We start from the raw sequence: 64,808 nt of genomic DNA, 5'->3' as shown, positions 1-64,808 counted from the left end.
TTAGTCCCACATGTATTATCTTAATTGAATGAATGGAAAAATTATTATAATTAGTAAGGTACACATTGACATTCACTTCACATTTTTGCCCCACCCCGCCCCGGCTGACGAAGTGACACCCCGATTCAGCTCCGATTGCCTTTTCACGGGCCGGGGCGGTTAAGCCGATTATGGCTAATCGGGGCCCATCGCTAGTCAAGCCTCAAGGGCATTTATCATTTCGTTTTTGGAAATGCGCTGTTGCAATATGCAAGAAATTTTTTTCAACAATGTTTCGTTGAAACAATATGTTAGATATATATTTGCTTATTCGGATGGCAATCCTTTCGATTTCGCCGTCCTTCCATTGTGGATATCTGTATCCACATACTTATTAAGTAAATTATGTAAATTATACCACGCAACTGGTAAGCGATCGTTGATTTTTTAATTATTAATAAAAAAAGACTGGATTTACTGATTTTTCTATTTATTTTAAACTATCGTGTCGTATTTATTTCAAATTGACAACCAAACCAAACCAATACACGTACAGTCGTACACGGAAGGCTCCGTACACGACTTACCCAATTTCCGCCGTCGTCTGCTAGTGATAAACCGTGCACAAGGGGTGCTAAGCCCCTCCCACTAGGGGGCGGAGTTTGGCAAACACACGATATAATACACGATGTACCCACTACCCAGTACACGTACACGACGATGCGTACACGATCTACACTGGCCCAGTAGAGTAAAGATAATCACTTCACAGAAAAACTGTGTTAAATGAAAAAACTCAGTCAAGGGACAGTGCGAACCATGTTGGTTAAAAGAACTGAAGTTGGCTGTTAAAGAAAAATAAAAAATGATACAGATCCTTAAGAAAGCGTTGAACAAAAAAGAAGACACCGAATGGGGAAATATGCAAAGGTAATTAAATTTTTTTTAGAAAACTGTAATTTCCACTAACTAAACTATTTGGTTCCGGTTGAACATACGTAACATTTTCAGTATGTTGCGTCAACTGTTAATAATTTATAAAAGGACATCGTTAAACTTACCGAAAATCAAATTGAAGCTAAAATAAAATACCTCACTCACATGGTAGGTTTATATTGGCATATTTTTGGAAAACACTTTGTTGTAAAAGTAGAAGCCATTCTAGAAACCAAAAATTAATTCGTCTTATCGAAAAATGAAAGATAATTCCCTTTTTAAATATGTAATTACTAGTTCTTGATCACGGTTTGGAGACATCTTAGGTTTTGTTGGATAATTTAAGAATGACATTTATTATAGTTGATTGTTCTTTTTAAAAATTATTTCGAGTTTGCTAATAGACATAATTTTATATTTTCAGGAACTTAATTATTAATTAAATAAAGCTATTTATTAAAGCTATTGTATTGCTTTATAACAATAATGGCATAGTAAAAAATCTGGTGTGTGATGGTTGCACGTCGAACAAAGCAGTTATGAGGCTGTTAGGAATCAGTGGAAAGGAATCAACAGACAAGGTCAAGAAAGACAACTCCTACTTCATGATTCATCCATTGGATCCGTCAGTTAAAATCTACTGGTTAACAGATGTACCTCATCTACTCAAGTGCACTAGGAACAATATTTTGCAGCATGCAGAAGTTCAGGTATATAACTGAAAACCCTAGAGGCTTTGCCATGAATAATACAATTTTTTTATTTTTAGTGCGCTGCTGGGACTGCTCGTTTTGAATACTACAGAAGCCTTTATGAATTGGAAAGGAAAAATGATTTTCGAAGAGCACACAAACTTACCGAATCTCATTTGTTTCCATCACCTTTTGAGAAAATGAATGTCAGAAAAGCGGCGAATTACTGTCTGACTCATTTGTGCAGGCTATCCGGCAATACCGAAGTCATATATGTTCGCCCATCAAATATCAAGGATCTGAAGCGACCGAACAGTTAACTAAACTAACTAGTAACTTTGGGCCCGTCCAGGGCCGGGAGATAGGTGGCACTAGCGTATTTTTAACGCTTTTTTCGCCATTTAATTCTGCCAAACTGTTAACGGATAATTTTTGCCCGTCTACTCTTTAAGCTTTCTGTGTTCCCATTTTTTGCCCGCCAACCCATTCACTGTCTCTACCCGCAAAGGTGTCCGCCTACTTGCCCGTCCTCCTCCTCATAGTCTGCACGTCAACCTATTTTGCTTGCCAAAACGACCGCTGTAGGTGCCCATCGACAAACTTTTTGCTTCTGCCCGTCGATCCACTTGCTGCCTTTGCCCGTCACATCACTCACAGCCTCTGTCCGTCAACACCCTCTCTGCCCGTCGACGCACTCTTTGTCCGCCAAAACGCCCGCTGTAGTTGCCCGTCGACCCTATCGTTGCCTTGCCCGTCCGCCCCCTCATAGTCTGTGCCCGTCAACCCAATCCCTGTACCTGCCCGTCGACTCACTCACAGTCTCTGCCCGTCGACCCAATCACTGCCGGCCAAAATTTCCGCTGTATTTGCCCGTCGAATCACTCAGTCTCTGCCCGTCGTCCCACTTGCTGCCCACAAAAATGCCCAATGAAGTTTCCCGTCAACTTATATATGGCCTCTGGCTATCTAATCCCTAACAGTCTTTTCCCGTCGACCCCCTCTTTGCCCGTCAACCCCCTCTTTGCCCGTCGATCAACAATCGATCAGCAAAAATAACCACTGTTGGGGGCCCGTCGACCATATCGTTGCCTCTGTTTATCATCCTCCTCACAGTCTCTGCCCGTCAACCCACTTACTGCCAAACAAAATGTCCGTTTTAGTTGGCCGTCGACCTATTTATTGCCCCTGTCCGTCGGCTCACATGCTGTCTCGTCCACCCGTCCTACTAAATGCCCATGGACTGAAAAGTTGTCAATTTCCACGATTTCGTCCACCTTTTACGCATCTAGTCTTCCAAAGTCCTATCCCACCAATTCCTCCCAACGCCAGCGGCAACTTACAGCCAATCACAGGATGCGCTCATCCAAGAGACCCAAAACTCCTCCCACATTTTTCCTTAGATTTTTATAGAGTATAGATGAATGATGTTTTTGACGTCTTGAATGGCCAATTCGTCGCAGAAGGCATCCAGTTGGAAAACTGGTGGAAAAAGAAAAAAGTGCTGGACGCTTTTCTGACAGTCTTAGATATTACTGAAGAATGTCACCGCACAAGAAAATCGAATGATCCAGACATACCAGTTAATGTGTTTTCATCGTACACAACGCTTCAGAGTTGGCGCGTGTCAGTTTTGAGTGTCATTGAATTGACAGAAGAAAAATTTGGCGCCAATTATATTTTCATTTTTTCATTTTAAATTTTGCAGAAATTGATAGATCTCGCTAAGGGCTATTCATTCATATAAAACTTATTATATTTCAATGAAAAGCTAAGCCACAATTCCGTTTTTTTATTTTTTGAAAAAATTGGGGGATGGGGTGATTTGTCAAAACTAAAAACTTTTGCGTCCTTGTTTGGACGTTTTGAATTACTAGTTCTCCCTAAAATTAGAATTTTTGAAATCCTCATGATTCAGTGCATCTGATGATGCAAAAAATCAATTTAATTAGATGTGCTGACTCTTAATCCTTTAAAAGTAAGATGGCCCAATCAGCTGGCGATCATTCGAAATGGAGGGAAATTCGAATGCCTGGCGAAATTATACAGTATTTGAAAACAGAGCTTTATTACAGCCTGTTATCTCTAGTGTGTCGTAACCTCTATATTTATAAAAATTCATGAAAACTCAATGTCTAATTGACAATTAAATAATAATTACAAAGCCAAATTCGGTGTTCAGTGACAATAGATTTGTATTTTTAAATTCTTTGTAGCTTCGTTTAAAAATTGGAGCTTAGACAGTGTGAAATAAACACAAACATAACACAGAAACCAGTGATTTAGAAGTTTCCTTGGATAAACCATTTACCAGCGACTGATCTACACCGGCATTGACACAGCCGTCTACACGACGGCCCAAAAAGCTGTTGTTTGGCACCTACAAAAACAGGAGCGTTAATTCGTATCTGACTGACCACTTCAATTGTCATGGAAAAAAGTGTATTCATTACCTTCAACGTTTCCCTGTTTAATCACCGTTATCTTAAACGGAGACTTACTTTTAGTTTGAATGGGCAGTGACAGCGAAGGCTGTTTTTCCCAAACAGAAGGTAACTTGGGCGGAGGCTCTTGTGATGTATTAGGGCTCCAGTGGTCTGAAAGACTCGTAACACTTCCAGCGGCACTGATAATAGGATTTTGAACTATGACTTTAGCTGTTTTTTCAGGGATTGCAACTTTCGCAGTTGCTCGGATAATAGAATTTTCAACGGTCACCTTGGATGTTTTTTCAGTTATGTCACAAGTCCCGTTACCTGTTAACATACATCTAGGAAGAGGGCCCGATTCTTGAGGATAAAACGACAATAAATTATTTCTACAAATTGAACCAGAGAAATCATTTCAGTTTTAAAAGGGAGCTTACTTGGACTTCGAACGGAAGGCGGAGGCTCTTGTGATGTGTTAGGGCTCCTGTTGACTGCACGACTTGCAACACTTGTAATTGCACTGATAATTGTATTCTGAACTATGACTTTAGCTGTCTTTTCAGTGATTTCAACATTCGCAGTTGCATGTATTGTGGCACTTTCAACTGTCACCTTGGATGTTTTTTCAGTCACGTCACAAGTCCTGTCACCTGTTAACATACTCCTAGGAACAGGGCCCACTTCTGGGGATAGGAAGATTAAAAATTATTCATACAAATTATAGAAACAAAACCATTTAGTCTGAAACGGGAGCTTACTCACTTTTAACGGAAGGTAACTTGGCCAAAGGCTCTTTTGATGAGTTTGGGTTCCGGTGGTCTGCACGACTATTAACACTACCGGGTCGAATTCTGACTTTCTTACTTTACTTAGTGTATTTTTCCATCCTTTACTTTCGACAGTCAACTTTCAAAGTCAAAGTAGAATTTTCAATTCCTTACTTTCAACGAAAAAGTAAAGTTTGATTCTGAGTCAGATTGATCTTAAAAACCACGTCTACTTTCAAAGTAAGGATCTAGACTTTCCTTGACTTTGAGAACTTAACTTACGAGAAATCTAATGGTAAGAATCTCAAACAATCAAGCCTATGGGCATGCATAGCAGACGAAAGCGATTGACAACACGCTAACTACAATTGTTATTGTTTACACAGCCCTGTTAAAGTACATTACATGCGTATTTTATAAAATGGGTCCCAAAAAGTCGGCTGGAAAAGAGATAAATGTGATTCCAAGTAGTCGAAAGAAAAGAGAATATTGGACAGATGGTGAAATTGAATCTCAATGAAGGAAATTGTTTCTCAAGTTAAACACATACTATGAATTCTTTGCATTAGTCCAATTACCCAGTATAAACTGGATACTATCCTTGTCCAATCTGAATGTCTTCATAATTCTGTCTTCAGAAAAGTAGCCAAAGATATCATTGCGTGTTTGATAAAACGGTAGCAATTTACTCATCCGATTCTTTTTGCTAGCTCTTTTATCTTCTTCATCACTTGATTTAGTGTTCTCTTCATCACTTAAATAAGCCAAATCTTCTAAAAAATTGTCTATTATGGCATTTTCACGAGCCATGTTTACAAATATTCAAAACCGCGTAGTTGACAGCTTTTTCTGCACATACAGTCGTGCCGTTCTCAAATTATCGCATTTTTTCCAACTCCATCTCGTTCAGGGGCCTGAACGCTGTCAAGCAAAACATGACGACAACTCCTGTTAGGGTTCAGGTCCCTGGCCTCAATTTGCAGCAAGAGATAGGCAGCTCAATTCGCTATACTAGCGCAACTTGCCTTACGCATTCAGTTGCAACTCCATCTCGTTCAGGGACCTGAACCCTGTCAGGAAAAAACACAAAACCCCCGAGCCGTTATTTTTTTGTTTTGTGTTTGTTATTATTTATGTTTATTGTTTATTTTTCTTTCTGTTTCCTTTCCGTAATACAATGCCTTTTAACTTTATAATTTTGTTTTCATTTATTAGAATATTACTTAGTTAAGCAACGATATAATTTCATTAAAATTACTGTAATAATTGTGAATTTCCACTTATGGGCATTCGGGTAGTGGAACCGGTTCCAAAACCCGATATCATTACTGTGTACCCTATTTGACTTGTTTTTTGCAATACATCATAGTTTTATTTATTTTCCTTCACTTGCACACCCATTTTAAGTTAAGGCTGGGCCATATCTTTTAAAGTGGGTATTTTAAACGAAAGAAAACCGCTTGATAAGTACCTACCCGAGTAATGACCCATCAGCTATTTTTCAGGTAGGTAGGTCGGTGCGGTTTAACGTGTCTCGGGTAATCCCTCTATCACAGTACACAAAATTAAAATAGCTTTATAGGTAACAATATTAGGTCTAAATAAACAAATTTTACGGAAATGGATAGCCGATGATGGGGGCTATCCACTTCCGTAAAATTTTTACTTAAAAAATACCTAACCGAGTAGTAAACCGATTGGATATTTTTGTCGGTGTGGTTTGACGGATCGTGAACTAAATGAATTATAATCGGTAAATTGAATTGGAAAAAAATTCTAAATGAAATAAATTTTTTTGCGTTTTGTCGCTTAGGTCCAATACTGCGCTTGATCGATTAAATGAAAAAAATTTGATTCATTTCGAATTTTTTTCCTTTTCAATATTTTTTGATGAAATTCACCAAATAGATAGCGCTTTTAAATACCTATCGATTGCCGTAAAACTTACGAAAATTCGCTGAAAACTTAGCTCGTAATTAATTATTTTATTTTATGACATTTTAGGGAAGGGGGGGGGGAGGGCCAAAAACAGATATTTTTGGGTACGTTGTTTGGTTTCTAATATACACCAAACTAAACAGAAAATATATTATTGAGATTCTTTATTATCTCTAGCATGTTTTGATGTGATATTTTACTTCGATTTTTATAGTTTAAGAACCGCAAATTACAATAAAATGTACCCCCCTTGGCCCCTTCCCGGCATCCATTGCGGCGGCCATTTTGATGACGCGCGTAATTCAAATTTGAATTCTAACTTCTCATTATTATTATTCCAACGTTTTAAATTACCAAGAATGTATGTTAACACAAATACATTTTAAATAAAAACTCAATTTGTTTTAAAGAGTAAGCATACAGTGTTTTATTCATAAACAACATAAAGCAAATACAATGAGTGAAGAGTGACACGAACAAATTGTTTTGATTATTTCATTATTTAATTACATTTTTACATAAAAAAATACCTAATTAGCTTTAATGGTTTATTCTTAGTTATTGATGCTAGGCTTAGAAGGTTGCTTTCTAATTGACTATTCAATTGTTTGTTGTTGCCCCGGTCAACCTAGTGGGATTCCGATACCTGGAAAAGGGAAAATAAAAGAGTGATGTCAGGGCTATAACATTACAATTTTTTGAAATAAGTTACCTGTTTGATAAGTGTGTTAATTTTTTTACAATGCCACAATAGATTACCTTCTTAATAAAAAAGTGTACTTCCCAACGTGGATGGAAAACGCAGCCAACACACCGAATGCAAATTTAAAGCTTTGGCTGAGTAAGACTGTAAAAATTTTATGCATTTCACTAATCCTAAATAAAATTCGTTAAATGGTAAGAAATTCATTAATATTACCTATCAAATAATAATATATTCTTACTTCTGTTCTAATGTAAAATTTGTTTCGTGGTTCTAAAAGAAATAAAATACAGGATACAGCAATTTTTTTTCACTAAAAAATTTTATTCTTTTAAACATATATACAGATTTTAAAAAAACAAACACAAATACAACAAATAAAAAGAAAAAAACAAAAACAATAAACGTAAATAATGACAATCACACAAAATTGGAACGCCCGCCACGGACCGGTTGTTGACGAATTAGCGTTTCCGTGAACGGATCAATGCCCGTTCAATAATGCCCATTGATTTTGAATTCGAAATTTTTGGAGAACGGATGTACGTCCGATCACTAGAGCCGTCTAGTGAAAGAATATAAAATGGCATCTTGTGGAAAAATCGGACATAGATCCGATTTTTCCCGCTAGAAGGTCCGATTTAGACGACAGCGAGATCGGAACATAGTCCGTGAACAGTTGAAGTTTGTGTTGACAGTATCCTGCACAAAAATCCGAACACCGATTTAATTTTTTAAAGCCACCTATTGGCGGGGTAAAGGGTTTTTGGTTTGTTTTTCTTTAAGAGGGAGGGTAGACGGGGTATGGACACATAGGGCAGGGTTGGGTAAGTCTAGACATTTTTTTTATGCCTTAAGGTATTACGCTTTAAGGCAAGTAACAGGTTGGGACATTTTTGCAACCCCCAGGGTGGTGTGTTTTTTTAAACGACAGTTGGAAATGTTGGACTTAGGCTGTGTTATATTCTATACCCAAATGAATTAGATAGCTGCCTGTGCACATTGTTGTCAATACCGATGGCATATGTGTAGAGGCTCTGATTGCGACGCTGTAGATCAGTGTTCGATTCCCGATACGGAATTGCGAAAATATTTGGTATCGTTATAGCATTCTTCATTCGAATTTGCTGGTAATATTAATTACTTTAAAACGAAGGAGTTTATTATTTTTTAATTATTAAATATAAAAAAAAGCACATATTGCTCGATAAAAATTTGTTTCATATATAATTGATAATTTCTCTTAAGGTAACCACAATTATTTAACACCTCATCTGGAATCGAACACCGATCTCCAGCATCACACTCAGAAACGCTACGCCTACGCCATTGACAACGCCGAAAATGTTAACAGGCAGCTGAAACATAAGCTAAATTGTTTCGGTAAGAAACATTACTAAGCCCAAGCCCTAAATTTCCAACTGTCGTTAAAAAAAAACACCACCCTGGGGGTTGCAAAAATGTCCCGACCTGTAACTTGCCTTAAAGCGTAATACCTTAAGGCACTTTTTTTTAAATGTCTAGACTTACCCAACCCTACCCTGACGTGTCCATCACCCCGTCTAACCTCCCCCTTAAAGAAATACAAACAAAAAACCCACTACCTTGCCAATAGGTGGCTTTAAAAAATTAAATCGGTGTTCGGATTTTTGTGCAGGATACTGTACCTTTCAAAAAGTTTCCTGGAAAAATAACAGCTTTTTTGGAGATAAAATTTTGTGTATTATATCAGCACAGAGGTATAGTACACGATTCCAAAAGATTTTGTAATAAAACTAACTACAACTTAATTAAATATATTATTTTTCATTTCCCTCCTATAGGGCCCGAGAGGAAAAATACCCCAGGTCGGAATTCAGCCTTGGCAACTCAGCATCCGATCTTGGTCTATAAGTGGAAATTCACAATTATTACAGTAATTTTAATGAAATTATATCGTTGCTTAATTAAGTAATATTCTAATAAATGAAAACAAAATTATAAAGTTAAAAGGCATTGTATTACGGAAAGGAAACAGAAAGAAAAATAAACAATAAACATCAATAATAACAAGCACAAAACAAAAAAATAACGGCTCGGGGGTTTTGTGTTTTTGCCTGACAGGGTTCAGGTCCCTGAACGAGATGGAGTTGCAACTGAATGCGTAAGGCAAGTTGCGCTAGTATAGCGAATTGAGCTGCCTATCTCTTGCTGCAAATTGAGGCCAGGGACCTGAACCCTAACAGGAGTTGTCGTCATGTTTTGCCTGACAGCGTTCAGGCCCCTGAACGAGATGGAGTTGATTTTTTCACACAAATAATAGAAATTGTATACATACAGTGTTGCCGCTATCAAATTTCATGCAATTTTACAGTGAAAATAGCTACCTTTGAAAACCAACTTACCGAAAGTGACCTCGCGAGGTAACTTTCAAAAAGCAAACTTTCGTGAAAGTTAGGGACCAACTTTTGAGTTTTAAAAGTGAAGTAGGCTACTTATTTTTGACGAATTTGTTTGAGAATACCACTTTGAAAAAAAGGCCGAAAGAAAAGTAAAAAACGGCTACTTTGGCCCGTTTGAAAGTAAAGTAAGTAACTTTGAGAGAGTCAGAATTCGATCCCAGTTGCACTGATAATAGGATTCGGAACTATGACTTTAGCTGTTTTTCAGTGATTGCAGCATTCGTCGTTGAACGGATTATGGCACTTTCAACTGTAACCTTGGATGTTTTTTCAGTCACGTCATAAGTCCCGTGACTGTTAACTTACTCATAGTAACAGGGCCCGCTTCTATTGATAAAATGATTAAAAATTATTCCTACAAATTATAGAACCCAAACCATTTTAGTCTTATACGGGAGCTTACTTTTACTTTGACCAAAACCATTGACTTTTACTATAGCGTATTTACAGTTGCGATTGCTGAACCTGCCGCCATGAGCGCTGTAAACCTAGAACATTCGCTCACTCGGGCTGAACGAATGGAAAAGCTCACCCGGGCAGAGCTAGCTCGCTACAACTCGTGTTGTCTTTCTTCTGTTAGATCTCGTTAGATGTCAGGGAATTTGGATTTAATATTGACTTTCTTTACCATGGATATTAATGTATTGGAGACTGCATGACTGCAACCAAAGGCGACAAAACTTTTCGGCACATTGGTTGTGTACAGTTATCAGCTAGTACATCGAAAGGCTTTGAAAATGTGGAATTTTTTTAAAAACTTTGTTTATGCCGTGCTTTTAGTTAATATGACAATTGGGGCTGTTCACTGCTCCTGGGATCCATACAAAGTATTGGGCCTGAAGAGGGGAGCATCAATCCCGGAAATCCGCAGAGCTTACAAACAGAGTGCGAGAGAATGGTAATTAATTTAAATTTAACTTGTCGAACCCATCGGAGAGTTTGTCAACCGTTAAATCTTTATTAAAGAATGTTGAAAATTGATCAACTGTTCCCTGATTTTAGGCATCCAGATAAAAATAGAAATGAAAATGCCGAATCAAAATTTGTTGAAGTGAATAAGGCATATGAGGTAACACACTTATTCTGTTCTCTGTTGCACATAATATACATGTGTGTTTTGTGTATGTGTAATTAAGTTACTATCAGATCCTGTGCGAAGAAAACTGTTTGATCAGAAAGGAGTTGTGGACGACAGTCTTAATAGAAACATGCACAACCCAAATAACAGATTTGGTGATGGAGCATCATTTTTCTCTGGACACGGTGGGTTCAGATTCCAGTTTAAAATGTCAGAGATGACTGCATTTCACCAGTATAGGATTACATTGAGGTGAAAGAGATTTTTTTTTATCCGTAAGGAACAAAGTAATAATTGTAATGTATTTAGGAGATATGAAAATTTTATTCTCCCACAAAGCCAGAATCAGCCGTATCTGATATTAGTCTATTCTGAATGGTGTCTGATGTGCCTCCATGTATTGCCAATTTGGCAAAGATTAGTGGAAGATTTGAATCCAATTGGGATTAATTTAGCTACAGTGCATTTCGACCAAGAAGTGGAATTGGCCAATAAACTTGGAGGAAGGAGAGGGGAGCTTCCACATGTTGTATTGGTTATGGATTCAAGAATTTCACACTACATTGAAGATGAGCTCAGTAATTCCAAAGTTATAGGTAGGTCAAAATTTTGGTAAGTTCAAAATATGCAGCATTTTATCTCTTTATTTTTATAGAATTCATCCGCAGCCGATTTTCCCGTAATCTGATTGCTTTCGTCAATGATCAGAACATAAATGAGTTTATAGGTGGTTGGAAGGATAACAAAGTCCGTGTTATGCTGTTTGGCAAACTTGAATTAGTCCGTCTGCGGTATTTAACCTTGGCTTTTAAATATAGACCACACACATTGTTTGGGTATGCTCCTGTTACGTACATAAATCTGTTCTGGACGCGGAGCTAATGGCTGCTTGTTTTTTGCTTCTCAATGTGGCGTTTAGTTACGCACAATTAAATCTAGAGACAACACGGGCCATTGTCGACAAATTTGGTATACCTTTGAAATTAGATTCTCTTTTACTGTTTCAAGAAGACCGCGACCGACCAGCTGCAAGATTAAGCATGGCGGACTTACCGTATTCGACATTGAAAGACATAATCGAAACTAACAAATACCTTCAACTGCCAAGACTTTCATCTCAAGTATGTTATATTAGTCAGTGTGTAATAGACGAACCGATAATTTATTTTGGTTGTAGAAAATGCTAGATCTGCTGTGTCCTCCTGAGAGCTCTAACGTCCGCCGGCGCTTATGTGCGATTCTTGTAACAGAGGATCGAGAAGAGGATGAAGAGGCGCGGGAACAACTTCGACACTTTACACGACAGTTCAAATTTAGCCGTGATCGCATTGTCTTCAGCTATCTTTTTCGGGAAAAACAGACAGAATTCCTACGTGCACTTTTAGAAGGTTGAAAAATATTTCAAAACTTGCTCTCTTTTACTAACAAACGATATAACCTAACTCAGACGGGAAATCTCCAGCTGAGGCAACAACTAAAGTAGTTATAGTTTGGCGTCAAGATATCCAGCGACTCAGCTACAGTTGGTTGCCTCAGCCGTTTGTTTCTGGAGCCGATAACTGGAATTCTAGTGTCAACTATCTTCATCGTACCTTAATCAAAATCTTGGGTAGCGCACAACCATTAGCCCATACTACTTCGATGAAAGTATGTATAGTGGTTTTTTAATATCCATTAAAATATGTAACTGATATTACGGTTAAAACAGAAAATATTTGTTATCGTGTCTGTGTATTTTAATATTTAGGAACTTGTTGATGAATATGCTCGAGGTATCTTAGGGCGAATTACTGCTCGTCTAGTAACAACGGCTGAAATCCTTAGAGATCATTTCACTCGTCAAGAACTTCTTGCTGTTGGCTCAGTTGTTGGAACGGGTTCGTGCAAATATTAAACGAAATTTATATAGATATATGGAACTTTTAAATATTAGGATTTTTCGTTAACTTGTTTTCTTTTCTAGTTCTCTTTATTGCTGCTGTTGGATACGTCATGACTTATCTTGTGTAAATTTCTGTTTAACATTTTACCCCCGTGGTTTTATCACAATGTTAACGAAATTGTTTTTTCCCGTTTAATTGTTCGGACAACTTTTAGACGTTTGGAAGAAGAAACAATAAGAAAAACAAACAAAGGGTTACCCAAAACCCCTCGGCCAACTACGACAGAATTAAAACTACACGAACTTCGGTCGGAAACCTACAATGGCATGGTTAGGCTACTTAAACCTGGTTGCCGTACAGTTGTTTTATTACTGGATAACGAGTCAATGGACGTTTTAATACCAAAGTTTCACAAAGCCGTTTGGCCTTACCGAAAGTAACTCACATGGAAATCGAATGCGTTTGATTATTTGATTTAATATGGTTTTTGGCTTCTAGGAACAAAAGTTTGCTATTCGGCTGGATGAACATAGACCGCGGTCTGCCTTGGTACAGCAGACTGTTAAATTTGGCATTGAAGATCGCTGACGATGATGAAGGAACTGGTAGTGTTTTATTTGTTTTTTTTTTATTTGATAAATCAAATGACAATTTTCAATCCTATATCTGGTTGATTTTTTTTTAGATGTTACGCTGGATTCCAATTCCGTCAAACCCAAAAACTGTGTAGGAACTGTTGTCTCTCTTAATGGACATCGACGCTATTTTTGTATCTACCACGCTCGTCATCCAGAATGCGTTTCCGATAGTGGCGCAAAGGTATTTAGGGGTATGGCATTTAGAAATTTCTAGAATTGCATTATTTTTCATTGTTATGAAATAGAGAATGCAAAACATGGCCCGGCGTTTAACTGTTTCGAATCGTGTTATGAACGATGCGAGTGGAGCATTTATGGGATTTGATTCATCTTTGGAGGATTCAGACAATTCGGATGTTGAAAGGGGTGACCTTCTGAAATCACAGGATATGGTAACCCCATTATTTCCTAGAAATGTTTACTTTTACTCATCTTTTTTTAATGTGTGAAAAGGAGCCATTGATCACAAGCGGTTTGGGTTTACACACCCAACAATTTTCGACAGATTTTGCTTTAGAAGGACTTTCAAATTGGCTAGATCGTCTTTTCGAAGGCACAACACAACGCTATAACATTAATTATTGGCCAGATTTTGGAAACCTTTGAATTTTTTTAAACTGCTAATTGCTTGAGTAAAGTACCCCTAGTCAATGTTTTATTAATCTGTTTTCTTTTTGTATGACTGAACATTTGAGGCCATCTCAGTATTTTGTTTACCAATTACATTGTCTCTATGTTACATTTAAACCAAGTTTAATCCAGAAACTACACAGTTAAGATATTTGTCAAGTAAAGACAAAAATGCTTAAGTGCTATTTAAAGGCTAATTCTCAAGAGGAATCCTTCCCAATTTGGTTAACATTGTTCCTTCTAAATGCCTGATTTTCAACCTATAAGATCACATTAAAATACTGCATTATAAGAATAATAGACTTTTACCTTAATCATGTCTGCTCCAACTAAGTAGGGCATATTTAATTTGTAATGGCAATTTGACATGCCCATTCCTGCTCCAACTCCCACACCAAATACAGCAGGCCATGATTTCCCTAAGTTAATATATTGGTTACCAAAATATTTGACAGATTCAGAAAACGATTATTCTTACGCTTAAACAGGAGCAGAGAGAATAATGTACCAGTGATCAATCCACCCCCTGTTGAAATTGTAAGTTTAATACAGTTACTGCAACCCTCTTAAATGTAAATACCTAATTTGATTAATGCGTCAGCCACACATGAATCAACTGTGTTGGCAAGCACATCTTCTGAATTTTTTGAGGAACCCATAACTTTTTTATTACAATGAAAAGATGTAACCTCAACGACCAACTATGCGGCAGATTAATAAAGAAGTGGAATCGTCTGCTACTCCAAGGCCTACTTTATGGTTAAGGCCCGTAAGGCCGTAAACTTGAATACCTCCATGGCGGTAGGCGTTACCAGAGTAATAGAATACGGTATTCTATTACTCTGGCGTTACCAAGCGAGCCAATCAGAGAAAAAAACTTGAGCTACGACTACACCATCTGGCGCTCGCAACTGTTGCCTCGTTCAACCCCAAGTTATTTTGATTCTCTTCCACACAGTCTCAGCAACCTATTCTCAGCTAGCGTCGCTAGCATGTGTTGGCCCGGCAACACGCACTGACTAGGCAGTACGTGTATCGATGCACCTCTCCTTTTTCTCCCTAGTCCCTATGCTTCTGCACGGTGTACGGGACGCCTCCTTCATTTGTTTTTTTTGCTAGTTGTTTTTCGTGCTGGTTTCCTTTCATTTTTCGTCGTCTGCTGCACTGCATTAATTGTGCTACTGCTACTTCTTCACGCATCAAGACATTTGTTCTATCTCAAACCTAAATATACATTTTACTGTTCCATTCCTTTAGTTCTCAGCCTGATGAACCGTCGCCAATGGATGCTGCTATAGCTGTGCAACTCGCACCTAGTCCTTACTTGACTGCGCAAGAAAAGGAAAAGCTTTGTAAATCTCCAGCTGCGCCACCAGTTAGGTCACAAGCCTCTTTAATTGCCCATGTTTCGAATGTGGCACTCCAGCCTGCTACGGCAAGATAAGCAATTACCTAAAGATATTTGTTTTTTCTTAAACCTAAATACGAATTTTCCTGTTTTCCATTCCTAGTTCTCAGCCTGGTGGACCACCACCAATGGATACTGCTATATCTGTGCAACTCGCACCTAGTCCTCACTTGACTGCGCAAGAAAAGGCAAAGCTTTGTAAATCTCGAGTTGGGCCACCAGCTAGGTCACAAGCCTCCTTAATGGTGACGGTGTTGAAAGCAGGTCTCAAGCCTACTACGTCAAGGTAGGCAATTGCCTTGAGCTGCTGTATTGTGAACTTGAATAATTGTGTTTTCTGTTTTGCTTAACTAGATCCGCGGCTGATAGTTCGCAACCATCGTCTTGAAAAACAATTAAACTCGGTGCGCCTATGCCTGCTGCTAAGCCAATTTTGTCAAAATTTCTTGACCCGAATCATACTGCCCAAAGAAAGATGTACTCTGCCAAAAGTATTGTTGCCAAAGATTCCCAACTAGTTTCCGGTCACACTCAAGAAGTGGAATTGTAGGGGATTTTTATTTAAATGTGTTTCTCTTCTGTTAACGCCTCTGAATTTTCATCCAGTCTTAAGCGTGGAATTATATGTTTTTGTATGTTGGCGTATCTGGAAAAGCAAAAATAAATTTTCAAATGTCCTTACTTTCACAAAATGTGCATATTAATCCCACTTTGTTGATTAGGAGGGGAATATTCCTATTAGAAGTACAGCTTTGCTAAGTTTGTACGTATATTAAAACCAATTTTACCCTGATTTATGTCGTTGCTCAATACACTGCTTTTAAGACATTAATTAAATTTGTAATAATTTATTTCGGTATTACTAGAAACGATAGTAATAACCAACAATAATACTAGTTATTGTCCAATCATAGCGTACTGTGAATGAAATTTAAATTGGCGGGTAAAAACAATGGCCGCCTGTATGCCCGTTAGTGATTGGTTCATTGATTTTTACAAATTTAACGTTCAAAATTATGTTTTAGGACGTTTTCGATAGTACCTTCGTGTTCCTCGTGATAAGACGATCACGAAAACTGCAATATGGATCGGTTTTAGTGAGATTTATTAGGGGAACGATGTGCAATAAGTTCAGTGTGTAGTACGCCCCCCCTCCCTCCCCTAAATTTGACAAAACTTATATAATTAATATCTCTCCAAAAAAACATTGGAACGATATGATTTTTACGGCAATCGATAGCTCTTATCAAGAGCTTTCGATTTCCGTAAAATTTAATGCAAAATAAGCAAACCAAAAAAATTCCTCTAACGATATCAAATTTCTCGTTTTATCGCCCCAGCGCAAAACTAGTCCTAGTCGATAAAACGAGAAATTTGATTTGAGGTTGGACTCGAGTCACTGAAGCTGTGTTGCTGGAACCATACCAACATGGTCTTCGTGGTGGGCACCGACCCTTCGGTGGAATTGCGTTCTCATTTTCCCCTATCTCCCAGTAGTGCTGCCGGCGAACTGTCGGTGCCGCGGAATGGTCGGTGGCTTGATTTGTTTTGTGTGTATTTGATGTGTGTTTTATCCCTGAGAGATTTTTAAAATTCTTATTTTAAAAAGCCGAAGGCTTACCGCCGTTTTACCGAGAGACATTTCTTCCGAATGCGACCCAAATACTATTAACCTGAGAGGTCCCTGGGGAATGGGGTGGCGGGCGACGAAAACGGTTTTTTAGACTTTGACGCTCTCGTGATGCTCCGATCACGACGCGACCTATCTCATTCGACGTAGAATTGTTTTTTACATGTATAATAACTAATTTTTTTAAGAATTAACGAAATTAACGGGGAGATTGGGAGCAAAAAGGAGAAAAAAAAGGGAAAACTTCGAAATGATGGGAAAAAGTTCGCTTCTCAAATTAGAAGCTGCGATTGCTTATAATTTAAAGAAGAACTTTCCCTTTCATACATATGTAATAATTGGAGACGTTATTTTCCTTATTCGCGAGATATTTGTTTCAAAAAAGACACCCTGGTTTAATTTAGCTCCATTCATAAGCAGACAACAGTATTATTTTTTATAGCTCGTCTGCTTGTGAAACGTCAGGCTAAATTAGTAAAAAAAAATAGACGAGACTATATATAATTTCATTTCATTTATATCTTACGCTGTGTATGAGCTCATCAGTCAATTCACTAGGCTATTTCATGATATCGTATTTCTCAAAAATTTCATTTCTTAAAATTAAGAGAATGAAAAGAAAATAAAAAATCTCAAAGGCGCCACGAAGGGGCTTGATCCCTGAGAGATTTTTAAAATTCTTATTTTAATAAGCCGAAGGCTCACCGCCGTTTTACCGAGAGACATTTCTTGCGAATGCGACCCAAATACTATTAACCTGAGAGGTCCCTGGGGAATGGGGTGGCGGGTGACGAAAAAGGTTTTTCAGACTTTGACGCTCTCGTGATGCTCCGATCACGACGCGACCTATCTCATTCGACGTAGAATTGTTTTTTACATGCATAATAACTAATTTTAATAAGAATTAACGAAATTAACGGGGAGATTGGGAGCAAAAAGGCTTTTGAAATGGGAAACGATCAATCGCATTCCATATCCATTAAAGAACTAGACAGCTTGTTAATTTCGGATGCAGATAGAGATGATTTGTTGAATATACCATTGAAATTCAGGTAAAATATTAAGCATTTCTAATTATAAACATCGTTTCATAATTTTTCTTATAATTACTTTATTAGATCAATGGCTAGTTATTACCAATCAACTAGCACCAGCCTTTATTATCATCTCCACAGAGAATTCGTAAGAATAAACGCAGCAACTGAGAACCAACAAGAAGAAGAATGTGCAACGTTATGTCTCCCATGTTACGACAGTCATCCACGGGAAAAAAATTCCCATTCTATCTCTCGCTGCGGGAATAGATTTCGGCAACACTGACCGCATTTTCTGCCTAAATTGACATTGGCAGAAGAACATGTTATTGCTACGGCGAGATTATTCATCTTGATCATCAAACTAGCGGGATATCAGCATGCCGAGAGTCAAAGCGGCAAATTAGGCCACGCCATAGTTTTTCCCCAGTACGGCCAGCAGTTGGAAACAGAGCTTTGCAAAACTAGAGTTCAACACCACACAGGAATCTTTCCAGCCTTGGACAATTTTTTTGACAGCCTCAGTATCGCTTTCGTCGGTTCCGATTTGCAATGGGTGGCGATGGTAGCTAACAAGTCTCACCGCGCTTTCAAACCGCTACGAGTGCGCTCCGCTGTTATCTACATGTGGTTGGCAGCTTTGAAAGCATGCAACTCACGCTATCGAGACATCATCATTGATGAATCTGAAGAGATGCATGCGACTCTAGAATCCATTCCCGAACAACTCATTCAACGAACCACCGTCGTAGGCGACGAATCCGAAATCCAGATTGATCGACTTGTTCATCAACAAGCTCAAACACCAGACACCATCAACGATGTGAATAGCGATGATCAGTTAAACGACGACCCAACTACTTATTCCATGTCTTTCCTCACCAGATCCGATTGCCCTGAAGTGCAAGATACTTCAGATTCGGCTGTCACATTAAAAAGTATAATTTATTTCAAAGCAATAACGACGCTCTTTAACAGTAAAATAACACCACAATCCACATTTTCCCCCAAAAAATAGGTATAGCTACTTCTATAGCTGATGCTCACAACACGGAAAAAGACGAAGCTGCCAACGATCAGGTTCCAGCGCAACCTGACACCCTCCAAGAAACAGCCGAACAAGCAGACACATGTATCAATATTGAGCAAAGTGCGGAACCTCTAAATGAATTTGAACAAAACGATTATTTTCTTTATTCCGCATTTCCTCATCTGTTTCCTTTGGGTAAAGGACTCAGACGAACCGGGAGCGTACCACAAAAAGATGTCTATCATGTGGACAATCAGTGGCATGGCAAATTTGCCAAATGCTTGCGTTTTCAATTTCTGCTCTTCGATCAATTGCAGCGTCACTCGGCAGCTAGAGCCGTCAAAGCTACCGTCCTCTCAAACACTGTATCAATGACGAAATTCAGTGAAATGATCTCAGATCCATCATTCATGGGCAAACTGGAGCACGCAAAAAATCATCCCAATACCGCAGAATGCAAAGCCCTCCTGGCAAAATTGATACTTCACATTTCTTTGGCCAACCGAAAAGTTCCCTACAGTGCGGCCGAGAGAACAGGTGCAGTAGGTCATCTGATGAACATGGTGCGTTATTACGGCACTCCCAGTATTTTCAATACGATATCGCAAGACGATGTTCATGGAATGCTCAACATTCATTTAACGTTGGACATGCGAGACAACTGGACATTTCCTGCAACAGAAGACGGATTTGCCGAAGCTATGCGTCGCCAAGAAACAGAATTCCATTCAGTCCCCATCCACCCTTCCGCCCTCAGAATATTTCTGGCCGAAGGACCCACTTTCGCCGCTAACATGTACTACAAAATTTCAATAGCCATCTTCGGCCACCTGTTCGGAACGCCACCAGACTGCTCGGGAAAAAAGAAAAGTATTCTACTACCCAAGCGAAAAGCGGGAATATTTGGAGCACCAATAGCCGCATTCGGATGCACAGAGGAGCAAGCGCGAGGGTCCCTGCACATGCATAGTCTTTTTTGGGGAGGATTGACACCGTCTATGCTTCAAGCCGTCGGAGGCATTCCAGTGATAGCTCATCACATCTCAAACGCCCTCGATCGAATAATCATGGCTCAACTGCAACCGCAAATTCATGTTCGTCATGTACTGCGAGATCTGCACAACTAATCTCCTGCTCATGCGGCACTGTTTAAATGCAACAACCCCATCACACAAAAATCGCTATTCATCGATGATTTCCAACGCACCGTCGATTTGAGCAACGTCCATCAACACGGACCGTCGTGCTTTAAAACAAAGACCGGCAAAAGATGTTGCTGATTTGGCAGACCAGCACCTTTGAGAAATCAAACAGGTCAGGAACAAATTGTCTCATTGAAAGCGAATAACAACAAGCCCGATATTTCTTTCGATGTTTTGAAAACAATTCTTTCACCGACGGTAACAACCACTACCCATCGCGAGTATTCCAGAATTCCAGTAGCAGCACGCGATAGTCGAATGATCATGTACTACCTCAGAAGACCTGCAATCCTACAAATTAGATCAGATCACTTTGTGGAGAACAATCCGCTCGTCGCAAGATTGATTCTTTCGAAAGAAATGCAACAAGAATTCAACGACCTCCCAACATCAGACCAAAAAACTCAACAAAGCCCTAGTGGGAAGAAACGGACGTAGAGAACGTCGTTGAGTATAGTCCCGTTCAATCGGCCGTCGTCGGATGCAACACCAACGCTAGTCTCTTGGGAAGCGATGCCCAGACCAAAGCAGCCCTGTGCTACGTACTAAAATATGTCACAAAACCACCGGCGGAATTAGCCCATTCACTCTCTCTTCTTCATCATGCCAGAAGAACCATCGAACTCCATCCATCCAAAGCAGCAGACAGTTGCTCCGTCATTCGTACGGGCATGCACTACCTCAACAGAATAGTTAACCAACTCAACGGAGCCATCGAAATATCCGCTCCAATGGCAGCAAAGCCCATTCAAGGTATGCCCGCCGAATTATGTACCGATAGTTTCTGGGTAACTTACGTTACAGTCGCCGTCGCTTACGCCAAACATCATCACCAGGCATGCCGCATCACCAACGAAGACACATCTGCCGAATTCAACGATTTTGACGCAAACAACTCGTCAATGGATGAATTAGAAAGAGAAACTCAAAGCGACGAAGACATCATTATAGACGAAGATGACAACACCTTCAACAATGAAGAACTCGTGACCGACCAAGTGCCCTCTCATGACGAAGAAATCCCTATAGACACATTTGTCATCAAGGACAAGTCCGAAACTGAACAAACGCTTGATGAATTTTTCAGTCAAACAGAACCCATGATATTGTCTCCCGAACAACAACATCGACTAACAACACAGTCAGACGAAGGTGTGAAAGAAAATCGTAGCCGTACCTCAACATCTTCACTACGCTTTTCGAGTTCCTGACTTGAGCAACTTAAGTCTCTTTGAATACGTTGCTCTTATCGACGTCATTCCCAAACATTGGGGAAAAGCACCGACTGAGAAATCCGAAGATGAGCCGGACACCGGAGGTCGTGCGTTAAACGCCACATTCAATTTTTTGCCAGCGCATCCCCTACACGGTAAATAATTAAAAAAAAAAACGTTTTTCTCATCACCAAAAAACACTCACCCATATTTTTATATTTTATTTACAGAAACTGACGTTCAAAGGATCCGCTCAAAAACGAAAATCCCCGTTTTGATAGGACCTTCTCCACAACCCCCCACACCTAAACCTGCGGAAATGACACCAGCTTGGATAGCTCAAGCGCGCAAATTTGCAGATTATTTCCTCACACTTTACCGTCCGTGGAGCAGGCAAACCAGCGATGGCGGAACGTTACCAGGCTCGACAATGTGGAACGATCTTTGCCACCACATGCACACACTGGATCACGGTGAAAACAATCAACAGCTACCCTCTTTTTTAGATCGAGTTCGTTGCAAATGGATCACCAACGCTGCTCACGGCCTCCTCATCGCTGGCGACGACCAAACAGCAGCCAGCAAGTATCGTTGCCAATGTGCCACAGTGTGGAACACCAAAGATGGCAGCGAATCCCTACGCTCTACTTTGCAACCGAAAGAAGGAACTGCGCTTCTGTCAAACGAAGTTCGTATTCAAGAAGCAATAGCGGCTACGGCTGCCCAAGAAAACATCAATATCCTGTTTATATATTTCCATAGGAAAATCCTGTTTAACAATTTTTACACCTTTCAACCGAATAACAGTTTTTCCTTTCTTAAAAGTATTCTGATCCATATCTGACATCAGAAATGCCAATCTTCCAACGGTAATCTACAAAATAAATAGTTTACATATTTTTTAATCAATATTAATTTTTAGCAAAATAAAACGACACGAACCGTTTGACCTTCGATTTCGTTTCTCAATACTATCTGCATATCAGATTCACTATCATCAACAATACCATCACTAGATTCAATTGATTCTTCATTCGATTTCTCAAATGAGGAATTGATTAATAGTCCAATAAGATCTACGCAAAAAAAAAATCACTAATTTATACTACAAATAAAGTTTATTACCAACAACAGCACATTCTCTGAGATCCGCTTCTCTAGTAATATCCTCAAATGATTTAACGTTACAATTCAAATTAGGAAAATCATTAATGCTTTTCCCTTTAGATTATTTCACACTTTCAATCTAAATTTGAAAATTAAAATAGACATGAAATATTGCAGTTTAGAAAAAATTACACAAAGAATTTACCTTGATAAATTTATCCAATGTTACTTGCAGATTACCCGGCATTACTCGATTAAATCGAGAATCACAAGTATTTATTTTGAAATGAGAAATCGTGTAAACTTCATTTAGCTTCAATCGAGACATCCAATAGGTAACCATTTCACGCCAACCTATAGCTTTGATTTCACCACTGCCATCAAGAAACACAACACAGAGATAGGGAATGTTTGTTTTCGATAAAAACTCTCGCATAAAAACCAATCTTCCGTGAAAGCTACATCTAGTAGTAAGATTAATAAAAGTAACCATTGAAATATCAACTATAGAAATACACATCGAATTACCTTGCAGAATCGACAGTCAATTCACTGATTTTTTTCATACCACTAAATTCAGAAGAAGCAATTAACGAAGCTTGAAAAGCTAGTTTCACAGGAGATGGCTTCTCTGTACTCATTTTAAATTTTTTGTCACAGGGCTCTTTACTAGGATTCGATTCCGCCATAATAAATCGATAATTCGATACTAAAAAAGATTTCAAAAAACAGAAATGACAATTGAACAACAACACAACTCATTCATACGAGCATCCAAAATCAACTAAATTCATCAAAATGATTTTCGCTTCAAGTTACATCAACGTTTCCCAAACGTTTCCAAACGTTTAAAGTACAACGAGAATAAATATATCGTTAGCAAACTATTTCTCCCATCTTTCAATTCTAAAAAATTCGAAGAATTGTAAACTCCATTTTTTAAAATTGAATTATGAAAAAAAACCCTTAAATTTGGCAATTTCAATAAACCTTGATAACTTTTTTTTAAATAAATTTTAGTAGTGCTCAATAAACGAACTGTTGTCCCTTCTTTCGTAAACATCGCAATGTCAACTCATTAAAAAATATATATAATTTCTACTATACCACTTTTTAGGCAAATTTTAACATTTTCAATCGTTACTTTTCCATATCCATTAAAGAACTAGACAGCTTGTTCATTCCGAATGCAGATAGAGATGAATTGTTGAATAGAGTTGGCTAACGTCCGAAGTTTCCAGTTCGATGAAATTGTGAAAAAAAAATTGTACACGAACTAGTAACAGTTCTTGCATGGCGGCTTACGGAGTTTCGCCCGTTGTAGTTTTAGTTTAAATGTTTTCCATTGAAATTATCTTCCGTTCCATTCATAATTGAATTACGAAATTCCTTTGTTATCAGGTAATCTTGTAATTTTTATTTGACCTCGATATAGACTGTACTTTATTTATTATTAATTTTTTTGTAGACATGTTTACTTTCTGTAACAGACAAATGGATGTTGTAGAGGAAACTGGCGGGCTGATAAGGGAGCCCATAATAACAATCTGTCAATTAAGTGACTATGCACAGAGACTTGATGAAAAAGACAAACGACATTACGTAGAAAAACTAGTTAAATGTGAAATAGATTGCCCATTATAATTAATTAATTAATTATTATAACGAAGGGCACAGTTTTTCGATAACAACGGCTTCCACTACCCACATTTGTTGTGGAATAAAAAATGGGCAATCTATTTCACATTTAACTAGTTTTTCTACATACTGTCGACTCATCTCTGCGAAGATATAACCAATCTCGTTTTTCACCCGCGAGAATACGTTGTATTTAACTACATGATGACATGATAAAGTTGAACTGAAGAAAGGAAAAAAAAATAGAAAAAATTTTGTATTGGAAATAGCTGAAAATTAAAAAAGTATTAGATAAAACAAAGAATAAAATAGTAATGAAAATCAATTGTAGCTATGTGCTAAAAAACGTATTGCCAATTTTCATTTAAATCGAAAACAAAACAAAAAAAAAAAGTACCGTAGAATCCTGACTAACCTTTACTTCAACATTCAGCCCGTCTCAGCCATTGACGTATGCCCAACAAAATCTCGAAGGCGGACACCCATTGGCCTTTATTTTTTGGGGTAAAGTCTATTTTACCCGACCAAAGCAACTTTTTTTTTACCTTACTTTTACTGAATGTTGAGACACTAATAAACTTTACTGTTCTGTACTACTTTACTGGCTCTACTGGTTGACAGAATACTATTTCTTTTAGAACTTCAATGTTGCAAAACGTAGTAAGGCCATATTGACGTCATTAAATAGTAATATGTAGTAAATCATTTAAATAATTAGCAAAATGCTTTCAAAAGCTGTATTGGATAGCTTAGAGGTATAGCACTGGACTGCTCTGAATAAGTTCTATGGTTTAATTCAAGAGTAAAATGTTTTTAATTTATGGTATTAAAATTTGCACTCGGCCCCACGCCAATCGGGGAGATTTTAGTCGATCCGGTGGGGGATAATCTTAATCGGGGAAGCGATTTAGATTTTCGGTGTGGTGATATCGGTGATCGGTGCCTTCCCCAATTATCAATGAATAGTAATCTAAATTGGCAGTTGCCCTGCGGCCAACAAGAACAAAATGTGGCCCTAGTCACGTGATTCTCGTTGGCCTATCAGAATTCAAGGTCACTGGTAAGACTAACCCCCTATGTCTGAAGCGGTGGTATCAGTGCAGCACCGATTATAGCACCATTCCGCACCGAAAAAAGAAATCCCCGCACCAAACTTACCCGATTCATTTTAATCGGGGAAGCTTAGCGGTGTCCCCGATTAGAATGTGATCGTGGCCGAGCCCTAATTAAAATACTTTTATGTGAAGTAAAGTAACATTTAACGTGGCTGTTAAACAATTATTAATATATTTTTAATGTAAAGTTCAGTAAAGTGTAGTATTTTTATTTCTAGTCTGACAAACATGTAGTTAAGTAATAATTCACTTAAGTTATTTATTTTAAACTGCCTTGTGTATATGACGTAATTCTAGTATTGAATCGATCCTGTTTACGAACTGTTCTATTATTATTACCTGTCATTAAATGATAATATTATTAAATTGGTGTATACACTATGCATAATACGATCATGTTCTAACATTGGAGGTCCCCGAACTGTCGTTTGCTAGGCCTGTTTTGGGCTGTTCGTCTTCTATTTACGCGGACAAATTTTGGGGCACTCGCTAGGGACGCTGGCTACCCGGATCAGTCATAACATTTCCTCCAAAACGTTGTCAACAATGGGGAAAGTAGTCGCTTATGACTGTTTTTCACGCTGTTTTTTTTCTGGATTAAAAATAAAAAAATTTACTATTAAAAAAAAGGAAACCTGAATCAATTCCTCTTTGTATTACACAACTTAACATACATTAATACACATTAATTGACCATCTTAGACAGTTTGCGCAGCTTATGCTGCTCTTCTTTTAATTTCTGGCTAACCTCATTTTTTAAACGTTTCGATTCCATATGATATCGGATTTCTATATATTCAAACATTAAAAAACGGACCATTTCTAAGCGATGTTCGTCGCAACAAATTTTTGGCAAACATTCCAAGTCACAAAAAACATGCAAAGAGAGGCAAAACGCAGGAAGCCTTTGCCTCTCTTGGAATGTTTTTTACATTTGCCAAAGTTGAGAAAATTGTTCAAAATCATTTTTTTTCTGAAAAGGCTTACATGAGAGATTCGTTCCACCCAGTCATCCAGAATGTTGCATGCGACGGCCTTGTTTTGAGAAAAATTTGTCCAACATTGAAACCTACACAAGGACGATTAATTTCTATAATTAAGGATGTTGGACTGGTTACCATCGTGTTCGTTGAGCCACTATTATTCTATAAAATAGACATTTACATTCATCGGTAAAGTCAATGCTGTTAAAGAACCACTCTACAGTTCCCTTGTTGGTGTTTAAAAAAATAGCTATCAGTGTGCAAGAGATGAAATATCAAAATTCACCCCTAGATGGCATTTAATAAAGTATCAAAATTCACCACGAGATGGTTTTAACTAAAACTTTGATTCATTTTCGAAACTCTTGCTGGCTATAAAAGGTAGGATGACAACATTATCCCGTATTCCCATGCGGTCACCCTTCTAGGTACTAACAGGACCCGATGCAGCTTAACTTCGGAGTGCTGACTAGACCAGGTTGTTTCTACGTGGTTTACCAATAAGTAATACGAAACTGAATTGAATACACTCAAGGAATTATTTTCCAACATTGAAACCTTCACAAGGACGATTGATTACTATAATTAAGGATATTGGACTGGTTACCATCGTGTTCGTTGAGCCACTATTATTCTATGAAATAGAAATTCTCATTCATCGGTAAAGTAACTGCTGGTAGAAAACCCCTTTACACTTCCCTTGTTGGTGTTTAAAAAATAGCTATCAGTGTGTACGAGATGAAATATCAAAATTCAACCCTAGATGGCGTTCAATAAAGTATCAAAATTCACCACGAGATGGTTTTAACAAAAATTTTGATTCATTTTCGAAACTCTTGCTGCCTATAAGAGGTTTGATGCCAACAGCATCCCGTATTCCCAAGCGGTCAAACTTCTAGGTACTAACGGTACCCGACGCAGGTTAACTTCTGGGAGCTGACGAGACCAGGTTTTTTCTGCGTGGTATGGCCGTTGACGTTTTTATACGAGACTGAATTGAATACACTCACGGAATGATTTTCCAACATTCAAACCTATACAAGGACGATTGATTTCTATAATTATGGATATTGGACTGGTAACCATCGTGTTCGTTGAGCCACTATTATTCTATGAGATAGAAATTCATTCTTCGGTAAAGTCACTGCTGGTTAAGAACCGCTCTAAACTTCCCTTGTTGGTGTTTAAAAAAATAGCTATCAGTGTGTACGAGATGAAATAACAAAATTTACCACTAGATGGCGTTTAATAGAGTTTCAAAATTCACCACGAGATGGTTTTAACTAAACTTTGATTCATTTACGAAACTCTTGCTGGCTATAAAAGGTTTGATGCCAACAGCATCCCGTATTCCAAAGCGGTCACCCTTGTAGGTACTTTTTTTTTTTTTATTATTCTCGCTATATGGCACTACTCCATGTTTACAAATTTTAGCTTCTAAACTATTTTTGGTAAAGGGGGTATTTTCTTAATTCATTCTCTAAAATTTTAATTGAGTTGATAAAATAACATGTAAAATTTGTTTTTTTCCTCTTTTTCCATACAATTAAACTTAGATTAGCTGCTAAAAATATTGCTTTATTTTGGCTTTCCTTCGGATCAGCGGGGAAATCAAATAAATAAATTTGTTGTGCAGTTGGAATGAAAGTGTTACCGTATATTGATGAAATTTTTCTTATAAGAATTTTTACTGCTGGTTTTGTTACTTTGCAATTGAATAAATGGTCTAGGTTTTCCTGTTCGTCGCACTGGTCACATTTTGAGTTGATTTCCTGGTAGCCGATGAAATAGGCCCGGACAAAATAGGACCCTACAATATAGGTTCGTCAAATAGGACCTACAAAATAGGACCCTACAAAATAGGACCACTTTAAAAAATATTTTAAAGCGGTCCTATTTCTACAATAGAATGGGCCTATTTCTACCAAATAAAGAATAAGTAAAGAAACGTGCTCACTCTGCAGTTTTTTCTCCCCTAGCCAGATCTCCCCTGTCCTTCAACGCGTCTTCCCTCTACCGATGCCAAGGCAATGCCCAGTGCTTTGGAGATGAATTCAATCAAACAATTTCGATGAAATAATTTGTACGCTGTTCTTGATTACGTTTTTATTAACTATGAAATATATTTTAAAGCAAGAAACGAATATTTGTATAATATTTTAATACCAAAGCCTGGTTCAAAAATTTTCCATCTATCGGTAAAGGTCGCATGGTTCGATAGCGTTATGAAGATGGCGTCATCTGTTCATCATCAACCTCAGCGTTAATTTACAAATAAGAAAAAAGTAAAATTATCAAATAAAATTAACTTTCGTGTATCTATTTTTTTAAATTTATCTTTTTAAATATGTAAATTGCATTTTCTTAAACATTTGATTTGTTAGAAATCGATTTTGAATCGGTTTCATTTCAAGCAGACGCCAAGCATCAATAGCGTGGTCTGTGCTATGTGATTGCATTGTTACTGCTGGAGTGAGCAATTTCAGGTAAATAAGGTTATAATGTTGTCAATTTCTATTCCAATATAATATTAAACTTGGTTGTAAAGATTGCGTCATGATGGCGTGCCCCGTTAGCGTCGTGATCGGCGTGCCCTGTTAGCGTCATGGTTGGCGTGCCCTGTGTTAGCGTCATGATTGGCGTGCCCTGTGTTAACACGATATGTTTTATTTATTCGTGTGCTGGTATGTGTGTTTGCAATGTAATTGGCATCATTTAAAACTAGTTAATCTCAAAACTTCTTACATAGTGATTTCAACACCAGCATTGGTCAGAGGAGACTCGCAAACAGCAAGGAAAGGAGGCTGCTCTTCATCAGCCAGAAGTTTGATACAAAGGAGTACACAAGTTGACTTCATTACTTGTAAGTATATTCATAGTTTGTAATTAATATCTTTGTTTAATATCTCTGTTTTTCAAGATAAGCAAAGTCAATTTTTTGGATATAGATGGGCAGCAATTTTATCGAGCCATGACATCTGAGTAAGATTTCATTTTTGTATTATATTATGGTTTGACTTTATTAATTGGTCAAACCTTTTTTTAAAATTCAGTTTCTGTTATCCTGCTTATGGTGACCTGTTACTTGATGATAAGCCAAACCTAAGTTGCCTCTAGGAGTATGTGGACAGCTTGATTGCAATTTTTTTTAGTATAATCAAAGTTTACATTGAATTTCTTTGATTTTCTTCATTAAGATTATGAATGTCAAATTTGGGACACAGCTGTGCAGTTTTTTTATCGAGCTCTAACATCTGAGTATGATTTAATTATTTAATTTTCTTAGAGTTTACTTTATTAATTGGTCGAAACCTTATGCTTCTGTTGCTATACTCCATGCCTTTGGTGCCCTCTCCCTCTATGATAAGCCAAAGCTAAGCTACGTAAACAAGTTGATTGCATTATTTGTCACACAACAACACAATGATTTAAATTGATAATTAATACTTTATTTATTAACAACAACAGTACTATTTCTTTTATTCATCATTATGCTATGTTACTTTTTGTGACTGGTTATAGATAACCAAGTAGACCTATACACATCATCTTTTCTGTAGAGACCGCCATTATTACCTGTTGACGGGACCAAGAAAAGGAATCTTGCCGGTATCATCACATAACTTCCGCCACATACGAGGTAATCTCCCTGTGGACTCCTTTGTCAAACTTCTAGCTGATGAAGAGGAGCCTACTTTCCTTGCTGCTTGCGAGTCTCCTCTGACCAATGCTGGAGTTGAAATCACTATGTAAGAAGTATGGAGGTTAACTAGTTTTAAATGATGCCAAATGCATTGCAAACACACATGTTTAATAAGTTTAATACCAGCACACGAATAAATAAAACATATCGTGTTAACACAGGGCACGCCAATCATGACGCTAACACAGGTCACGCCAATCATGACGCTAACACAGGGCACGCCAATCATGACGCTAACACAGGTCACGCCAATCATGACGCTAACACAGGGCACGCCAACCATGACGCTAACAGGGCACGCCATCATGACGCTATCTTTTCAACAAAGGTGAGCATTTTATATTGGAATAAAAATTTACAACATTATAACCTTATTTACCTAAAATTGCTCATTTCAGCAGTAACACTGCAATCATCCCAATCACAAAGCACAGACCACGCTATTACAAGATGCTTGGCGTCTGCTTGAAATGAAATCGATTCAAAATCGATTTCTAAAAAATCAAATGTTACGAAGAATACAATTAACATATGGAAAAAGATAAATAATAAAAAATAGGTACATGAAAGTTAATTTTATTTGATAACTTTACTTTTTTCTTATTTTTAAAACGCTGAGGTTGATGATGGACAGATGACGCCATCTTCATGACGCTATCGAACCACGCGACTTTTACCGATAGATGGAGAATTTTTAAACCAGGCTTTGGTGCTTTGGTATTTAAAAAATATTATAAAAATAGTCGTTTCGTGTTATAAAATATATTTTAATAGTTTATAAAAACGTTTTCAATAAAAGCGTACAAATTATTTCATCGAAATTGTTTGATTGAATTCTTCACCTATGCACTGGGTAAACATTGCCTTAGCATCGGTAGAGGGAAGACGCGTTGAAGGCCGAAGGGGAGATCTGGCTAGGGGAGAAAAAAACTGCAGAGCGCGAGCACGTTTATTTACTTATTCTTTAAAATTTATCAGTTCTGAAAGGAAATTGAAATTTTTAACAAATGAACTTAAAAGTTATGGCTACGGTTAATATGTTAAAAAAATTGAAGAATTACGTGTGATTTGCAAGACGGTAAAGTGATATCAGATGTCATAGCGGTTTGAAAAAGGCAAAGTATATACAGACTGCCTGTTTCTATCAAGCCGCCATCTCTTGCTTAGACTAGGTTGGTCAATTTTTGGAAAATGTTTTCCGAGGCTTTTATGAGACTTGAAATTATTTAGAAATAGGCCCATTTTATTGTAGAAATAGGACCGATTTAAAAATATTTTTTAAAGTGGGCCTATTTTGTAGGGTCCTATTTTGTAGGTCCTATTTGACGGGCCTATATTGTAGGGTCCTATTTTGTCCGGGCCTTTTTGATTATTGCCGGGATTGAATTTGATCAATCTGTCTTTTGTTGGAAGAATGTTGTGTATTTGTAAAAACATGTGTTCTTTTAATTGAGGAGATAAAAAAATTTTTTGTCATTGCTTAAAAACCAGATTTATAATTTACATTTGGCATTTTTAAAATGATTTTTGGAGGATTTTGTTCAATCAAAATTAGACTAGAGTAAATTTCTTTGGCTGTAATTTTCTGGGTTAGGTTCTTCTTTCCTGACAATTTTATGATGGGTTCGATTGACGACATTAAAAACTTCGGAGGTGTTTCACAGTTTGGTCCTGGTTTCACTGGGAAAATATTTCTTAACTAAAGACCAATCCAATATTTTAAAACTTTAACATTTTCACAATTTTTTGTGTTTGTGAATTGATTTAAAATTGTTTTTAAGAATAGGGAATTATACTTAACTTTTACATTTACAAGATTTAAACCTCCTTCTGATACGCTTTGGTATAGCTCCTTTTTTGCTATGGTTTCTAGCTGATGCCTCCATATAAAATTGTGTCCTAATTGTTGAATTTTGTCTGAATGTTCTTTGGGTACTGGTAAAATTTTGGCTAAGTGTGATAACTTAGGAACAATAAAACTGTTAAAAAATATTACTTTTTGTTGTATTGTAAGCAGTCTGTTAAAAATGTTTTGAATAGTTTGCTGTATTTTTGTAACTAGTGTGTTGCAGTTTTTGTCAATGGTTGTTAAAATGTTTTGGTGCCAATGTATTCCTAGCATTTTCATTTCCACCACTGAGTTAATCCAGGTAGCTGGCCATTGGCTTACTTCTGCCCATCTACCTATTTTTAAAAGATGGGATTTTGTTTTATTGATTCTTGAATTTGTGGCTTTCTCGAAGACATCAATGCATTGTTCAAGTTTTGTAAGTTGCTCTGGGTTGTTGATCAATATTGAAATGTCGTCTACGAAAGCACTCACTTGGTGACTTGCCTGGGCTATTTTTATTGGTTTAATGTGCTTCTTTATTAATCTTAGAAAGGGCTCAATAAAAAGAATATATAAATACATTACCAATGGGCATCCTTGTCTTACCCCTCTTTGTAGGTAAATTTCTTCTCCAAATCCCTTGTTGATAAAAACTTTACTAGTTGAGCTTTCGTATAAAATTTTGATATAATTAATAAATGTGTCCTGGAATCCAAATTTCAATAACACTTGATATAAAAAGGTCCGATCTACCATGTCATAAGCTTTTTCGAAATCAAGACTTACAATTGCTGCACCTATTGTTCTGTTTCTACACAGAAATTCTTTTCCTAGTTTACTGTCATATTGCTCTTGGGTTGAAAAATGTCCAATAAGATTTCTAAATGTTATTAAATTCTGGGTTATATCTCTGTTTTTAATTCCACCGGTTTGTTCTTCACTGATAATATTCGGTAAAATATTTTAAGTCTCAAAGTTAAAATTTTTGCTAAAATTTTGTAGTCTGAACATAAAAGGCTAATTAGTCTCCAATTTCCTAATACGCTTCTGCTACCTCCTTTGTGTAAAAGAGTTATTATTCCAGTGGATTGTGTCTTACTAATTTTTTGAGAGTTTAAAATAAACCTGTACATTTCCGTAATTTCATTCTTTAAAAGAGGCCAAATTTTTTTATAAAATTAAATGGGTAACCCATCAATGCCTTGCGATTTCCCTTTCTGTAATGTGTTAATTGCATTCAACACTTCTTTTTCCGAAATTTCTTTTACAAGTTGTTGATTAATATCCTCGGTTAAAATGGGTTGTATATTTTCTAAAACGTTCCATCTTTGATCTATGCTGTGAGGTTTTAATGTGTATAGTTCTTTGTAGAACTCATGTATTATTTCGTGTATTTCTTTGTTTTGCGTTCCATTATTTTCCAAGTTGTTTATAGTTCGACCTTCCCCATTAGTTTTTTCTTTGATCAAGTTCACTTTTGTTTTTCTTTCGTTTTACTTTTGCAGTATGTTTGACTTAGTTTTTTAAATTTTTCTTTAATTTCTTTTCCCCACCAATTAATTATGGATTGATACTCGTGAATTTTACTTTTGGCATTTAAAATAAATATTTCTATTTCTTCCTGAAAATCTGGGTCTTCAAGTACACTGGTATTAAGTTTCCACAAAATGTCTTTATTCACTGGTTTACATACACTTTCCTCCATTTCTAACATGACGGTTGGACACTGTATGCAAAATTTATGTTTATGCAATTTTTTATGTTATGTTTTTGTTTTGACTGTATATAAATTCTATCTATTCTCGATTTTCCATTTGGGCTGACAAAAGTGTATGCATTTATATTTGGGTTGAATGTTCTAAAAGCATCAATATATTTTAGTCTGACAATTAAATTTTTAAGTTGATGGTTAATTTTCTTTTTTATTCCTTCTCTATCTCTTTCGTCAATTATACAGTTAAAATCTCCTAATATTATTGTGTTCTCATCATTAGCTTTTAAAAATTTGGTAGGACATGCAGGAAAAATAAATGACGGTTTGCTGCTGCTTCATTTTGTGTTGGGGCATAAATATTTACTATGGTTACGTTTTTAAAATGTGCTCGGATTATTCTGCCTGATTCCTCTTTTTCTATGTTAATTAACTCTATTTCCTTTTTGTATATAATCATTGTTCCAGACCTTTTGTTTTCTATATTGTTATTGATTATTGCTAGATAAGCATTATGCAGTTCCTTAAAGTTATTAATGTTTGTTTCTTGTAAGGATAGGAAGTCTGGGTTATATTGGAGTAAAAATTTATTTAAAAATTCTTGTTTGCTTCTGTCTTTCATTCCATTGATATTAAGTGTTATAATTTTTATCATTTTAATTTAAATTTTGTATTTCAAAATGATTTAAAGTATTGGTGTAAAATTCGTGTTTTGATTGCTTGGATCTCTTTCTTCTCCTTCAATATCTGGAGGTATATCAGAGTAAAATTCTTGTTCCTCTTCTCCTTCCAATGATACCTCTCTTTAACTTGTTAATTGTGTTATTCTTATCTTTTCCGAGTTTCCTCTGTCAGGAACTATTTCGGCAATTTCCTTTTCAGTCTGTGATAGTTCTTTGGTTGTACTAACAGGCCAATCATTGTTCATTTCGGTTTCTGTTGGAGAAATCACCTTCTCTTCATGCGGCAAAAAAATTGCTGCGATATTCCCATTTTCCTGTTCTCCTTGGTATACCCTTGCTGCTTTTACATTAGGTTTTATTCTCGTTTTCAATCTTTTTAATTTATCATCTTTTTTAATTTTATCGGAATCCTCTGATTTTTTCCTTTCCCTTTTCTTTTTGCGTCGTTCTTCTTCTATTTCTGATTCCGAAGTTTCACTTATATTTTCTGTTTCTCATTCTTCTTCAAAATGTTTTTTTACAACACCCCTCTCAGCCTCATTTACAATTTCTTGCAGAGTGTCAATTGCCAATGCGATTGCAGGGCTACCTCCCACTGCTTGACTGTAAGATTTCCTTCCAGTATCACAGTGTCTAGCTTCATGATTTTCCGAATCACATCTGGCACAGGTTTTGATTTGCCCTGGGTAGGACAAAGCAAATCTATTATCCATTACTGTTATGAAGGAAGGAATATTTTTTGTTACAATCATCTCAATTGTAAGCTTTTCTCTTTTTGTCTTGAGGAGATTTAATGCTGTAATCTCATACTCTACTTTCTTGATTTTCCCATAAGGCTCCAGAACCTTTTTAAAAAGATTTGTGTACATTTCATCCGGAACGTATTTAATTTGGATTTTTTTCCAAGGACTTCCTGGCATAAATATGGGAATGATATGTATCTTCCCATGTTTCTCGAAAGGTATTCCTTGGGAATGCCTTTTAAAGAAGTTTTCAAATTGATTTTGGTTCTTAAACTTTGCTACGACATTTTTTGTGTGGTAATGGAGGTCTATGGCAGTGAGTTGGTCGTCAATAATACCTAATTTCATAAACCACCTATGTATTTCGATTTCTAGGGGAACAAAATCAACCTCTTTGAAGTTGAAAAACAGGGTTCTTTCCCTTTTTATTTCCATTTTTGTTGTAAATGTCTAGATAATGTGCTCTTTTTTAATATATGATAGAGATGTGTGAAAACTGTGGCGATTGTGGTGATTGTGTTTAATAGGGTCAGGACCGATGAAATTCAAAAAAATAATGACTTATACTAAAATTAAGAGAAAAAAAAATAAAAAATATTTCAAATTTAATGTGTCTCTCGGAAAAATTTATTTTAGAAGTTATTTAGCTTTAAAATTTCGATCACGTGACTTTCCTCAAAAAACGAGGAGGGGCCTAAAGTCACGTGACTTGAAAACATTAGCCGTGAAATTGATTGGGTCCAATTCAAAACCAATAGGAAAAGATCACGTGATTGGCAGCTTGGCTTTCCTATTGGCTTTCCTAATTCCTATTGACAGCTTGGTCTGGCTTGGTTTTCCTATTGCACTGTCACTGTCAGGTCACTGTGTCTGTGAAATCTGAATTATAAAATGTCTAAGAAAAAGCTATGTGTAGCAAAGTTCTGCCCTAACGTAAGTGATTCAACTAACAAGATTTTCATTAGTGTGCCAGCCCCTGCAGAAAAAAATAAAAGAAGTGTTTGGCTTAATGCCTGTGGACGTAATCCAGCTGAAATTAAGAACAGTCATGTATACGTTTGTGAAGACCATTTCAATGTAAGTTTATACAAAAGTTATCAATGTAAATCGTAATAACTAGATTATTGTTTTCTAAAATATCAGATGGAAGTTTATTGCAAAAACCTGGCAGAGTACAAAAGTGGACACCACAAAAAAATTTTGATGAACAAAAATGTCATTCCCCACATATTTCCATTACTGAAATCTCTTGGTATTTATTTATCATATCTAATTTGTGGTTTATTCAGTCATTATAATGATTTGTTGTACATGTATTTCAGCAACAACAAGCACATCCAATTTAGTAGAAGAACCAACAAGTGTTACACCAACATCCTGCATTTCTTTTATCGAAGGAGATGTTAATGAAAGAGAACACCTCAGTAAGTTATTATTGTGTATTATTGTATTTAATTATTGTAATCATTATTTCTTTATAGATTTCTGCCACTCAAATGTCACTGATTACATCAGCCAAGAAAATTTTGTCGAAGAACCAATAATTCTTACTCCAACAGCCAGTGGGTTTGTTATTGGAGAAGAAGTCAATGAAAGAGTGGTGACCTATCAGAATCAGATTCATGTAAAAGCTTTGAAGAAGTTAACAATCTGGATACCATGTTATTTCGAAACACCAGTTTACTTAGAACAAGAAAGTTACTGAATATGGACCCTAGAGTATATCTAGGTATCCTACCAGAACGTATTTCCTTTATTCATCTTTTGTCGAACAAATTTTCATGTAATGACGGATTTTTTACTTCTCACGATGCTGTATGTCTGATTTTTAGAAAAATTAGGTTGAATGAGTCTTTCGTAGTCCTTGCTTACGAATTCGGATTAAGCCCACGACAAGCATGTAGGATTTTTAATCGATATGTTAGTTTTATTGCAGACCATGTTCTGGAGATCATTGTGTGGCCTAACAGTAATTCTTTAAAAAGAGCATTGCCGGTTTCGTTTAGGAAAAATTATAGCAGGGTCCAATCAATAATAGACTGCTTCGAAATAGAAATACAAAAGCCAAGTGATCCCGTTAATCAAGCACTTACTTGGTCTGAGTACAAGGGATGCAACACCTTGAAATATCTCGTTTCGATAACTCCTGACGGTTTAATTAATTTTGTTTCAACAGGATATGGAGGCAGAACCACTGACGAAGTGGTAACTGCCCAGAGTAAATTTCTTGAAAAGCTACAGCCGGGAGTTCATGTTATGGCAGACCGAGGTTTCAAAAGAATAGAACCTTTCATATCCAGCAAAAAGTGTGTTTTAGTTCGTCCATCATCGGTGTCATCAGGTGTACATTCAAGCAAGAGAGATGTTATTGATAGTAGAAGGATTTCAGGTTTACGCATTCATGTGGAAAGAGCTATTAGGCGAATACGTGAGTTTAGTTTTGTTTCCCCTCATGCATGCATAACAAACCAGCAACTTAAGCATGTTGATGATGTAATAAAAATTGTTTGTGGCCTTGTAAATTTGCAAAATCCTTTAATAAAGTAAGTAAAAGTTTATCGTCTGATTTAATCATCAATGTATTGCAGTGGAAACATTAAATTGAAATGAGAACAGGCCATATCGAATCTATCCAAAATTGCAAACTCTTTTGAAGCAGAGACTCGACATACTCTTTGTCGTAGGGTACAAGGATGATTTCGACATTTTCGGTATTTTCAAAATCTGGATCAGCTACACACAAAAAGCCCATTTCTCTACCAGTAAAAGCCATTTGCAGTTGTATTTGGGATTTCACTTTTTCGGCTATTTTCCCATTCGATTCAATGTAATTTAACTTAGTTTTCGCGGTCAAGGGACATTTGATTTCCAAAACATGGGTACTGCAAATTCCATCAGGTGAGGCTCCAAACACCGGGTGATCAGATGAAAGAAAAATACCACACCTTTCAAACTTCATTTTTGTTTTGATTTCGACTTGTTTCAACACCAAGGGCTCGAGTTTTCTTCCCCGACTCATTGACTTTGAGTCTCTTAACTTAGAAGCGCCAAACAAGGTATTAGTTAAGCTGCCATCACTAGTTCTGCACTTGGATGCTTCGTAAACTTTCGTTGCAGTAATACGACAGTACCTTAGAAAAATTAAAATAGATGAAAGGGGAAAATTTGAATTTGATTAATATTTTGTTTCATACTTCAATCTAAACCAGTCTTTGTTCTCTGATTGATCTTGTGTTTTCAGTTCAGCTACTCGGCAGTTTTCCTTTGTCATATGGGATTTTAAAAAGACGAAGAAGTCGTTCACGTTCGTTGATTGAATTGCCACTTCTATACAGAAGAGACAAGACATGAATGTCGACAGTGTCACACCAGTTCAGTTCTGCATTAACATGGTAGTAGAATGTCGATTGAGATCTTGATGATTGTGATGTAAGAGTATTAGACCAGTTTACAACTTCTTGGTAAAAACTATTAGCAGGGCTTGATTTTCGAAGACGGTTGACAGGATCTTTTGATTTCTTTGACTTGGAATACAGTGCCTTGGCCTCGACAAATTTAGTAGTGCTTCCAACTCTGGATAGTTTGCTTTTCTTCCAGTAAGCCTTTACTTCCGTAACGCTCTTATTTTCACTTTCTCTATGAAGCCAGCCTAACACAGCCAGGGAATGTTTGCAGCCACCTGCAGAGGCCACACAGTCATGACAAATGGCAGATTTTATTTCTGAATTTTCCAATTCTACTTCAACTTGGACTCTATAACTTTTACTTCGAACACTTTGTTCGGGGCAGCATGCTGCAATAATAGTGCAGTACTTTTCCGTCCTTTTTATTTGTACATAGCCAATCGCTGAATCTCCATAGGACTCACGTCCATTTCTTGTTGCTTTGACACAACGGATCTCAGGAGAAATGAAATTAGCATCTTTTTTTATGTAATCAGAAAACATATGTATATCGACGACAGGAATGTTATTTGAATCTGCTTTAATAAAGCCTTCCAAGAGGCGGTGAGACATCTTGTATTCTCTAGGTCATTTGAAAAGAAATAGTAATGCGGGCTAAGAAAATTTTGAGGCTGACGCACTCTATTGGTTTCACGGATCACGTGACCCATTTCTATTGGTTGTTCATGAACCAATGAACCCTTGGGCTAATAACGGAAGATCACATGACTTTTAAGCCACCTCCTCCGTTTTTGAGGAAAGTCACGTGATCGAAATTTTAAAGCTAAATAACTTCTAAAATAAATTTTTCCGAGAGACACATTAAATTTGAAATATTTTTTATTTTTTTTTCTCTTAATTTTAGTATAAGTCATTATTTTTTTGAATTTCATCGGTCCTGACCCTATTGTGAGATGAAAAAAATAGAAATTGACAATTGTGCAAAAAGATTTTTTTGTTGTTTCTGTGTGCAAAAGTGTGATGATGGAACAGAAAGAAAGAAAGCTGAAGAGGATTATAATACTATTTTCACTTTGTTGGTGAAAATAATATTATTTTGAAATTGGGTATGTAATAGAATAATTAAGAAGAGAAGAAAATATAGATTGACGAATGAAAATCAAAAGATGAAAGTAGTGGGCATTGATTTTGAATAGATGTAATAGGGTTGGAAAAAAGAAAAGGATTCTACAGTAATCAAAAGTAATACTATCTTCACTTCAAAAGTAAAGATAATATTGCTTAGGGATAACTACAAAGTAAGGGCAGTTGAAAGGAAAAACTTTGAAGAAATAAGAGATTGTTGATTTTTCGGGAGCTGTAAAAAAACACATTCATCGGTAAAGTCACTGCTGGTAAAATACTGCTCTACACTTCCCTTGATGGTGTTTAAAAAATAGCTATCAGTGTGTACGAGATGAAATAACAAAATTTACCACTAGATGGCGTTTAAAAAAGTGTCAAAATTCACCAAGAGATGGTTTTAACTAAGACTTTGATTCATTTACGAAACTCTTGCTGGCTATAAAAGATTTGATGCCAACAGCATTCCGTATTCCCAAGCGATTACCCTTCTAGGTACCAACGGGACGCGACGCAGCTTAACTTCTGGGAGCTGACGAGACCAGGTTTTTTCTGCGTGGTATGGCCGTTGACGATTTAATACGAGACTAAATTGAATACACTCACGGAATGATTTTCCAACATTGAAACCTACACAAGGACGATAGATTTCTATAATAAAGGATATTGGACTGGTAACTATCGTGTTCGTTGAGCCACTATTATTCTATGAGATAGAAATTCACATTCCTCGGTAAAGTCACTGCTGGTAAAATACCGCTCTAAGCTTCCCTTGTTGGTGTTTAAAAAAATAGCTATCAGTGTGTACGAGATGAAATAACCAAATTTACCACTAGATTGCGTTTAATAAAGTATCAAAATTCACCACGAGATGATTTTAACTAAAACTTTGATTCATTTACGAAACTCTTGCTGGCTATAAAAGGTTTGATGCCAACAGCATCCCGTATTTCCAAGCGGTCATCCTTCTAGGTACTAACGGGACCCGACGCAGCTTAACTCCTGGGAGCTGACGAGACCAGGTTTTTTCTGCGTGGTATGGCCGTTGACGTTTTAATACGAGACTGAATTGAATACACTCACGGAATGATTTTCCAACATTGAAACCTAAACAAGGACGATTGATTTCTATAATTAAGGATATTGGACTGGTAACTAGCGTTGCAAATTTAGTTTTGCCGATATCTGGTTTTATCTTGTTATTTGGTTTTATTTCGTTTATTTAGTTTTATTTAGTTTTATTTAATTTCGTTTTTTTTTAACCCGATTATTTTTATCGAGTATTCACTTTTTTTATGAGAAACTCGATTGAAAACTCGATAATAAAGGGAAATTTTTAGACGAAATTTTGTCACATTTTTTACAATTTGGCAACATGCAATGCCCAACGATCGGGATTGCAATTGCAGACTATAATTTAACGATTAAAACTCAAAAGTCAGAAACAGGCATTTTGTAAAAAAAGACGCATTGTTATGACTGATTCTTCTTCCAAATCTGAACAGCAGTTACTCAAAGAAGAAATCGAAAAAGAACTGGAATAATACTTTTCGTATCATGGTTTGTCCACTGACAGAACAAGTCAAAGACTTGTCCTGCCCTTGTAAAATCTTCGTCACATGAAACGAAAATGGTGACGTCATCAACAAAGGCTCTGACAGTGAGTTTTTCATTAAACAATGATATACCCTTGAGAGCTCGAGATAAACGCACAAGTAATGGCTCAATGTATAGAACGAAGAGATGGACAGATAGGGGCATCCCTGGCGAATCGACTGAATATCATAAATCACCCCAGCCACCTCTGATCCGTTGAGGATTGACATTCCTGTTACAGATTACATAGTCTGTAACCAACGGACGAAAGTGGTGGGGTAACCCATAACATCCAGAATCCTCCAGAGGACTTCCCTGTTAACCAGGTCGTAGGCCTTTTCAAAGTCAACTCCAACAATGGCAGCGCCCATACCCCGAATCGAAGAGTTGGAAGAGTCATGACATCCCCGGTCATCAACGAATTGAATGACATCTCTATAAAGACTTAAATTATCAAAAATCAATCTACCAGGTACCCCACCTTTTTGATGAGGCCCTATGGTAGAAGATAGTGTCTGCCTCAATCGTCTCGCTAAGACAGATGCCATGACTTTGTAGTCACAATTCAAAAGAGAAATTGGCCGAAAATTAGAAATTCCACAAAGTCGCGAAGACTTAGGAATTAGCCTGATTGCCGCTTGGCCCTGCGAAGACGTCAGAGTTTCCCTTTCCAGGATATGATTAAACATATCCAAGAAGTGGGGTGCGATCACGTCCCAAAATTCTACGTAAAACTCGTAAGGAATGCCATCGGTGCCAGGGGACTTGTTTGACTTCATTGCTATTAGAGCAGCTCTAATCTCAAGAAGGGAAATTGGTGCTGTTAGGTTTGGGGTTGGCTTAAAGCAATCTCTTACCTTTCAAGTGGCTTCAAGGAACTCAGACCCTGTCAGTATGTCAGGAGAAAGTTGAGTCTTAAAAATTTTTGTAAAATGAGCAACAATTACTGCTGAAATTTCCTCTTTGGTCGATAAGCAAGTGCCATTGGGGGCAATGATCTTATCAATGCAACATTTTCGATAATTATTCCTGGCACAATTTATGTGAAAAATACTTGCTTCCTCTACATCTGGCCCTTCGAAGCAGCGGGAACGAATCCCATACCCTTTGAGTGTGCTCTCCTCCCAAGACTTTGAGAATTTTCTCAACTGTTGAAACGCAACCCAATCAAAGGTATCTGCTTCGGCCATTTTCTGTATGCAAGATTGATAGAAAAACTTAGTTTCTCTTATCAGCCTTGCTCTTTGCCTGGAATAATCCACCGAAATATGCTTGATACCCAGTTTCAGGACACTCTCCCACCAATTTGCTACATTACTTTCCCTAAGAGGATGATTAGCAGATTCCTGAATGAAATTGGTTACGTATTTCTGAAAACCTTCTTCTGACAATATTGAAGTATTTAGTTTCCACAATCCGGCAGGTGGTCTGCTACGATTTGGGAGATCAAGATTGCAAGCAAGTGTGGATTGTACCGGCTGATGGTCACTAATCGATAAAGGCTGCAAACAAATATTTAAAAATTTATCCGCAAACGATCGACTAGCATAAATCCTATCAAGCCTAGAAGAACCGTCGTGGTAATGGAAAGTCTGGCCCTGATCACTATGATGTGATTTAGCTTTTTCCAGATGTCTACCAGATCAAAACCAGTAACCATCTCCTTCAAAGCATAGCTAACAACACTACTTGGGACAGGGAGGGATTGGATATTTGCCCTATCTTGGATGTTGTCAACACAATTAAAATCGCCCATCAACACGAAGGGCAGTCGAGTGGTAACCGAGTAGGCAGGAAAGGTTTGACGAAGAAAATTGTTTCTCTCATACTTTACCTGCTTACCTGACGGGGCATACATATTAATAAACGTAAAACATTTTACGTCAATGGAGATAAGCCTTCCGTCAGGTTCAAGAAGCAGTCGAGAATACTCCAGACCATGTCTAATTAGAATGGCTGTTCCTTTTTTGTTGGGACCGACATTTGCTAGCAAGTGGTAACAGATTTCAATAATTGGGCAAGAGTGAAAGGCTACCTCTTGAAGTCCTACGATATCTAAATTACCATCCCTGCAGAAATTTAAAAGAATTTGACGTCGCTCGACTGATCGAATACCGCCAATGTTGATAGAAGCGATTTTTAATTGTGAAGTCATGTGTTTGGTTTTTTGAGTACGGGAATGCCTGAAGTGGGTTTCGAATTTTGGGGCGTCAGGGTAGGTTTAAATCGTTTACTTCGTGGTACCGTGGGAATTTTCAGAGGGTCCTTAGTTTTGTCTGGATCAGTGGTATAAATTTCCCCCGTGTCGGGTTCCATTGATTCCATGATAATTGTCACTGTTTCCTAGTCTTCTGTCTCTGTGTGAGGTGCTGCTATTTTGGATTTCGTAATTGGTTTCAAAGGATTGTCTTTCAAAGGTACAGATGCGGGAGTGGTAGCGGTGTCACATTCCATGGTTTCGGTTTCCAAATTATTAGTACTTCCTGAGAGTGAATCTTGTGATTCACTCCCCAGAGGTACCTGGGAAACCATGGAATTTGCTACCACGGGAATTACTGCGGGTGTCTGTTTAATAGTCTCTGTCTTTTTAGTCTTTTTGGCAACAGGTTTTTGGACAATGGTGGGTTCCTGGTTTCGTTTTAAAGTTGGGCAGTCGTAGCTAAAGTGTGTCTCTTCGTCGCAAAGTCTGCAAGTGGGCTTTTGTCCGTCATACTTTACCATGGCACGATAACTGCCAATGGTAATGTATGAGGGAATGTTTTTCGTCACCGTCATTCTTACAATCATCCAAGTTGCTAGGACAGGGTATAAAACTTCATCCTCTGCCACCCGATAGCGCTCCCATCGAGCTTCAATTACATTTCCAAATTCCTTAAGACGTGTCTGAACTACTCCCAAGTCTAAGTTCTGTGGAATCCCTGCAATTCGAAAAAATTTCTCTTGAATATTGCTATCCTTTATCACTACACTAACTTCTTTCCCCTCCAATTCGGTCCTGACGACAACACTGTGTTGGGACAAAAAACTTGAGGTATATGCCTCTGACGTAAAGGTAATTCTAGCGACCTGGTTTCTCGTATCTAGCACAGCAACTAGGCCTAAGAGATCCTGAGCATCAACCTTCAAACTACGCACAAAACCATGAACCGTACGCATACTCAATTTCGGGAATTGAACCCCAAAATCAATATCTACACTATTGAGCCACTTGGCAGCCATTGTCCCCTAGACAATGTAAACAAACTGCAAAAAAAAGGGGAGGGAAAGGACCCCACACACGTAAACAAACACGACAAATAAAACAATTGGCAACAAAACACAGCTAAACTATACAAAATAAACACTCAAAAACACGAATATAACAACAAAAAGTAATAAAAAATAACAAAAACTCACAAAATGATGGAAAAACGGGAGAACACAAAAAGACGTCTGCATCCGACGCAGCTTAACTTCTGGGAGCTGACGAGACCAGGTTTTTTCTGCGTGGTATGGCCGTTGACGTTTTAATACGAGACTGAATTGAATACACTCACGGAATGATTTGGACGATTGATTTCTATAATTAAGGATATTGGACTGTTAACCATCGTGTTCGTTGAGCCACCATTATTCTATGAGATAGAAATTCACATTCCTCGGTAAAGTCACTGATGGTTAAGAACCGCTCTAAACTTCCCTTGTTGGTGTTTAAAAAAATAGCTATCAGTGTGTACGATGTGAAATAACAAAATTTACCACTAGATGGCGTTTAATAGAGTGTCAAAATTCACCACGAGATGGTTTTAACTAAAACTTTGATTCATTTACGAAACTCTTGCTGGCTATAAAAGGTTTGATGCCAACAGCATCCCGTATTCCCAAGCGGTCACCCTTCTAGGTACTAACGGGACCCGACGCAGCTTAACTTCTGGGAGCTGACGAGACCAGGTTTTTTCTGCGTGGTATGGCCGTTGACGTTTTAATACGAGACTGAATTGAATACACTCACGGAATGATTTTCCAACATTGAAACCTACACAAGGACGATTGATTTCTATAATTAAGGATATTGGACTGGTAACCATCGTGTTCGTTGAGCCACCATTATTCTATGAGATAGAAATTCACATTCCTCGGTAAAGTCACTGATGGTTAAGAACCGCTCTAAACTTCCCTTGTTGGTGTTTAAAAAAATAGCTATCAGTGTGTACGATGTGAAATAACAAAATTTACCACTAGATGGCGTTTAATAGAGTGTCAAAATTCACCACGAGATGGTTTTAACTAAAACTTTGATTCATTTACGAAACTCTTGCTGGCTATAAAAGGTTTGATGCCAACAGCATCCCGTATTCCCAAGCGGTCACCCTTCTAGGTACTAACGGGACCCGACGCAGCTTAACTTCTGGGAGCTGACGAAACCAGGTTTTTTCTGCGTGGTATGGCCGTTGACGTTTTAATACGAAACTGAATTGAATACACTCATGGAATGATTTTCCAACATTGAAACCTACACAAGGACGATTGATTTCTATAATTAAGGATATTGGACTGGTAACCATCGTGTTCGTTGAGCCACCATTATTCTATGAGATAGAAATTCACATTCCTCGGTAAAGTCACTGATGGTTAAGAACCGCTCTAAACTTCCCTTGTTGGTGTTTAAAAAAATAGCTATCAGTGTGTACGATATGAAATAACAAAATTTACCACTAGATGGCGTTTAATAGAGTGTCAAAATTCACCACGAGATGGTTTTAACTAAAACTTTGATTCATTTACGAAACTCTTGCTGGCTATAAAAGGTTTGATGCCAACAGCATCCCGTATTCCCAAGCGGTCACCCTTCTAGGTACTAACGGGACCCGACGCAGCTTAACTTCTGGGAGCTGACGAAACCAGGTTTTTTCTGCGTGGTATGGCCGTTGACGTTTTAATACGAGACTGAATTGAATACACTCACGGAATGATTTTCCAACATTGAAACCTACACAAGGACGATTGATTTCTATAATTAAGGATATTGGACTGGTAACCATCGTGTTCGTTGAGCCACCATTATTCTATGAGATAGAAATTCACATTCCTCGGTAAAGTCACTGATGGTTAAGAACCGCTCTAAACTTCCCTTGTTGGTGTTTAAAAAAATAGCTATCAGTGTGTACGATGTGAAATAACAAAATTTACCACTAGATGGCGTTTAATAGAGTGTCAAAATTCACCACGAGATGGTTTTAACTAAAACTTTGATTCATTTACGAAACTCTTGCTGGCTATAAAAGGTTTGATGCCAACAGCATCCCGTATTCCCAAGCGGTCACCCTTCTAGGTACTAACGGGACCCGACGCAGCTTAACTTCTGGGAGCTGACGAGACCAGGTTTTTTCTGCGTGGTATGGCCGTTGACGTTTTAATACGAGACTGAATTGAATACACTCACGGAATGATTTTCCAACATTGAAACCTACACAAGGACGATTGATTTCTATAATTAAGGATATTGGACTGGTAACCATCGTGTTCGTTGAGCCACCATTATTCTATGAGATAGAAATTCACATTCCTCGGTAAAGTCACTGATGGTTAAGAACCGCTCTAAACTTCCCTTGTTGGTGTTTAAAAAAATAGCTATCAGTGTGTACGATGTGAAATAACAAAATTTACCACTAGATGGCGTTTAATAGAGTGTCAAAATTCACCACGAGATGGTTTTAACTAAAACTTTGATTCATTTACGAAACTCTTGCTGGCTATAAAAGGTTTGATGCCAACAGCATCCCGTATTCCCAAGCGGTCACCCTTCTAGGTACTAACGGGACCCGACGCAGCTTAACTTCTGGGAGCTGACGAGACCAGGTTTTTTCTGCGTGGTATGGCCGTTGACGTTTTAATACGAGACTGAATTGAATACACTCACGGAATGATTTTCCAACATTGAAACCTACACAAGGACGATTGATTTCTATAATTAAGGATATTGGACTGGTAACCATCGTGTTCGTTGAGCCACCATTATTCTATGAGATAGAAATTCACATTCCTCGGTAAAGTCACTGATGGTTAAGAACCGCTCTAAACTTCCCTTGTTGGTGTTTAAAAAAATAGCTATCAGTGTGTACGATGTGAAATAACAAAATTTACCACTAGATGGCGTTTAATAGAGTGTCAAAATTCACCACGAGATGGTTTTAACTAAAACTTTGATTCATTTACGAAACTCTTGCTGGCTATAAAAGGTTTGATGCCAACAGCATCCCGTATTCCCAAGCGGTCACCCTTCTAGGTACTAACGGGACCCGACGCAGCTTAACTTCTGGGAGCTGACGAGACCAGGTTTTTTCTGCGTGGTATGGCCGTTGACGTTTTAATACGAGACTGAATTGAATACACTCACGGAATGATTTTCCAACATTGAAACCTACACAAGGACGATTGATTTCTATAATTAAGGATATTGGACTGGTAACCATCGTGTTCGTTGAGCCACCATTATTCTATGAGATAGAAATTCACATTCCTCGGTAAAGTCACTGATGGTTAAGAACCGCTCTAAACTTCCCTTGTTGGTGTTTAAAAAAATAGCTATCAGTGTGTACGATGTGAAATAACAAAATTTACCACTAGATGGCGTTTAATAGAGTGTCAAAATTCACCACGAGATGGTTTTAACTAAAACTTTGATTCATTTACGAAACTCTTGCTGGCTATAAAAGGTTTGATGCCAACAGCATCCCGTATTCCCAAGCGGTCACCCTTCTAGGTACTAACGGGACCCGACGCAGCTTAACTTCTGGGAGCTGACGAGACCAGGTTTTTTCTGCGTGGTATGGCCGTTGACGTTTTAATACGAGACTGAATTGAATACACTCACGGAATGATTTTCCAACATTGAAACCTACACAAGGACGATTGATTTCTATAATTAAGGATATTGGACTGGTAACCATCGTGTTCGTTGAGCCACCATTATTCTATGAGATAGAAATTCACATTCCTCGGTAAAGTCACTGATGGTTAAGAACCGCTCTAAACTTCCCTTGTTGGTGTTTAAAAAAATAGCTATCAGTGTGTACGATGTGAAATAACAAAATTTACCACTAGATGGCGTTTAATAGAGTGTCAAAATTCACCACGAGATGGTTTTAACTAAAACTTTGATTCATTTACGAAACTCTTGCTGGCTATAAAAGGTTTGATGCCAACAGCATCCCGTATTCCCAAGCGGTCACCCTTCTAGGTACTAACGGGACCCGACGCAGCTTAACTTCTGGGAGCTGACGAGACCAGGTTTTTTCTGCGTGGTATGGCCGTTGACGTTTTAATACGAGACTGAATTGAATACACTCACGGAATGATTTTCCAACATTGAAACCTACACAAGGACGATTGATTTCTATAATTAAGGATATTGGACTGGTAACCATCGTGTTCGTTGAGCCACCATTATTCTATGAGATAGAAATTCACATTCCTCGGTAAAGTCACTGATGGTTAAGAACCGCTCTAAACTTCCCTTGTTGGTGTTTAAAAAAATAGCTATCAGTGTGTACGATGTGAAATAACAAAATTTACCACTAGATGGCGTTTAATAGAGTGTCAAAATTCACCACGAGATGGTTTTAACTAAAACTTTGATTCATTTACGAAACTCTTGCTGGCTATAAAAGGTTTGATGCCAACAGCATCCCGTATTCCCAAGCGGTCACCCTTCTAGGTACTAACGGGACCCGACGCAGCTTAACTTCTGGGAGCTGACGAGACCAGGTTTTTTCTGCGTGGTATGGCCGTTGACGTTTTAATACGAGACTGAATTGAATACACTCACGGAATGATTTTCCAACATTGAAACCTACACAAGGACGATTGATTTCTATAATTAAGGATATTGGACTGGTAACCATCGTGTTCGTTGAGCCACCATTATTCTATGAGATAGAAATTCACATTCCTCGGTAAAGTCACTGATGGTTAAGAACCGCTCTAAACTTCCCTTGTTGGTGTTTAAAAAAATAGCTATCAGTGTGTACGATGTGAAATAACAAAATTTACCACTAGATGGCGTTTAATAGAGTGTCAAAATTCACCACGAGATGGTTTTAACTAAAACTTTGATTCATTTACGAAACTCTTGCTGGCTATAAAAGGTTTGATGCCAACAGCATCCCGTATTCCCAAGCGGTCACCCTTCTAGGTACTAACGGGACCCGACGCAGCTTAACTTCTGGGAGCTGACGAGACCAGGTTTTTTCTGCGTGGTATGGCCGTTGACGTTTTAATACGAGACTGAATTGAATACACTCACGGAATGATTTTCCAACATTGAAACCTACACAAGGACGATTGATTTCTATAATTAAGGATATTGGACTGGTAACCATCGTGTTCGTTGAGCCACCATTATTCTATGAGATAGAAATTCACATTCCTCGGTAAAGTCACTGATGGTTAAGAACCGCTCTAAACTTCCCTTGTTGGTGTTTAAAAAAATAGCTATCAGTGTGTACGATGTGAAATAACAAAATTTACCACTAGATGGCGTTTAATAGAGTGTCAAAATTCACCACGAGATGGTTTTAACTAAAACTTTGATTCATTTACGAAACTCTTGCTGGCTATAAAAGGTTTGATGCCAACAGCATCCCGTATTCCCAAGCGGTCACCCTTCTAGGTACTAACGGGACCCGACGCAGCTTAACTTCTGGGAGCTGACGAGACCAGGTTTTTTCTGCGTGGTATGGCCGTTGACGTTTTAATACGAGACTGAATTGAATACACTCACGGAATGATTTTCCAACATTGAAACCTACACAAGGACGATTGATTTCTATAATTAAGGATATTGGACTGGTAACCATCGTGTTCGTTGAGCCACCATTATTCTATGAGATAGAAATTCACATTCCTCGGTAAAGTCACTGATGGTTAAGAACCGCTCTAAACTTCCCTTGTTGGTGTTTAAAAAAATAGCTATCAGTGTGTACGATGTGAAATAACAAAATTTACCACTAGATGGCGTTTAATAGAGTGTCAAAATTCACCACGAGATGGTTTTAACTAAAACTTTGATTCATTTACGAAACTCTTGCTGGCTATAAAAGGTTTGATGCCAACAGCATCCCGTATTCCCAAGCGGTCACCCTTCTAGGTACTAACGGGACCCGACGCAGCTTAACTTCTGGGAGCTGACGAGACCAGGTTTTTTCTGCGTGGTATGGCCGTTGACGTTTTAATACGAGACTGAATTGAATACACTCACGGAATGATTTTCCAACATTGAAACCTACACAAGGACGATTGATTTCTATAATTAAGGATATTGGACTGGTAACCATCGTGTTCGTTGAGCCACCATTATTCTATGAGATAGAAATTCACATTCCTCAGTAAGTAAAGTCACTGATGGTTAAGAACCGCTCTAAACTTCCCTTGTTGGTGTTTAAAAAAATAGCTATCAGTGTGTACGATGTGAAATAACAAAATTTACCACTAGATGGCGTTTAATAGAGTGTCAAAATTCACCACGAGATGGTTTTAACTAAAACTTTGATTCATTTACGAAACTCTTGCTGGCTATAAAAGGTTTGATGCCAACAGCATCCCGTATTCCCAAGCGGTCACCCTTCTAGGTACTAACGGGACCCGACGCAGCTTAACTTCTGGGAGCTGACGAGACCAGGTTTTTTCTGCGTGGTATGGCCGTTGACGTTTTAATACGAGACTGAATTGAATACACTCACGGAATGATTTTCCAACATTGAAACCTACACAAGGACGATTGATTTCTATAATTAAGGATATTGGACTGGTAACCATCGTGTTCGTTGAGCCACCATTATTCTATGAGATAGAAATTCACATTCCTCGGTAAAGTCACTGATGGTTAAGAACCGCTCTAAACTTCCCTTGTTGGTGTTTAAAAAAATAGCTATCAGTGTGTACGATGTGAAATAACAAAATTTACCACTAGATGGCGTTTAATAGAGTGTCAAAATTCACCACGAGATGGTTTTAACTAAAACTTTGATTCATTTACGAAACTCTTGCTGGCTATAAAAGGTTTGATGCCAACAGCATCCCGTATTCCCAAGCGGTCACCCTTCTAGGTACTAACGGGACCCGACGCAGCTTAACTTCTGGGAGCTGACGAGACCAGGTTTTTTCTGCGTGGTATGGCCGTTGACGTTTTAATACGAGACTGAATTGAATACACTCACGGAATGATTTTCCAACATTGAAACCTACACAAGGACGATTGATTTCTATAATTAAGGATATTGGACTGGTAACCATCGTGTTCGTTGAGCCACCATTATTCTATGAGATAGAAATTCACATTCCTCGGTAAAGTCACTGATGGTTAAGAACCGCTCTAAACTTCCCTTGTTGGTGTTTAAAAAAATAGCTATCAGTGTGTACGATGTGAAATAACAAAATTTACCACTAGATGGCGTTTAATAGAGTGTCAAAATTCACCACGAGATGGTTTTAACTAAAACTTTGATTCATTTACGAAACTCTTGCTGGCTATAAAAGGTTTGATGCCAACAGCATCCCGTATTCCCAAGCGGTCACCCTTCTAGGTACTAACGGGACCCGACGCAGCTTAACTTCTGGGAGCTGACGAGACCAGGTTTTTTCTGCGTGGTATGGCCGTTGACGTTTTAATACGAGACTGAATTGAATACACTCACGGAATGATTTTCCAACATTGAAACCTACACAAGGACGATTGATTTCTATAATTAAGGATATTGGACTGGTAACCATCGTGTTCGTTGAGCCACCATTATTCTATGAGATAGAAATTCACATTCCTCGGTAAAGTCACTGATGGTTAAGAACCGCTCTAAACTTCCCTTGTTGGTGTTTAAAAAAATAGCTATCAGTGTGTACGATGTGAAATAACAAAATTTACCACTAGATGGCGTTTAATAGAGTGTCAAAATTCACCACGAGATGGTTTTAACTAAAACTTTGATTCATTTACGAAACTCTTGCTGGCTATAAAAGGTTTGATGCCAACAGCATCCCGTATTCCCAAGCGGTCACCCTTCTAGGTACTAACGGGACCCGACGCAGCTTAACTTCTGGGAGCTGACGAGACCAGGTTTTTTCTGCGTGGTATGGCCGTTGACGTTTTAATACGAGACTGAATTGAATACACTCACGGAATGATTTTCCAACATTGAAACCTACACAAGGACGATTGATTTCTATAATTAAGGATATTGGACTGGTAACCATCGTGTTCGTTGAGCCACCATTATTCTATGAGATAGAAATTCACATTCCTCGGTAAAGTCACTGATGGTTAAGAACCGCTCTAAACTTCCCTTGTTGGTGTTTAAAAAAATAGCTATCAGTGTGTACGATGTGAAATAACAAAATTTACCACTAGATGGCGTTTAATAGAGTGTCAAAATTCACCACGAGATGGTTTTAACTAAAACTTTGATTCATTTACGAAACTCTTGCTGGCTATAAAAGGTTTGATGCCAACAGCATCCCGTATTCCCAAGCGGTCACCCTTCTAGGTACTAACGGGACCCGACGCAGCTTAACTTCTGGGAGCTGACGAGACCAGGTTTTTTCTGCGTGGTATGGCCGTTGACGTTTTAATACGAGACTGAATTGAATACACTCACGGAATGATTTTCCAACATTGAAACCTACACAAGGACGATTGATTTCTATAATTAAGGATATTGGACTGGTAACCATCGTGTTCGTTGAGCCACCATTATTCTATGAGATAGAAATTCACATTCCTCGGTAAAGTCACTGATGGTTAAGAACCGCTCTAAACTTCCCTTGTTGGTGTTTAAAAAAATAGCTATCAGTGTGTACGATGTGAAATAACAAAATTTACCACTAGATGGCGTTTAATAGAGTGTCAAAATTCACCACGAGATGGTTTTAACTAAAACTTTGATTCATTTACGAAACTCTTGCTGGCTATAAAAGGTTTGATGCCAACAGCATCCCGTATTCCCAAGCGGTCACCCTTCTAGGTACTAACGGGACCCGACGCAGCTTAACTTCTGGGAGCTGACGAGACCAGGTTTTTTCTGCGTGGTATGGCCGTTGACGTTTTAATACGAGACTGAATTGAATACACTCACGGAATGATTTTCCAACATTGAAACCTACACAAGGACGATTGATTTCTATAATTAAGGATATTGGACTGGTAACCATCGTGTTCGTTGAGCCACCATTATTCTATGAGATAGAAATTCACATTCCTCGGTAAAGTCACTGATGGTTAAGAACCGCTCTAAACTTCCCTTGTTGGTGTTTAAAAAAATAGCTATCAGTGTGTACGATGTGAAATAACAAAATTTACCACTAGATGGCGTTTAATAGAGTGTCAAAATTCACCACGAGATGGTTTTAACTAAAACTTTGATTCATTTACGAAACTCTTGCTGGCTATAAAAGGTTTGATGCCAACAGCATCCCGTATTCCCAAGCGGTCACCCTTCTAGGTACTAACGGGACCCGACGCAGCTTAACTTCTGGGAGCTGACGAGACCAGGTTTTTTCTGCGTGGTATGGCCGTTGACGTTTTAATACGAGACTGAATTGAATACACTCACGGAATGATTTTCCAACATTGAAACCTACACAAGGACGATTGATTTCTATAATTAAGGATATTGGACTGGTAACCATCGTGTTCGTTGAGCCACCATTATTCTATGAGATAGAAATTCACATTCCTCGGTAAAGTCACTGATGGTTAAGAACCGCTCTAAACTTCCCTTGTTGGTGTTTAAAAAAATAGCTATCAGTGTGTACGATGTGAAATAACAAAATTTACCACTAGATGGCGTTTAATAGAGTGTCAAAATTCACCACGAGATGGTTTTAACTAAAACTTTGATTCATTTACGAAACTCTTGCTGGCTATAAAAGGTTTGATGCCAACAGCATCCCGTATTCCCAAGCGGTCACCCTTCTAGGTACTAACGGGACCCGACGCAGCTTAACTTCTGGGAGCTGACGAGACCAGGTTTTTTCTGCGTGGTATGGCCGTTGACGTTTTAATACGAGACTGAATTGAATACACTCACGGAATGATTTTCCAACATTGAAACCTACACAAGGACGATTGATTTCTATAATTAAGGATATTGGACTGGTAACCATCGTGTTCGTTGAGCCACCATTATTCTATGAGATAGAAATTCACATTCCTCGGTAAAGTCACTGATGGTTAAGAACCGCTCTAAACTTCCCTTGTTGGTGTTTAAAAAAATAGCTATCAGTGTGTACGATGTGAAATAACAAAATTTACCACTAGATGGCGTTTAATAGAGTGTCAAAATTCACCACGAGATGGTTTTAACTAAAACTTTGATTCATTTACGAAACTCTTGCTGGCTATAAAAGGTTTGATGCCAACAGCATCCCGTATTCCCAAGCGGTCACCCTTCTAGGTACTAACGGGACCCGACGCAGCTTAACTTCTGGGAGCTGACGAGACCAGGTTTTTTCTGCGTGGTATGGCCGTTGACGTTTTAATACGAGACTGAATTGAATACACTCACGGAATGATTTTCCAACATTGAAACCTACACAAGGACGATTGATTTCTATAATTAAGGATATTGGACTGGTAACCATCGTGTTCGTTGAGCCACCATTATTCTATGAGATAGAAATTCACATTCCTCGGTAAAGTCACTGATGGTTAAGAACCGCTCTAAACTTCCCTTGTTGGTGTTTAAAAAAATAGCTATCAGTGTGTACGATGTGAAATAACAAAATTTACCACTAGATGGCGTTTAATAGAGTGTCAAAATTCACCACGAGATGGTTTTAACTAAAACTTTGATTCATTTACGAAACTCTTGCTGGCTATAAAAGGTTTGATGCCAACAGCATCCCGTATTCCCAAGCGGTCACCCTTCTAGGTACTAACGGGACCCGACGCAGCTTAACTTCTGGGAGCTGACGAGACCAGGTTTTTTCTGCGTGGTATGGCCGTTGACGTTTTAATACGAGACTGAATTGAATACACTCACGGAATGATTTTCCAACATTGAAACCTACACAAGGACGATTGATTTCTATAATTAAGGATATTGGACTGGTAACCATCGTGTTCGTTGAGCCACCATTATTCTATGAGATAGAAATTCACATTCCTCGGTAAAGTCACTGATGGTTAAGAACCGCTCTAAACTTCCCTTGTTGGTGTTTAAAAAAATAGCTATCAGTGTGTACGATGTGAAATAACAAAATTTACCACTAGATGGCGTTTAATAGAGTGTCAAAATTCACCACGAGATGGTTTTAACTAAAACTTTGATTCATTTACGAAACTCTTGCTGGCTATAAAAGGTTTGATGCCAACAGCATCCCGTATTCCCAAGCGGTCACCCTTCTAGGTACTAACGGGACCCGACGCAGCTTAACTTCTGGGAGCTGACGAGACCAGGTTTTTTCTGCGTGGTATGGCCGTTGACGTTTTAATACGAGACTGAATTGAATACACTCACGGAATGATTTTCCAACATTGAAACCTACACAAGGACGATTGATTTCTATAATTAAGGATATTGGACTGGTAACCATCGTGTTCGTTGAGCCACCATTATTCTATGAGATAGAAATTCACATTCCTCGGTAAAGTCACTGATGGTTAAGAACCGCTCTAAACTTCCCTTGTTGGTGTTTAAAAAAATAGCTATCAGTGTGTACGATGTGAAATAACAAAATTTACCACTAGATGGCGTTTAATAGAGTGTCAAAATTCACCACGAGATGGTTTTAACTAAAACTTTGATTCATTTACGAAACTCTTGCTGGCTATAAAAGGTTTGATGCCAACAGCATCCCGTATTCCCAAGCGGTCACCCTTCTAGGTACTAACGGGACCCGACGCAGCTTAACTTCTGGGAGCTGACGAGACCAGGTTTTTTCTGCGTGGTATGGCCGTTGACGTTTTAATACGAGACTGAATTGAATACACTCACGGAATGATTTTCCAACATTGGAAACCTACACAAGGACGATTGATTTCTATAATTAAGGATATTGGACTGGTAACCATCGTGTTCGTTGAGCCACCATTATTCTATGAGATAGAAATTCACATTCCTCGGTAAAGTCACTGATGGTTAAGAACCGCTCTAAACTTCCCTTGTTGGTGTTTAAAAAAATAGCTATCAGTGTGTACGATGTGAAATAACAAAATTTACCACTAGATGGCGTTTAATAGAGTGTCAAAATTCACCACGAGATGGTTTTAACTAAAACTTTGATTCATTTACGAAACTCTTGCTGGCTATAAAAGGTTTGATGCCAACAGCATCCCGTATTCCCAAGCGGTCACCCTTCTAGGTACTAACGGGACCCGACGCAGCTTAACTTCTGGGAGCTGACGAGACCAGGTTTTTTCTGCGTGGTATGGCCGTTGACGTTTTAATACGAGACTGAATTGAATACACTCACGGAATGATTTTCCAACATTGAAACCTACACAAGGACGATTGATTTCTATAATTAAGGATATTGGACTGGTAACCATCGTGTTCGTTGAGCCACCATTATTCTATGAGATAGAAATTCACATTCCTCGAGTAAAGTCACTGATGGTTAAGAACCGCTCTAAACTTCCCTTGTTGGTGTTTAAAAAAATAGCTATCAGTGTGTACGATGTGAAATAACAAAATTTACCACTAGATGGCGTTTAATAGAGTGTCAAAATTCACCACGAGATGGTTTTAACTAAAACTTTGATTCATTTACGAAACTCTTGCTGGCTATAAAAGGTTTGATGCCAACAGCATCCCGTATTCCCAAGCGGTCACCCTTCTAGGTACTAACGGGACCCGACGCAGCTTAACTTCTGGGAGCTGACGAGACCAGGTTTTTTCTGCGTGGTATGGCCGTTGACGTTTTAATACGAGACTGAATTGAATACACTCACGGAATGATTTTCCAACATTGAAACCTACACAAGGACGATTGATTTCTATAATTAAGGATATTGGACTGGTAACCATCGTGTTCGTTGAGCCACCATTATTCTATGAGATAGAAATTCACATTCCTCGAGTAAAGTCACTGATGGTTAAGAACCGCTCTAAACTTCCCTTGTTGGTGTTTAAAAAAATAGCTATCAGTGTGTACGATGTGAAATAACAAAATTTACCACTAGATGGCGTTTAATAGAGTGTCAAAATTCACCACGAGATGGTTTTAACTAAAACTTTGATTCATTTACGAAACTCTTGCTGGCTATAAAAGGTTTGATGCCAACAGCATCCCGTATTCCCAAGCGGTCACCCTTCTAGGTACTAACGGGACCCGACGCAGCTTAACTTCTGGGAGCTGACGAGACCAGGTTTTTTCTGCGTGGTATGGCCGTTGACGTTTTAATACGAGACTGAATTGAATACACTCACGGAATGATTTTCCAACATTGAAACCTACACAAGGACGATTGATTTCTATAATTAAGGATATTGGACTGGTAACCATCGTGTTCGTTGAGCCACCATTATTCTATGAGATAGAAATTCACATTCCTCGGTAAAGTCACTGATGGTTAAGAACCGCTCTAAACTTCCCTTGTTGGTGTTTAAAAAAATAGCTATCAGTGTGTACGATGTGAAATAACAAAATTTACCACTAGATGGCGTTTAATAGAGTGTCAAAATTCACCACGAGATGGTTTTAACTAAAACTTTGATTCATTTACGAAACTCTTGCTGGCTATAAAAGGTTTGATGCCAACAGCATCCCGTATTCCCAAGCGGTCACCCTTCTAGGTACTAACGGGACCCGACGCAGCTTAACTTCTGGGAGCTGACGAGACCAGGTTTTTTCTGCGTGGTATGGCCGTTGACGTTTTAATACGAGACTGAATTGAATACACTCACGGAATGATTTTCCAACATTGAAACCTACACAAGGACGATTGATTTCTATAATTAAGGATATTGGACTGGTAACCATCGTGTTCGTTGAGCCACCATTATTCTATGAGATAGAAATTCACATTCCTCGGTAAAGTCACTGATGGTTAAGAACCGCTCTAAACTTCCCTTGTTGGTGTTTAAAAAAATAGCTATCAGTGTGTACGATGTGAAATAACAAAATTTACCACTAGATGGCGTTTAATAGAGTGTCAAAATTCACCACGAGATGGTTTTAACTAAAACTTTGATTCATTTACGAAACTCTTGCTGGCTATAAAAGGTTTGATGCCAACAGCATCCCGTATTCCCAAGCGGTCACCCTTCTAGGTACTAACGGGACCCGACGCAGCTTAACTTCTGGGAGCTGACGAGACCAGGTTTTTTCTGCGTGGTATGGCCGTTGACGTTTTAATACGAGACTGAATTGAATACACTCACGGAATGATTTTCCAACATTGAAACCTACACAAGGACGATTGATTTCTATAATTAAGGATATTGGACTGGTAACCATCGTGTTCGTTGAGCCACCATTATTCTATGAGATAGAAATTCACATTCCTCGGTAAAGTCACTGATGGTTAAGAACCGCTCTAAACTTCCCTTGTTGGTGTTTAAAAAAATAGCTATCAGTGTGTACGATGTGAAATAACAAAATTTACCACTAGATGGCGTTTAATAGAGTGTCAAAATTCACCACGAGATGGTTTTAACTAAAACTTTGATTCATTTACGAAACTCTTGCTGGCTATAAAAGGTTTGATGCCAACAGCATCCCGTATTCCCAAGCGGTCACCCTTCTAGGTACTAACGGGACCCGACGCAGCTTAACCTTCTGGGAGCTGACGAGACCAGGTTTTTTCTGCGTGGTATGGCCGTTGACGTTTTAATACGAGACTGAATTGAATACACTCACGGAATGATTTTCCAACATTGAAACCTACACAAGGACGATTGATTTCTATAATTAAGGATATTGGACTGGTAACCATCGTGTTCGTTGAGCCACCATTATTCTATGAGATAGAAATTCACATTCCTCGGTAAAGTCACTGATGGTTAAGAACCGCTCTAAACTTCCCTTGTTGGTGTTTAAAAAAATAGCTATCAGTGTGTACGATGTGAAATAACAAAATTTACCACTAGATGGCGTTTAATAGAGTGTCAAAATTCACCACGAGATGGTTTTAACTAAAACTTTGATTCATTTACGAAACTCTTGCTGGCTATAAAAGGTTTGATGCCAACAGCATCCCGTATTCCCAAGCGGTCACCCTTCTAGGTACTAACGGGACCCGACGCAGCTTAACTTCTGGGAGCTGACGAGACCAGGTTTTTTCTGCGTGGTATGGCCGTTGACGTTTTAATACGAGACTGAATTGAATACACTCACGGAATGATTTTCCAACATTGAAACCTACACAAGGACGATTGATTTCTATAATTAAGGATATTGGACTGGTAACCATCGTGTTCGTTGAGCCACCATTATTCTATGAGATAGAAATTCACATTCCTCGGTAAAGTCACTGATGGTTAAGAACCGCTCTAAACTTCCCTTGTTGGTGTTTAAAAAAATAGCTATCAGTGTGTACGATGTGAAATAACAAAATTTACCACTAGATGGCGTTTAATAGAGTGTCAAAATTCACCACGAGATGGTTTTAACTAAAACTTTGATTCATTTACGAAACTCTTGCTGGCTATAAAAGGTTTGATGCCAACAGCATCCCGTATTCCCAAGCGGTCACCCTTCTAGGTACTAACGGGACCCGACGCAGCTTAACTTCTGGGAGCTGACGAGACCAGGTTTTTTCTGCGTGGTATGGCCGTTGACGTTTTAATACGAGACTGAATTGAATACACTCACGGAATGATTTTCCAACATTGGAAACCTACACAAGGACGATTGATTTCTATAATTAAGGATATTGGACTGGTAACCATCGTGTTCGTTGAGCCACCATTATTCTATGAGATAGAAATTCACATTCCTCGGTAAAGTCACTGATGGTTAAGAACCGCTCTAAACTTCCCTTGTTGGTGTTTAAAAAAATAGCTATCAGTGTGTACGATGTGAAATAACAAAATTTACCACTAGATGGCGTTTAATAGAGTGTCAAAATTCACCACGAGATGGTTTTAACTAAAACTTTGATTCATTTACGAAACTCTTGCTGGCTATAAAAGGTTTGATGCCAACAGGCATCCCGTATTCCCAAGCGGTCACCCTTCTAGGTACTAACGGGACCCGACGCAGCTTAACTTCTGGGGGCTGAGCGAGACCAGGTTTTTTCTGCGTGGTATGGCCGTGTTGACGTTTTAATACGAGACTGAATTGAATACACTCACGGAATGATTTTCCAACATTGAAACCTACACAAGGACGATTGATTTCTATAATTAAGGATATTGGACTGGTAACCATCGTGTTCGTTGAGCCACCATTATTCTATGAGATAGAAATTCACATTCCTCGGTAAAGTCACTGATGGTTAAGAACCGCTCTAAACTTCCCTTGTTGGTGTTTAAAAAAATAGCTATCAGTGTGTACGATGTGAAATAACAAAATTTACCACTAGATGGCGTTTAATAGAGTGTCAAAATTCACCACGAGATGGTTTTAACTAAAACTTTGATTCATTTACGAAACTCTTGCTGGCTATAAAAGGTTTGATGCCAACAGCATCCCGTATTCCCAAGCGGTCACCCTTCTAGGTACTAACGGGACCCGACGCAGCTTAACTTCTGGGGGCTGACGAGACCAGGTTTTTTCTGCGTGGTATGGCCGTTGACGTTTTAATACGAGACTGAATTGAATACACTCACGGAATGATTTTCCAACATTGAAACCTACACAAGGACGATTGATTTCTATAATTAAGGATATTGGACTGGTAACCATCGTGTTCGTTGAGCCACCATTATTCTATGAGATAGAAATTCACATTCCTCGGTAAAGTCACTGATGGTTAAGAACCGCTCTAAACTTCCCTTGTTGGTGTTTAAAAAAATAGCTATCAGTGTGTACGATGTGAAATAACAAAATTTACCACTAGATGGCGTTTAATAGAGTGTCAAAATTCACCACGAGATGGTTTTAACTAAAACTTTGATTCATTTACGAAACTCTTGCTGGCTATAAAAGGTTTGATGCCAACAGCATCCCGTATTCCCAAGCGGTCACCCTTCTAGGTACTAACGGGACCCGACGCAGCTTAACTTCTGGGAGCTGACGAGACCAGGTTTTTTCTGCGTGGTATGGCCGTTGACATTTTAATACGAGACTGAATTGAATACACTCACGGAATGATTTTCCAACATTGGAAACCTACACAAGGACGATTGATTTCTATAATTAAGGATATTGGACTGGTAACCATCGTGTTCGTTGAGCCACCATTATTCTATGAGATAGAAATTCACATTCCTCGGTAAAGTCACTGATGGTTAAGAACCGCTCTAAACTTCCCTTGTTGGTGTTTAAAAAAATAGCTATCAGTGTGTACGATGTGAAATAACAAAATTTACCACTAGATGGCGTTTAATAGAGTGTCAAAATTCACCACGAGATGGTTTTAACTAAAACTTTGATTCATTTACGAAACTCTTGCTGGCTATAAAAGGTTTGATGCCAACAGCATCCCGTATTCCCAAGCGGTCACCCTTCTAGGTACTAACGGGACCCGACGCAGCTTAACTTCTGGGAGCTGACGAGACCAGGTTTTTTCTGCGTGGTATGGCCGTTGACGTTTTAATACGAGACTGAATTGAATACACTCACGGAATGATTTTCCAACATTGAAACCTACACAAGGACGATTGATTTCTATAATTAAGGATATTGGACTGGTAACCATCGTGTTCGTTGAGCCACCATTATTCTATGAGATAGAAATTCACATTCCTCGGTAAAGTCACTGATGGTTAAGAACCGCTCTAAACTTCCCTTGTTGGTGTTTAAAAAAATAGCTATCAGTGTGTACGATGTGAAATAACAAAATTTACCACTAGATGGCGTTTAATAGAGTGTCAAAATTCACCACGAGATGGTTTTAACTAAAACTTTGATTCATTTACGAAACTCTTGCTGGCTATAAAGGTTTGATGCCAACAGCATCCCGTATTCCCAAGCGGTCACCCTTCTTAGGTACTAACGGGACCCGACGGACAGCTTAACTTCTGGGAGCTGACGAGACCAGGTTTTTTCTGCGTGGTATGGCCGTTGACATTTTAATACGAGACTGAATTGAATACACTCACGGAATGATTTTCCAACATTGAAACCTACACAAGGACGATTGATTTCTATAATTAAGGATATTGGACTGGTAACCATCGTGTTCGTTGAGCCACCATTATTCTATGAGATAGAAATTCACCATTCCTCATCGGTAAAGTCACTGATGGTTAAGAACCGCTCTAAACTTCCCTTGTTGGTGTTTAAAAAAATAGCTATCAGTGTGTACGATGTGAAATAACAAAATTTACCACTAGATGGCGTTTAATAGAGTGTCAAAATTCACCACGAGATGGTTTTAACTAAAACTTTGATTCATTTACGAAACTCTTGCTGGCTATAAAAGGTTTGATGCCAACAGCATCCCGTATTCCCAAGCGGTCACCCTTCTAGGTACTAACGGGACCCGACGCAGCTTAACTTCTGGGAGCTGACGAGACCAGGTTTTTTCTGCGTGGTATGGCCGTTGACGTTTTAATAAAACGAGACTGAAATTGAATACACTCACGGAATGATTTTCCAACATTGAAACCTACACAAGGACGATTGATTTCTATAATTAAGGATATTGGACTGGTAACCATCGTGTTCGTTGAGCCACCATTATTCTATGAGATAGAAATTCACATTCCTCCGGTAAAGTCACTGATGGTTAAGAACCGCTCTAAACTTCCCTTTGTTGGTGTTTAAAAAAATAGCTATCAGTGTGTACGATGTGAAATAACAAAATTTACCACTAGATGGCGTTTAATAGAGTGTCAAAATTCACCACGAGATGGTTTTAACTAAAACTTTGATTCATTTACGAAACTCTTGCTGGCTATAAAAGGTTTGATGCCAACAGCATCCCGTATTCCCAAGCGGTCACCCTTCTAGGTACTAACGGGACCCGACGCAGCTTAACTTCTGGGAGCTGACGAGACCAGGTTTTTTCTGCTGCGTGGTATGGCCGTTGACGTTTTAATACGAGACTGAATTGAATACACTCACGGAATGATTTTCCAACATTGAAACCTACACAAGGACGATTGATTTCTATAATTAAGGATATTGGACTGGTAACCATCGTGTTCGTTGAGCCACCATTATTCTATGAGATAGAAATTCACATTCCTCGGTAAAGTCACTGATGGTTAAGAACCGCTCTAAACTTCCCTTGTTGGTGTTTAAAAAAATAGCTATCAGTGTGTACGATGTGAAATAACAAAATTTACCACTAGATGGCGTTTAATAGAGTGTCAAAATTCACCACGAGATGGTTTTAACTAAAACTTTGATTCATTTACGAAACTCTTGCTGGCTATAAAAGGTTTGATGCCAACAGCATCCCGTATTCCCAAGCGGTCACCCTTCTAGGTACTAACGGGACCCGACGCAGCTTAACTTCTGGGGGCTGACGAGACCAGGGTTTTTCTGCGTGGTATGGCCGTTGACATTTTAATACGAGACTGAATTGAATACACTCACGGAATGATTTTCCAACATTGAAACCTACACAAGGACGATTGATTTCTATAATTAAGGATATTGGACTGGTAACCATCGTGTTCGTTGAGCCACCATTATTCTATGAGATAGAAATTCACATTCCTCGGTAAAGTCACTGATGGTTAAGAACCGCTCTAAACTTCCCTTGTTGGTGTTTAAAAAAATAGCTATCAGTGTGTACGATGTGAAATAACAAAATTTACCACTAGATGGCGTTTAATAGAGTGTCAAAATTCACCACGAGATGGTTTTAACTAAAACTTTGATTCATTTACGAAACTCTTGCTGGCTATAAAGGGTTTGATGCCAACAGCATCCCGTATTCCCAAGCGGTCACCCTTCTAGGTACTAACGGGACCCGACGCAGCTTAACTTCTGGGAGCTGACGAGACCAGGTTTTTTCTGCGTGGTATGGCCGTTGACGTTTTAATACGAGACTGAATTGAATACACTCACGGAATGATTTTCCAACATTGAAACCTACACAAGGACGATTGATTTCTATAATTAAGGATATTGGACTGGTAACCATCGTGTTCGTTGAGCCACCATTATTCTATGAGATAGAAATTCACATTCCTCGGTAAAGTCACTGATGGTTAAGAACCGCTCTAAACTTCCCTTGTTGGTGTTTAAAAAAATAGCTATCAGTGTGTACGATGTGAAATAACAAAATTTACCACTAGATGGCGTTTAATAGAGTGTCAAAATTCACCACGAGATGGTTTTAACTAAAACTTTGATTCATTTACGAAACTCTTGCTGGCTATAAAAGGTTTGATGCCAACAGCATCCCGTATTCCCAAGCGGTCACCCTTCTAGGTACTAACGGGACCCGACGCAGCTTAACTTCTGGGAGCTGACGAGACCAGGTTTTTTCTGCGTGGTATGGCCGTTGT

At 38.2% G+C, this 64,808-nt stretch overlaps 7 protein-coding genes, 2 long non-coding RNA genes, 33 other non-coding genes and 13 pseudogenes across 46 annotated transcripts; 5 read left to right on the top strand and 50 right to left on the bottom strand.

Annotated features, from left to right (window-relative positions):
* Positions 1–3,781: 3,781 nt before the first annotated feature.
* Positions 3,782–5,686, bottom strand: LOC116919419. Of its 2 annotated transcripts, XR_006641459.1 has the most exons (5): positions 4,796–5,686; positions 4,471–4,716; positions 4,323–4,393; positions 4,058–4,230; positions 3,782–3,984 (listed from the first exon to the last, which is right to left on the bottom strand). XR_006641459.1 is itself a non-coding variant. In XM_045166850.1 (4 exons), exons 2-4 carry the CDS (start codon positions 4,691–4,693, stop codon positions 3,887–3,889), a joined length of 657 nt encoding a protein of 218 aa, XP_045022785.1. In that variant the 5' UTR covers positions 4,694–4,716; positions 4,796–5,686; the 3' UTR covers positions 3,782–3,886. The 2 variants fall into 2 exon arrangements, 1 of the variants encoding a protein (XP_045022785.1); XM_045166850.1 differs by having other exon boundaries at positions 4,058–4,393.
* Positions 5,687–10,088: 4,402 nt separating this feature from the next.
* Positions 10,089–10,411, bottom strand: LOC123466586. Its single transcript, XR_006641460.1, has 2 exons — positions 10,286–10,411; positions 10,089–10,209 (listed from the first exon to the last, which is right to left on the bottom strand). It is a non-coding gene; the product is annotated as an uncharacterized LOC123466586 (long non-coding RNA).
* Positions 10,412–10,595: 184 nt separating this feature from the next.
* LOC116919417 (dnaJ homolog subfamily C member 16) lies at positions 10,596–16,200 on the top strand. Of its 2 annotated transcripts, XM_032925398.2 has the most exons (16): positions 10,596–10,780; positions 10,885–10,951; positions 11,019–11,212; positions 11,270–11,556; positions 11,616–11,796; positions 11,880–12,081; positions 12,138–12,348; positions 12,408–12,607; positions 12,708–12,837; positions 12,924–12,966; positions 13,058–13,279; positions 13,342–13,448; positions 13,529–13,662; positions 13,727–13,873; positions 13,935–15,805; positions 15,874–16,200. In XM_032925398.2, the coding sequence occupies exons 1-15, from the start codon at positions 10,620–10,622 to the stop codon at positions 14,085–14,087; spliced, it is 2,439 nt and encodes an 812-aa protein (XP_032781289.2). In that variant the 5' UTR covers positions 10,596–10,619; the 3' UTR covers positions 14,088–15,805; positions 15,874–16,200. The 2 variants fall into 2 exon arrangements, with proteins under 2 accessions (XP_032781289.2, XP_045022784.1); XM_045166849.1 differs by lacking the exon at positions 15,874–16,200 and having other exon boundaries at positions 13,529–13,672; positions 13,935–14,139.
* LOC116919418 (MICOS complex subunit Mic10) lies at positions 14,218–14,833 on the bottom strand. 2 transcript variants are annotated; one of them, XM_032925399.2, is made up of 4 exons: positions 14,692–14,833; positions 14,590–14,637; positions 14,421–14,530; positions 14,218–14,371 (listed from the first exon to the last, which is right to left on the bottom strand). In XM_032925399.2, exons 1-4 carry the CDS (start codon positions 14,768–14,770, stop codon positions 14,312–14,314), a joined length of 297 nt encoding a protein of 98 aa, XP_032781290.2. In that variant the 5' UTR covers positions 14,771–14,833; the 3' UTR covers positions 14,218–14,311. The 2 variants fall into 2 exon arrangements, with proteins under 2 accessions (XP_032781290.2, XP_032781291.2); XM_032925400.2 differs by having other exon boundaries at positions 14,218–14,359.
* On the top strand, positions 15,394–22,473 carry LOC116919336 (annotated as a pseudogene).
* Positions 22,474–27,330: 4,857 nt separating this feature from the next.
* Positions 27,331–27,449, bottom strand: LOC123466628 (annotated as a pseudogene).
* A 1,427-nt stretch (positions 27,450–28,876) lies between these two features.
* LOC116923352 lies at positions 28,877–30,704 on the top strand. Of its 2 annotated transcripts, none has more exons than XR_006641458.1 (9): positions 28,877–28,958; positions 29,021–29,156; positions 29,222–29,335; positions 29,393–29,454; positions 29,526–29,591; positions 29,670–29,730; positions 30,033–30,221; positions 30,391–30,503; positions 30,574–30,704. It is a non-coding gene; the product is annotated as an uncharacterized LOC116923352 (long non-coding RNA). The 2 variants fall into 2 exon arrangements; XR_006641457.1 differs by having other exon boundaries at positions 30,337–30,503.
* LOC123466585 lies at positions 29,930–30,573 on the bottom strand. The gene is made up of 3 exons (XM_045166848.1): positions 30,555–30,573; positions 30,299–30,486; positions 29,930–30,217 (listed from the first exon to the last, which is right to left on the bottom strand). Exons 1-3 carry the CDS (start codon positions 30,566–30,568, stop codon positions 30,045–30,047), a joined length of 375 nt encoding a protein of 124 aa, XP_045022783.1. The 5' UTR covers positions 30,569–30,573; the 3' UTR covers positions 29,930–30,044.
* Positions 30,705–35,977: 5,273 nt separating the features above from the next.
* LOC123466584 lies at positions 35,978–36,848 on the top strand. The gene is made up of 4 exons (XM_045166847.1): positions 35,978–36,220; positions 36,287–36,395; positions 36,466–36,567; positions 36,625–36,848. The coding sequence occupies exons 1-4, from the start codon at positions 36,035–36,037 to the stop codon at positions 36,846–36,848; spliced, it is 621 nt and encodes a 206-aa protein (XP_045022782.1). The 5' UTR covers positions 35,978–36,034.
* Positions 36,803–37,690, top strand: LOC123466583. The gene has a single exon (XM_045166846.1). It carries the CDS (start codon positions 36,803–36,805, stop codon positions 37,688–37,690), a length of 888 nt encoding a protein of 295 aa, XP_045022781.1.
* A 49-nt stretch (positions 37,691–37,739) lies between these two features.
* On the bottom strand, positions 37,740–39,159 carry LOC123466577. The gene is given in 4 exon segments (XM_045166838.1): positions 37,740–38,274; positions 38,338–38,459; positions 38,461–38,635; positions 38,729–39,159. Coding segments are annotated over 4 exon segments (1,263 nt in total).
* A 964-nt stretch (positions 39,160–40,123) lies between these two features.
* Positions 40,124–40,242, bottom strand: LOC123466630 (annotated as a pseudogene).
* A 358-nt stretch (positions 40,243–40,600) lies between these two features.
* LOC123466626 lies at positions 40,601–40,719 on the bottom strand (annotated as a pseudogene).
* A 4,385-nt stretch (positions 40,720–45,104) lies between these two features.
* Positions 45,105–45,223, bottom strand: LOC123466617. Its single transcript, XR_006641491.1, has one exon. It is a non-coding gene; the product is annotated as a 5S ribosomal RNA (ribosomal RNA).
* A 358-nt stretch (positions 45,224–45,581) lies between these two features.
* On the bottom strand, positions 45,582–45,700 carry LOC123466621 (annotated as a pseudogene).
* A 358-nt stretch (positions 45,701–46,058) lies between these two features.
* Positions 46,059–46,177, bottom strand: LOC123466619 (annotated as a pseudogene).
* Positions 46,178–46,535: 358 nt separating this feature from the next.
* On the bottom strand, positions 46,536–46,654 carry LOC123466616. The gene has a single exon (XR_006641490.1). It is a non-coding gene; the product is annotated as a 5S ribosomal RNA (ribosomal RNA).
* A 358-nt stretch (positions 46,655–47,012) lies between these two features.
* On the bottom strand, positions 47,013–47,131 carry LOC123466615. Its single transcript, XR_006641489.1, has one exon. It is a non-coding gene; the product is annotated as a 5S ribosomal RNA (ribosomal RNA).
* Positions 47,132–47,489: 358 nt separating this feature from the next.
* LOC123466614 lies at positions 47,490–47,608 on the bottom strand. The gene has a single exon (XR_006641488.1). It is a non-coding gene; the product is annotated as a 5S ribosomal RNA (ribosomal RNA).
* A 358-nt stretch (positions 47,609–47,966) lies between these two features.
* LOC123466613 lies at positions 47,967–48,085 on the bottom strand. The gene has a single exon (XR_006641487.1). It is a non-coding gene; the product is annotated as a 5S ribosomal RNA (ribosomal RNA).
* A 358-nt stretch (positions 48,086–48,443) lies between these two features.
* On the bottom strand, positions 48,444–48,562 carry LOC123466612. The gene has a single exon (XR_006641486.1). It is a non-coding gene; the product is annotated as a 5S ribosomal RNA (ribosomal RNA).
* Positions 48,563–48,920: 358 nt separating this feature from the next.
* Positions 48,921–49,039, bottom strand: LOC123466611. The gene has a single exon (XR_006641485.1). It is a non-coding gene; the product is annotated as a 5S ribosomal RNA (ribosomal RNA).
* Positions 49,040–49,397: 358 nt separating this feature from the next.
* Positions 49,398–49,516, bottom strand: LOC123466610. The gene has a single exon (XR_006641484.1). It is a non-coding gene; the product is annotated as a 5S ribosomal RNA (ribosomal RNA).
* A 358-nt stretch (positions 49,517–49,874) lies between these two features.
* On the bottom strand, positions 49,875–49,993 carry LOC123466608. The gene has a single exon (XR_006641482.1). It is a non-coding gene; the product is annotated as a 5S ribosomal RNA (ribosomal RNA).
* A 358-nt stretch (positions 49,994–50,351) lies between these two features.
* LOC123466607 lies at positions 50,352–50,470 on the bottom strand. The gene has a single exon (XR_006641481.1). It is a non-coding gene; the product is annotated as a 5S ribosomal RNA (ribosomal RNA).
* Positions 50,471–50,832: 362 nt separating this feature from the next.
* Positions 50,833–50,951, bottom strand: LOC123466606. The gene has a single exon (XR_006641480.1). It is a non-coding gene; the product is annotated as a 5S ribosomal RNA (ribosomal RNA).
* Positions 50,952–51,309: 358 nt separating this feature from the next.
* LOC123466605 lies at positions 51,310–51,428 on the bottom strand. The gene has a single exon (XR_006641479.1). It is a non-coding gene; the product is annotated as a 5S ribosomal RNA (ribosomal RNA).
* A 358-nt stretch (positions 51,429–51,786) lies between these two features.
* Positions 51,787–51,905, bottom strand: LOC123466604. Its single transcript, XR_006641478.1, has one exon. It is a non-coding gene; the product is annotated as a 5S ribosomal RNA (ribosomal RNA).
* Positions 51,906–52,263: 358 nt separating this feature from the next.
* On the bottom strand, positions 52,264–52,382 carry LOC123466603. The gene has a single exon (XR_006641477.1). It is a non-coding gene; the product is annotated as a 5S ribosomal RNA (ribosomal RNA).
* Positions 52,383–52,740: 358 nt separating this feature from the next.
* On the bottom strand, positions 52,741–52,859 carry LOC123466602. The gene has a single exon (XR_006641476.1). It is a non-coding gene; the product is annotated as a 5S ribosomal RNA (ribosomal RNA).
* A 358-nt stretch (positions 52,860–53,217) lies between these two features.
* LOC123466601 lies at positions 53,218–53,336 on the bottom strand. The gene has a single exon (XR_006641475.1). It is a non-coding gene; the product is annotated as a 5S ribosomal RNA (ribosomal RNA).
* Positions 53,337–53,694: 358 nt separating this feature from the next.
* On the bottom strand, positions 53,695–53,813 carry LOC123466600. Its single transcript, XR_006641474.1, has one exon. It is a non-coding gene; the product is annotated as a 5S ribosomal RNA (ribosomal RNA).
* Positions 53,814–54,171: 358 nt separating this feature from the next.
* On the bottom strand, positions 54,172–54,290 carry LOC123466599. The gene has a single exon (XR_006641473.1). It is a non-coding gene; the product is annotated as a 5S ribosomal RNA (ribosomal RNA).
* A 358-nt stretch (positions 54,291–54,648) lies between these two features.
* LOC123466597 lies at positions 54,649–54,767 on the bottom strand. Its single transcript, XR_006641471.1, has one exon. It is a non-coding gene; the product is annotated as a 5S ribosomal RNA (ribosomal RNA).
* Positions 54,768–55,125: 358 nt separating this feature from the next.
* On the bottom strand, positions 55,126–55,244 carry LOC123466596. Its single transcript, XR_006641470.1, has one exon. It is a non-coding gene; the product is annotated as a 5S ribosomal RNA (ribosomal RNA).
* Positions 55,245–55,602: 358 nt separating this feature from the next.
* LOC123466595 lies at positions 55,603–55,721 on the bottom strand. Its single transcript, XR_006641469.1, has one exon. It is a non-coding gene; the product is annotated as a 5S ribosomal RNA (ribosomal RNA).
* Positions 55,722–56,079: 358 nt separating this feature from the next.
* On the bottom strand, positions 56,080–56,198 carry LOC123466594. Its single transcript, XR_006641468.1, has one exon. It is a non-coding gene; the product is annotated as a 5S ribosomal RNA (ribosomal RNA).
* A 359-nt stretch (positions 56,199–56,557) lies between these two features.
* LOC123466593 lies at positions 56,558–56,676 on the bottom strand. Its single transcript, XR_006641467.1, has one exon. It is a non-coding gene; the product is annotated as a 5S ribosomal RNA (ribosomal RNA).
* A 359-nt stretch (positions 56,677–57,035) lies between these two features.
* LOC123466592 lies at positions 57,036–57,154 on the bottom strand. The gene has a single exon (XR_006641466.1). It is a non-coding gene; the product is annotated as a 5S ribosomal RNA (ribosomal RNA).
* Positions 57,155–57,513: 359 nt separating this feature from the next.
* LOC123466591 lies at positions 57,514–57,632 on the bottom strand. The gene has a single exon (XR_006641465.1). It is a non-coding gene; the product is annotated as a 5S ribosomal RNA (ribosomal RNA).
* A 358-nt stretch (positions 57,633–57,990) lies between these two features.
* LOC123466590 lies at positions 57,991–58,109 on the bottom strand. The gene has a single exon (XR_006641464.1). It is a non-coding gene; the product is annotated as a 5S ribosomal RNA (ribosomal RNA).
* Positions 58,110–58,467: 358 nt separating this feature from the next.
* Positions 58,468–58,586, bottom strand: LOC123466589. The gene has a single exon (XR_006641463.1). It is a non-coding gene; the product is annotated as a 5S ribosomal RNA (ribosomal RNA).
* A 358-nt stretch (positions 58,587–58,944) lies between these two features.
* Positions 58,945–59,064, bottom strand: LOC123466623 (annotated as a pseudogene).
* A 358-nt stretch (positions 59,065–59,422) lies between these two features.
* On the bottom strand, positions 59,423–59,541 carry LOC123466588. The gene has a single exon (XR_006641462.1). It is a non-coding gene; the product is annotated as a 5S ribosomal RNA (ribosomal RNA).
* Positions 59,542–59,899: 358 nt separating this feature from the next.
* On the bottom strand, positions 59,900–60,018 carry LOC123466631. The gene has a single exon (XR_006641493.1). It is a non-coding gene; the product is annotated as a 5S ribosomal RNA (ribosomal RNA).
* Positions 60,019–60,379: 361 nt separating this feature from the next.
* On the bottom strand, positions 60,380–60,498 carry LOC123466627 (annotated as a pseudogene).
* Positions 60,499–60,858: 360 nt separating this feature from the next.
* Positions 60,859–60,977, bottom strand: LOC123466618 (annotated as a pseudogene).
* Positions 60,978–61,335: 358 nt separating this feature from the next.
* Positions 61,336–61,454, bottom strand: LOC123466620. The gene has a single exon (XR_006641492.1). It is a non-coding gene; the product is annotated as a 5S ribosomal RNA (ribosomal RNA).
* Positions 61,455–61,813: 359 nt separating this feature from the next.
* LOC123466609 lies at positions 61,814–61,932 on the bottom strand. The gene has a single exon (XR_006641483.1). It is a non-coding gene; the product is annotated as a 5S ribosomal RNA (ribosomal RNA).
* Positions 61,933–62,289: 357 nt separating this feature from the next.
* On the bottom strand, positions 62,290–62,411 carry LOC123466629 (annotated as a pseudogene).
* Positions 62,412–62,773: 362 nt separating this feature from the next.
* On the bottom strand, positions 62,774–62,892 carry LOC123466598. Its single transcript, XR_006641472.1, has one exon. It is a non-coding gene; the product is annotated as a 5S ribosomal RNA (ribosomal RNA).
* A 364-nt stretch (positions 62,893–63,256) lies between these two features.
* On the bottom strand, positions 63,257–63,378 carry LOC123466624 (annotated as a pseudogene).
* A 358-nt stretch (positions 63,379–63,736) lies between these two features.
* Positions 63,737–63,855, bottom strand: LOC123466622 (annotated as a pseudogene).
* Positions 63,856–64,213: 358 nt separating this feature from the next.
* On the bottom strand, positions 64,214–64,332 carry LOC123466587. Its single transcript, XR_006641461.1, has one exon. It is a non-coding gene; the product is annotated as a 5S ribosomal RNA (ribosomal RNA).
* Positions 64,333–64,690: 358 nt separating this feature from the next.
* LOC123466625 lies at positions 64,691–64,808 on the bottom strand (annotated as a pseudogene).

This window comes from Daphnia magna, unplaced genomic scaffold, assembly GCF_020631705.1.
Source record: "Daphnia magna isolate NIES unplaced genomic scaffold, ASM2063170v1.1 Dm_contigs103, whole genome shotgun sequence".
NCBI lineage: Eukaryota > Metazoa > Arthropoda > Branchiopoda > Diplostraca > Daphniidae > Daphnia > Daphnia magna.
The sequence above is the reverse complement of the archived record's forward strand: the minus strand, read 5'-3'. Positions and strand labels throughout refer to the sequence as shown.

What these genes read in the sequence shown, in the direction of transcription:
- LOC123466584 (XM_045166847.1), top strand. Translation starts at nt 36,035, where the DNA reads ATGTCTAAGAAAAAGCTATGTGTAGCAAAGTTCTGCCCTAACGTAAGT. An exon ending in TCCATTACTGAAATCTCTTG is followed by an intron (nt 36,396 to 36,465) that starts GTATTTATTTAT and finishes CATGTATTTCAG; the next exon opens with CAACAACAAGCACATCCAAT. An exon ending in TAATGAAAGAGAACACCTCA is followed by an intron (nt 36,568 to 36,624) that starts GTAAGTTATTAT and finishes ATTTCTTTATAG; the next exon opens with ATTTCTGCCACTCAAATGTC.
- LOC123466583 (XM_045166846.1), top strand. Translation starts at nt 36,803, where the DNA reads ATGTTATTTCGAAACACCAGTTTACTTAGAACAAGAAAGTTACTGAAT.
- LOC116919419 (XM_045166850.1), bottom strand. Translation starts at nt 4,693, where the DNA reads ATGTTAACAGGTGACAGGACTTGTGACGTGACTGAAAAAACATCCAAG. An exon ending in GCCTTCCGTTCGAAGTCCAA is followed by an intron (nt 4,394 to 4,470) that starts GTAAGCTCCCTT and finishes TTTATCCTCAAG; the next exon opens with AATCGGGCCCTCTTCCTAGA. An exon ending in TAAACAGGGAAACGTTGAAG is followed by an intron (nt 3,985 to 4,057) that starts GTAATGAATACA and finishes CTGTTTTTGTAG; the next exon opens with GTGCCAAACAACAGCTTTTT.
- LOC116919417 (XM_032925398.2), top strand. Translation starts at nt 10,620, where the DNA reads ATGTGGAATTTTTTTAAAAACTTTGTTTATGCCGTGCTTTTAGTTAAT. An exon ending in AGACCACACACATTGTTTGG is followed by an intron (nt 11,797 to 11,879) that starts GTATGCTCCTGT and finishes TGTGGCGTTTAG; the next exon opens with TTACGCACAATTAAATCTAG. An exon ending in GCCGTTTGGCCTTACCGAAA is followed by an intron (nt 13,280 to 13,341) that starts GTAACTCACATG and finishes TTTGGCTTCTAG; the next exon opens with GAACAAAAGTTTGCTATTCG.
- LOC116919418 (XM_032925399.2), bottom strand. Translation starts at nt 14,770, where the DNA reads ATGGGTTCCTCAAAAAATTCAGAAGATGTGCTTGCCAACACAGTTGAT. An exon ending in TGACGCATTAATCAAATTAG is followed by an intron (nt 14,638 to 14,691) that starts GTATTTACATTT and finishes CAATTTCAACAG; the next exon opens with GGGGTGGATTGATCACTGGT. An exon ending in CTCTCTGCTCCTGTTTAAGC is followed by an intron (nt 14,531 to 14,589) that starts GTAAGAATAATC and finishes ATATTAACTTAG; the next exon opens with GGAAATCATGGCCTGCTGTA.
- LOC123466585 (XM_045166848.1), bottom strand. An exon ending in TTTTATTTATTCGTGTGCTG is followed by an intron (nt 30,218 to 30,298) that starts GTATTAAACTTA and finishes CTTCTTACATAG; the next exon opens with TGATTTCAACTCCAGCATTG.